This window comes from Lycium barbarum, chromosome 5 (assembly GCF_019175385.1).
Source record: "Lycium barbarum isolate Lr01 chromosome 5, ASM1917538v2, whole genome shotgun sequence".
Taxonomy (NCBI): domain Eukaryota; kingdom Viridiplantae; phylum Streptophyta; class Magnoliopsida; order Solanales; family Solanaceae; genus Lycium; species Lycium barbarum.
This window is the reverse complement of record NC_083341.1, coordinates 82,285,241-82,357,329: the sequence shown is the minus strand read 5'-3', so window position 1 is coordinate 82,357,329 and position 72,089 is coordinate 82,285,241. Positions and strand designations below refer to the sequence as shown.

At 37.4% G+C, this 72,089-nt stretch overlaps 2 protein-coding genes, 1 non-coding gene and 1 pseudogene across 19 annotated transcripts; 1 reads left to right on the top strand and 3 right to left on the bottom strand.

The window, feature by feature from the left end:
• Positions 1–15,935: 15,935 nt before the first annotated feature.
• On the top strand, positions 15,936–20,099 carry LOC132641026 (putative late blight resistance protein homolog R1C-3; annotated as a pseudogene).
• A 416-nt stretch (positions 20,100–20,515) lies between these two features.
• LOC132641027 (oxygen-evolving enhancer protein 2, chloroplastic-like) lies at positions 20,516–26,565 on the bottom strand. Its single transcript, XM_060357880.1, has 4 exons — positions 26,177–26,565; positions 22,253–22,485; positions 21,921–21,971; positions 20,516–20,922 (listed from the first exon to the last, which is right to left on the bottom strand). Exons 1-4 carry the CDS (start codon positions 26,412–26,414, stop codon positions 20,662–20,664), a joined length of 783 nt encoding a protein of 260 aa, XP_060213863.1. The 5' UTR covers positions 26,415–26,565; the 3' UTR covers positions 20,516–20,661.
• Positions 26,566–33,710: 7,145 nt separating this feature from the next.
• On the bottom strand, positions 33,711–49,873 carry LOC132641025 (uncharacterized). Of its 17 annotated transcripts, none has more exons than XR_009582595.1 (12): positions 49,516–49,873; positions 44,937–45,029; positions 44,295–44,325; positions 41,393–41,428; positions 41,161–41,296; positions 40,067–40,161; positions 39,734–39,808; positions 39,256–39,425; positions 37,629–39,133; positions 36,356–36,412; positions 35,043–35,082; positions 33,711–34,154 (listed from the first exon to the last, which is right to left on the bottom strand). XR_009582595.1 is itself a non-coding variant. In XM_060357878.1 (11 exons), exons 1-10 carry the CDS (start codon positions 49,579–49,581, stop codon positions 36,391–36,393), a joined length of 795 nt encoding a protein of 264 aa, XP_060213861.1. In that variant the 5' UTR covers positions 49,582–49,873; the 3' UTR covers positions 34,429–35,082; positions 36,356–36,390. The 17 variants fall into 17 exon arrangements, 1 of the variants encoding a protein (XP_060213861.1); XR_009582600.1 differs by having other exon boundaries at positions 39,063–39,133; XR_009582593.1 differs by lacking the exon at positions 33,711–34,154 and adding an exon at positions 34,429–34,921.
• A 13,579-nt stretch (positions 49,874–63,452) lies between these two features.
• On the bottom strand, positions 63,453–63,559 carry LOC132643029 (small nucleolar RNA R71). The gene has a single exon (XR_009583486.1). It is a non-coding gene; the product is annotated as a small nucleolar RNA R71 (small nucleolar RNA).
• Between the last annotated feature and the right edge of the window lie 8,530 nt (positions 63,560–72,089).

Below are 72,089 nucleotides of genomic sequence, written 5' to 3'. Positions count from 1 at the left end.
TTTACTCAAAAGTCAACTTTGGATCAAATGAATTCCACTTTGAGGCTCAAACCTCCAAAAGTCACTCTAAAACCCTCCCGATGACCTAGGGAAAGGTCGACAGGGGTAAAAAGGCCATTAGCACTATAACAACCAATCAGGTCGTTACATATAGAATGATAGCCACTATATTAAAAAGGTAGTAAAGGTTTATAAGTCGGCAAAGAATGAAAAAATCTTTTTCTAACTGGAGAGGGGAGGAAATAAGAGAAATATCATTAGATTTCTTAAAAATCAGGAAAAAAAGTGTTACTGTTAATATGGTTATTTTAGAATGTATTTCCTTCTGGCCATCATATATATAATAGACAAATCAACCTTTTACGGTCCAAGTCATCAATTTTAGTTAAATTAATGTTAATGAATAATGACAATAAGCTGTTCAAAAATACATTAATTACTTTTATTGTGTATGTGATATTATTCGACTGTGCTCGGAATTTGAAAAAAAAAAAACTTTTTAAACTTGTCATTTAAAGCAAGTCATAAATATTCGTGTGAAACTTTTTAAAAGATCACACAACTATATCTTTTTATTCCCCCACAAAATTAAATAATTTTATTTTGTAACTTAAAAGTTACAAAACTTTCACATTCGTGACACAAAAATCACAATACCAAAAATACGGGAAGAATATAGCAAAACCGAAATTAAATCAGTAATTTGGCGTACAAAAGTACAGAAATATTAAAAGAACAACCAGTGAAAATAATTAAGTAATATAAATAATAACACTAAATAGTCGTTGGGACTTGGGCCTGTGCTCACCAAACTAGTAATATTATAGGCTAGAGACGTATATATATAATTTTTAGAATTGATTGCAAAGATTTTATATGATAGGGAGCAGACTTAGATAAGAAATTGGTATTTAAAAAGACTTAAGTCAGAAATCACTGGATTACTATATGTTAATCACAATTGTGGCATTTCAGATTGTCTTTAGCCAATTAACCACTTCAACATCTCTCACACAACTTTCTTTCTGAATCCCAGAATTTAATTTCTTCAAACAGATCTTGAGAACTTGAGAGGAAGGGAAGGAAAAGCTACTTTGGCTTGACAAGTGAAAATTACATACATGTAAAGAGGAAAAGAAAATGAAGAAATAAGAGAGAAAGGGGAAGCAAACACTCAACGGTATGCATACGATATTAAAACATACGTATTAAAGCTTGAGTTTAAGCTTTATACATTGTTAGTGTAAACATTGTTCACACACCAGATCATCAAAAGGATATCTACACATAAGCCTCCTTGATGTAAACTATGAGTGCACCAAACAGTATAGAGAACCAGGTTCTCTATCTTTTCCCTTAGATAAAAAACAAAAAGTAAATTTCATAAGATGTTTACGTGTAAAACTCCTTGCTCAAGGGATTAAAAATCACAACCCACCGGAGTAGGATTTCAACTTCACTACTAGAGCAACTTCAGATTACAACTCTTGCAACCTACGAATTAAACTCTTAATCCCTCACCCCTTACAATAACTTTATTGTAAGCTCTTTACAATAACTCTATTGCAGAGCTACAAATCTTGACTAACTCTAGCTAAGAAAAACAAAACAACAAAAGTTAAAATTTGTCCTACAATAACACTTCTTCATTGTTGAGTTGGATTACAAGTAAAGGACAAAAAGACAAAGACTCAACAAATCTAAGGGATCAAGACATCTTTAGTTTCGGGATCTGGTCCTTGAGTTTGTATCAGCTTTGTTCTTGATAGGACTTAGAGAGCAGTGGTGGCTAGCACTTGAGAAAAATATGTTTTTTAGATTTGCAAGTGTTAGGTTTAGCATTGTAACATGTTGTATATATATTGAGGAGTATGTGAGGATCATGTGACAATGCATAGGGAAAACTCAACCTTTGGTTTGGCCTCTAGCAAACTGTAGTTGTGCTGCTGTGATTCTGCCAGTCGGTATAGTACCGCAGCTTTACGGCTGCACAGTTGACTGTACGACGTGCAGGGGACCTGATGGAGTACCTTGTCCCTCTTTAGTTCCTCGTGAGTTTGGCAAATCATCAAAACACAAAATAGCATATCTTATCAATTTCCCCCTTTTTGATGATGACAACCCTAGAATTGATGTTTCCCCTAAGAATCAGATTCCTAAATTCCCACCTGTTCCCCTTACGGATTAAGCCAATCTTTCAAGCAGACAAATGTTAGCAGCAATAACATCTCATTTATACTCCTTGAACTTCAGCATATCAATTCTTTTTTTTTTTTTGAACAAACAAGTATTTTCTCCTTTTTGGCATCATTGAAATGGGTAATCAGGCAGTATAAGCAAAAATAAGTTCAATAGCATTAACTCTATTATATCCCGTATTCTCATGCGTTGAAAAGTGTGCGAGTTAAATGATATTAGTAACGGACACGAGGTTATCCCCCAAGCTTATAGGTGGTTAGAGTGAGTACAGATGTATCATAAGGATTAGAAGTTAAATAAATTGAAGAAAATAAGTTTTGTCGAGGTTTAAAATTTATTTGAGTAAAATACGGTCCAAGCTTCCATATTTTTGGACTAGGAAATTTAACCGTCCAACGTGAGAAAATTTACCCGAGCACGAAGAAATTGGTCATATTCAAGTATGCAAATCAAGAACTTGGTTTATATGAGGAATGAAGTCCAAGAATAATTTAAGACGAAAAAGTGTGACGACAATGATTGCAAATAATATTTTGTGTATGGCAAAAGAAGCTATGGATAAGTGTTATACCACATGATTATGATAATGAGTATGAGAAGTGTGTTAAAAGGGACTAGTATTTAAATGAATTGAGATCAAGAAATTAATTATGTGTGCAATTTATTGAATGGAAATTTATAGTAAAAGATAAGAAATAAATTAAGATATATGGATAAACATTAGGTGGACCAACCCAGTTGGTGACACATGGCAAGTAAAGGACATGATGACTAATGTTGTGTATTGTTTTGGTGGCTTACACGTATGGTGATCCAACAACAATTAACATCAATGTAATCTGTTTTTATTCCAAATTAGGTGAGAATCCACCAAGATAATTATAGACATGCATATCAACATAAGGAGCTAATCCTTATTCAACTCTACAGCAACTTGTCCCATTATTTCTTCATATAAACGTAAGGCTATATGTAGAGGAATACATACATATTCCCTTCTCAACTTGTTAATAATAGGCAGCAACGTGTGGAAGATAAATTATGTTTCGCTGAAGCAAGAACGGGAGGGACGACATAGAGGTTATACCCACGTCGGTTTCCTCCGGATGATAGCAAATTGGAGACTTCTTCATAGTAAAATAAGGAGGAAGATAAGGAGTTCTTGGAAAATAAGGTAAGAATTATCCTCTACTAGATATATTTAAAGTTCGTCCAGGCCATGGCTAAATTGTGGGATGAGAAATACGAAAGTTATATCGAAAATCGGATAAATTGTTATTGTTATCATGTGGGCTATTTGGTAATTGTTAGGAGTTATTTTGTGGGCTGTAAATATAATTATAAGTAAGTATAGGTGCTGCTGTTCACGGCAATATTATGCTCTTTTCCGTATATTTGTAATTTTGCGAAGTAAAGATCGAAATTCGTATTTGGATGTCGTAGTTTTGGTGGACTGTTTCGAGCTCGTTATTAATGACATTAAAGTAGTTTTATTGCACACAGATGGTGGTTGATGTTGTTGTTAATGTGGCTCGTAAATTTGAAAGAAAACAAGTGCATAAGGTGTCGTATGCGAAGCGTATAATGATCTGCTTATTGTATAACCTTAAATGGTAATGACGTAAGTTGAAAAATAATTAAGAGAGGTTATTTGGTTGCTATTGTTGTTTTTGGTATTTCTGTGTCGACAGGAGAGCAATTGGAAATTTGGGATAGGTAAACATATAGGGGAAGTGCTGCTGAATTTTCGCTAAAATTTTAGATAATAGAAAACTTAAGCGAGAATATATATAGACTGAAATGTAGGTCCTATAGAAGAATGAAATATAGATTTGCGAACCAGAAAATGTAGTTACTAACGGTAATGTCACTTTTATATAAATAGGCGAAAAGAGCGATGAGGCAAAAAGGATTCACGAGTAGTCGCCGACAGGTATGTAAAGTTGTCCCTTCTTTCTTTTGGCATGTCCTAGACGTAAGTGATGAATGACGTGAGCTTTGGGGTAATTCCATTCATAAGTTCCGAATATGATTCATGATTCTTATTCACTTCTTGATGTTAGAACTTTTAAAGTAGTTAAGCCACTGCTCTCGAGCTTTCTATATGCTGTATAGTATAATCGTATGTATAAGTCTCTATTCCTAAAGGCTCTATAATGACTAATGTCCTTAACGTTCATAAGCTGTCTCGTATTGATTTGATATTTGTCTATGATCCCTGAGACGTTATTTAATATAGTTCATAATGATATTCAAAGAGCCACTAGGATGGCTAATGTTCTTAATTTCCAGAAACTATTTTATTATGTCTTGATACGTGTATATAATCCTTGAGGTTCTATTTTTATATAATCCACAGCGACATTCGAAAGGTATTTGATATGACTATTGTCTTGGTTTTCAAATGATGATTCGTTTTGATTATTCTATTGAGTCTCAGATATGATTTAATTTGCATATGGTTTCTCACTACTCTGCTCGTGCATGCCTCAATACATCTTTCACTGAGTCCCGGGCCAGGACATGTTTTCGTGCACAGATCTACGGCATTATCCACCGAGTCCCTCACTAGAGGGTCGGGACACGTTATATATATGTATATGATGATATGATGATATGGGGATGGCGGCCAGGATGGCACATGATGATCTTATTCACCGAGTCCCTCACTAGAGGGCCGGGACACGTTATATATATATACATGATGATGATATGATTTTATTTACCGAGTCCCTCACTAGAGGGCCGGGACACGTTATACATATGCATATGAACAAGATGATTTTCTAATGGTGACATTAAGTTTCATAACGAGTTAAGTCTGATATTGGCACCATGATTTATGATTCAAAGGTAAGCCTTGTGGTTTTCTGGTTATTGTACTGGTTTTCTGTACTCCTCACTTCAGTATGATCCTGTTTATTGTATTTATGCTTTACATGCTCAGTACATATTCCGTACTGACCCCCTTTCTTCGGGGGGCTGCGTTAATGCCCGCAGGTATAGATGCCCTCCTTTTCTTTACAGTACTCTTTTCTTTACTAGACTTTAGAGCAGACTTAAGATGACGCTTTTTCTTTTTCCTGGTGGTGGGTGCCCTAAAAGAAATGTGTTTCCTTTTGTTGACAACACCCTATTTCATAGCACTAGAGGTTCCTAATATTGAACTTATGCCAAGATTATCATCGAAAAAAACTTCCTGATGAGGTTTGTTGGAACCAGGTTCCTGTTCAGGAGAAGGATCTCTCAAGGGTACAACAATGGTAGACACAGCTAGAGGATTTACTTCATCATCCAAATTTGCCCTGGAGGACCCTAGTGTCTCATACCAAATTGGATATGACTTGAGTGCAGAGAACTCAGAATCTCCTTGGGTTGAGGGACCAGGTTCCTCATTCAATTCGCCCTTTTCCTTCCAATTTTTCATTTCCTCCTGAAACCCTGCCCTATCTCAACAAAACCAGCCATAATCTTGACCTTACTGTCCAAAATATTAGACTTAGCCAGTTGCTTTTCAGACAAAGACCTATCAAATTCTATTGAAGACTCGTTTACTCCTTTATCAATACCAAGAGGATGGGAATACCTGATTTGGTCGAGTTTTCTTCCTCCTCTGTAGTACCAATACTGGCATTCTTATGCATGCCATCGAAGGTTAACTTTTCACCAATACCACCTTGATCCTCTGTACCCACGACCTTAGGCACCGTAGATTGACTGGAAACCTCGACATCGTCATCTTTTTCTTCGATTTCCTTAATATTTTGAGTGTATTTAGAAACTGGCACATTTTGACCATTGTCTTCCAAGGCGAGCTTTTCAGTAGAACCCGAGGTTGAGGACACAAAGTTTTTTGGGATTTGGTGTTTGCGAGTTCTAGGGGAACCAGAAATCATTGGCTTTGTTAGTGTGACATAAGAGTTTGGGTCTGTGGAGATTAGTTTTTTTGGGGATGATTCTTGCAATTTTGATTCTGATGGAATTGGGTTGGGGGACGGTGAGAGAGTGGGGTTTATTTCTGGTACGATGGAAGAAGAGAAATCGTGTTGAGACATGATCAATTTGGAAGCAAGAAGACACAAGGAAAGGAGAATGTATAAGGTTTTTTAGAGTTTTACCGTTGTGTTCAGTGAGAGCAAGAGACTGAAGAGGAGCACTTGGGAATTGAAGTGAAGAGAGAGATAAAAGAAATTGGGTTGAATGGGAGAGAAGGAGCCGATGGTGATTGGATGAGGTAAGAGGATGTCAGGTTTGAGAGTGTATTTTTTAGATTGAGGAGGGAAAGGAATTAATGACATGGCACTTTAAGCTATTTAAAAAGCATATAAGTAATGAAGAGACTACTAACCTGAGTCACAGGAACCAGGTTCCTTGACGGTTTTAAAAAAGTAGGAAAAAAATTCTGGGAAATGCAATGTCACCCATACTTATGTTGTCCTGAAACTGCCATGTATGTATACCAGTAATAGTACAAGAGTGAGTTAGATACTACCAAAAAACACTTTTTAGCATTGTACCTTACCTCTTAACATAGCCAATCATTTAGGGAACTCGAAGAAGGGAAACTAGTTGAGCTTGATCAACCCCAACTCCAAATGATTTCTTTCAAAGTGCTCCTTGATCAGTACCTTGGTAAAGATGTATCCTAACTGGTCCTCTATCTTGCATAAATTCATACAGATCAAACCCTTTTTCGATGTTATCCTTAGTAAATAGTGCCTAACATTAATGTGCTTGGTCCTTTTGTGTTGCATTGGATTTTTGCCATAGTAAGTACACTTGCATTATCAGACAACAAGGGCACACAATCATTAAGCACACCAAAATCCTCAAGTTGTTGTTTGATCCACAATATTTGATCACAACAAGAGGCAGCAGCCACATACTCAGCTTCAGCAGTAGAAAGAGTCACATAATTTTGTTTCTTTGTACCCCCATGAGATCAAGCATGACCCTAGAAAACGTGTCATTCTAGATGTGCTCTTTCTATCCACTAGATATCCAACATAATCAGCATTAGCATATCCAATCAAGTCAAAATTATCTCTTAAAGGATAGAAGAGGACCAGGTCTGATGTTCTTTTGAGATACCTCAAAATTCTTTTTGCAGCCTTCAAATGAGATTCCTTTGGACTTGATTGGAACCTTGCACACAACCCAACACTAAAGACAATGTCAGATCTACTAGCAGTTAGGTACAGTAAGGACCAATGATACCCCTATACATGGTTTCATTGACAAAAGAACTAGGTTCATCCATGTCTAACTGAGTAGCAGTGGCTATAGGTGTATCAATAGGCTTGGCATTTTCCATCTCAAATCTCTTAATCGGCTCCTTGATGTACTTTTGTTGAGTGATCATGGTGCCTTTTGAGGTTTGCTTTACTTGCAGCCCCAGGAAGAAATTTAGCTCACCCATCATGCTTATCTCAAATTCAGTTCCCATGAGCTTGGAAAATTCTTCACAAAGAAAATCATTGGTAGCACCAAAAATGATATCATCAACATAAACTTGCACAATCAACAAATTTCTCCCTCTTTTCTTCAGAAATAAGGTGTTGTCAATTTTTCCTCTTGTAAAGCCATTTTCAAGAAGAAACTTTGACAATCTCTCATACCAAGCCCGAGGAGCTTGCTTTAAACCATAAAGAGCATTGTCAAGCTTGAACACGTACTCAGGATGATCATGACTTTCAAACCCAGGAGGTTGTTTGAAGAATACTTCTTCCTTCAGATATCCATTAAGGAAGGAACTTTTGACATCCATTTGGAACAATTTGAATTCCATATGAGATGCAAAAGCAATAAGAATCCCCATTGATTTCATTCTTGCAACAGAAGCAAAGGTCTCATCATAATCTATTCCCTCTTCTTGATTGTAACCTTGAACTACCAGCCTTGCCTTGTTCCTTATAATGTTTCCAAATTTATCAAGCTTAATACCCACCTAGTCCAATCACTATTCTGTCTGAAAGCCTAGGGACCAGGTGACACACCTTGTTTCTCTCAAATTTATGGAGCTCTTCTTGCATAGCAACTATCCGGTCAGCATCTTTCAATGCTTCCTTGATATTCTTTTGTTTAATTTGAGATAGGAAGGCTAAAAAGGCAAACATGTTTCTTGCCCTTGACCTAGTCTGAATACCAGATTCTAAGGGAGTAATGGCATTTTGAAGTGGATGTGAACTTTTGTGCTTCCAGTTGATACTTGAACTTCAGGATTAGAGGGACCAGGTTCCTCCCTATTATATTCACCATTGACATCAACAGAGGCATGACTTCCACCTCTTTGTTCCCCCTCAGGAGTACCTGATACAGCATCAACTACCCGGTATTCAGCTTCGAGTGGAGTAATTGGGGGACGAGGTTCCTCTACGCCTTCTGGAGATTCTGTTGTATCTTCTTTATCACTCTGTTTGACCTGACTCATCAGCTCAGTCTTCCCATTTGAGATTGTTATGGCTTCATCAGGGACTTTTGTAAATTCTTCATCTTCAGCTTCATCATTTTGAGGCCCTTTGCTATCATTTGATTTATCAAAGATCACATACACACTTTGTTCTACACCCTAAGTTCTTTGTTAAAGACCTTGTATGCCCTGTTATGAGAAGAGTAACCAAGAAAGATTCCTTCATCACTTTTTGCATCAAATTTTCCCAACGCCTCCTTACCATTGTTGAGAATAAAGCATTTGCATCCAAAAGCTCTTAGGTAAGTCAGCTTGTGCTTTCTCCCATTTAGCAATTTATAGGGAGTCTTCTCAAGCAAGGACTTAATTATGCACGTGTTAATCAAATGACACGCAGTGTTGACAGCCTCAGCCTAAAAAATTTTAGACACACCACTTGCTATCAGCATTTTCCTAGCCATATCTTCAAGTGTCCTGTCTTTCCTCTCCACAACACCATTTTGCTGAGGTGTTCTAGGAGCAGAGAAGTTGTGACTTATACCATTTTCAGCACAAAATTCATCAAACTTGTTATTGTCAAACTCAGTGCCATGATCAGATCTAATACTTATAATTTGATTTCCCAGTTTCACCTAAATTTGTTTCACAAAGACAACAAACACATGTAATGTTTCATCCCTGGTTCTTAGAAACAGCGTCCAAGTGAATATGGAATAGTCATTAACAATTACAAAGATATATTTCTTTTCTCCTTTGCTTTGAGTCCTCATTGGCCCACAAAGATCCATGTGAAGAAGATCAAGTGGCCTTGAAGTGCTCACTTCTTTCTTTGGTTTGAAGAAGGATTTGACCTGCTTTCCTTTTATGCACGCATCACACGCCTTGTGATATTTGAACTTGGCATTGGGTAGCCCATGTACCAGTTCCTTCGCAACTAGCTTGTTCAGCAGAGAGAAGCTTGCATGTCCCAAACGTTTGTGCCATAGCTCAGCATCATCATCCATAGCACCAAGACATGTCAGATCACCACCATTTAATGAATCAAAATCTGCTACATAGATGTTCTTGAATCTCTTTGCAATCAACACCACTTCACTAGATTTGAGGTTGGTGACAGTGTAAGAGCAGGACAAGAACTTAACTTCATTTCCTTTATCACATATTTGAGATACACTCAACAGGCTATACTTCAAGTCATTCACATAGTACATATTTTCAATTGCATGAGAGAGTGTCTTTCCAATTTTTCCAACACCAAGAATATTTCCTTTCTTGCCATTTCCAAAAGGCACACTCCCACCTTGTAAGGCCTTGAGTGAGAGGAAATCATCCATTCTTCTAGTCATATGATTTGAGCAGCCACTATCCATGTACCATTTTTGACTGCCTCCTCTCACTTCAGCCTGCAAACAGATTCATTCATTAAATTTAGGAACCCAAACCAGTTTGGGTCCCTTATAATTATAGAATGGGTGAATTAAGCTTCTTTAAGTCCATCCAGGAAAAACATTTTCTCTTTCCTATGGACCAAGTCCCTTCTCTTTGAATTTCTTCTCAATAAGATTCATATTTTTTTGAAGAGATTGAATTGTTTCTTTACACGTGTCCTTGTAATGACCAGTATTGCCACAGTGAGTGCACAGCCAATTTTCAGTGGCAGCGACATACTTGTTGTGGGGATTATAGGGAGCTTTGGCCTTTTGAAAACCAATGCACTGCCTCCCCTCACCATCACGCTTGTACATAGAAGCAATTACATCAAAGGACCAGGTCCACTGTAGTGACTTATCAAGCTTAATTTTTACCGTTTTCAAACTTTCTTAAAGTTGTTTATTCTTTTCTAACTCAGAGATGAGATTCATTTTAGTTCTCTCAAGCTTATTTACAAGCTTGAGATGAATCTTACTAGCCTCCGCTTTTCCTTTAGAAGGAGTGTTCATCCATTTTTTCATTTGGTTGTTTAACAAGGAATTATCTCTAGTTAGTTCATCAATCTGTTCCTTCAAATCTACAGTGAATACAACCAAGTCATCCCTTTCTTGTTCTAACTCACAGATTTCTTTAGCTAGAGCACTCATTTCATCAATGAGACTATGATATGCATCAATTAATACATTTGACAATGACAATAGTTTTTTTAAAAGTAATTTTTCAAGTTTTTCTGAACATCTAGAAAATTTACCTCATTCTCTTCGTTGTCATCATCACCATCAGATTTTGTCATTAACGCAAAAATTGATTCATATCTCGAAGGTTCATCCTCAACAGCCATCAAAGATGCATCTCCTTGATTCTCTTCATCCTCAAATTCACTTGACGAATCTCCCCAGACAACAAGAGCCTGTTTCACCAGATTGTCAACAGCTTCTCTCCTTTTGAACTTCATATAAGGGACCTGGCTCCTCTTTACTTTCTTTTCAGCATTATTTTTGTAGTAGTCCTGCTTGTGAAGAGGACACTCTCTTATAAAGTGATCAGGTTTCCAACACTTGTGACAATAGTCATTTCCCTTGGGATTTTTACTTGTGCTTCCTTTCTTTTGGAAACTACCATTCTTTCTAATCATTTTTTGAAACCTTTGAGTAAGATAAGCCCTGTCTGACTCATTATCACTAGAGTCACTTTTAGCAGCAGCTTTGAGAACCAGGTTTCTTTCCTTCTTTGGCACCCTTTTTTCCTGATCTTGTTGCCTTTTCACCTCATAACTTTTGAGATTCCCAATAACCTCATCAATGGTAAGTTTTTGCAAGTCCTTGGCTTCAGTGATAGCATTAACTTTTCTTTCCTATGAACTAGGCAACACGCTAAGCAACTTACGAACCAATCTATTGGTAGGTATAACTTCACCAAGAGAATGGAGTTCGTTGATTATGGAGGTGAACCTAGTATGTGTTTCATGAATGGTCTCTCCATCTTTCATTTTAAAGAGTTCATACTCAGTGGTAAGCATGCCTATTTTGGACTATTTTACCTGACTTATTCCTTCATGAGCAGTTTGAAGCGCATCCCAGATCTCTTTTGCAGATTAACATGAAGAGATTTGATTGTGCTCATCAGCTCCAATGTCGCACACGAGGACTTCTTGACCTTGTAGTTCTTTTCCACATCTTTTCTGTCAGTATCATTGTATTCCTTCCTTGTCTTTGCCTCAGTTTCAACCCTAGCTTCATTTATCTTCATAGGAACAAATGGACTATCACAGATGATATCCCATAGTTCTGAGTCCTCAGCGATGAGGTAGTCATGCATCCTTGTCTTCCACCACCCATAGTATTTTTCATTGAATCTTGGTGGTCATGTGCTCAATTGTCGTTCCTCTAGGTTTAGTGGAGAAGCTATGAGAAGGATCATTTCTAGGTGTTAACCTTTTAGAAAGAATCTGCTCTAATACCAATTGATGTAAACTATGAGTCCACCAAACAGTATAGAGAACCAGGTTCTCTATCTGTTCTCTTAGATAAAAGACAGAAAGTAAATTGCACAAGATGTTTACGTGGAAAACTCCTTGCTCAAGGGATTAAAAATCACAACCCACCGGAGTAGGATTGCAACTTCACTAACAGAGCAACTTCAAATTACAACTCTTGCAACCTAGGAATTAAACTCTTAATCCCTCGCCCCTTACAATAACTCTATTGTAAGCCCTTTACAATAACTCTATTGCAAAGCTACACATTTTGACTAACTCTAGCCAAGAAAACCAAAACAACAAAAGTTGAAATCTGTCCTACAATAATACTTCTTCAAAGTAGAGTAGGATTACAAGTAAAGGACAAAAAGACAAAGACTCAACAAACCTAAGGACTCAAGACATCTTCAGTTTCGGGATCTGGTCCTTGAGTTTGTAGCAGCTTTGTTCTTGACAGGACTTAGAGAGCAGTGACAGCTAGCACTTGAGAAAAATAAGTTTTTTAGATTTGCAAGTGTTAGGTTTAGCATTGTAACATGTTTTATATATATTGAGGATCATGTGACAATGAATAGGGACAACTCAGCCTTTGGTTTGGCTTCTAGCAAACTACAGCTGAGTTGCTGCGGTTCTACCAGTCGGTACAGTACCGCAGCTTTATAGCTGTAGAGTTGATTGTATGACGTGCAGGGGACCTGATCGAGTACTTGGTCCCTATCTAGTTCGCCGGATTTTGGCAAATTATCAAAACACAAAATAGCATATCTTATTACTCCTTAAAGTGTGGGATTTGAAATTTTGAAAATAAGATATGTTACCTACTACAACAGGTAAAGATGACCTGACACTGGCGGTGTATACGTTACTTAAACTCTTAAAACTAATATTTACTTGGATGATTATCCAAATAACAAAATCTTAATTCAAAATTTGTAAGAATTATTCTTCAAAAGTTCATTATCGGATGAATGTGTCTTCTTAAGTAGAATATTTATTGATTAGCTAAGTCGCAACGTTAGATATTTTTCTATTTTATATAAGCCTCTAAGGAGGACCAACACCGCATCAAATACTTGTACCAAAAGCTTTACAAATTGTACACACAATGAATGCTTGTACCATAATCTATATAACTTGTACATTTTAGCCAACTATTTTTTTATCCCACGTGGACATATGTCATAGTACTTAATATTTATTCCCTTCTCATGTATAGACGTATGCACTTCAATTTTATTTTTCGGACACATTTATTTCCTCCGTGCACTTTTACTTGTTCACTTTTGACTTTTCACGTTCTTGCTCTTCTACTGCTCCTCTCTTGATAATTGAGATTTCGTTCCTATGCAGTTCAATTTTAATTCTCCTACACAAATTTATTTTTTCCGTGCATTTTTACTTATTCACTTTTGATTTTTCACGTTCTTTAAGAATTAACAAAATCCAACGTGAACATATGTCATAGTACTGAATATTTATTCTCTTCTCAATTTGTTTCCTCCATGCACTTTTGACTTTTCACGTTCTTGCTGAATATTTATTCTCTTCTCTTGTATACATGTATGCACTTCAATTTTAATTCTCCGACACATATTTATTTCCTCCGTGCATTTTTACTTGTAGACTTTTGACTTTTCACTTTTTAAAGAATTAATAAATAAAGTACTCCCTCCGTCCCATATTACTTGGCCACATTATTTGACTTTTCACATTCTTTAAGAATTAATAAATGAAAAACTACCTTCATCCCATATTACTTGGCCACATTACTACACTTGACTTTTCACATTATTTAAGAATTAATAAATGAAGTACTCCCTTCGTCCCATATTACTTGGCTCCTCTCTTGATAATTGAGATTTCGTTCCTTAGCCGTTCAATTTTAATTCTCCTACACAAATTTATTTCCTCAGTGCACTTTTACTTGTTCACTTTTGACTTTTCACGTTCTTTAAAAATTAACAAAATCTCACGTGGACATATGTCATAGTACTGAATATTTATTCTCTTCTCAATTTATTTCCTCCGTGCACTTTTACTTGTTCACTTTTGATTTTTCACGTTCTTGCTGAATATTTATGTTCTTCTCATGTATGCACTTCAATTTTAATTCTCTGACACATGTTTATTTCCTCCGTGCACTTTTTCTTGTTCATAGTTTTCATGTTCTTTAAGAATTAATAAATGAAGTACTCCCTCCGTCCCATATTACTTGGCCACATTACTATACTTGACTTTTCACATTCTTTAAGAATTAATAAATGAAATACTCCTTTCGTCCCATATTACTTGGCCATATTACTAAAAATATATGTCTATTTTTCTATTCTATATTTTTCTTATATTATATAAAAACGCCCAAGGTGGACGAACACAGCCATAATAAGTTGTACAAAAAGCAACTAAAACTGTACTCTAAGTAGAGACTAACATGTGTGTACATCTAAGCGGGGACTAACATGTGTACATTTCAGATGTTGAACATTAATTCTACCTCTTGTCTGTTTACTTTTTAAGTCCCCACGGGTCCGTAGTGTCTTAATTGTCCTTTCATTTCCTTCATTTGACATAAACTCCCTTTGTCTCAATTTAAGCGTCTACGTTTGACTAGACACGGAGTTTAAGAAATAAAGATAGACTTTCAAATCTTGTGGTTCTAAATTAAAAATGTTTATAATATAATTAAATATCCTTTGAATCTTGTGATTATAAACTTGACATGTAGAATATATGAATTGTCAACTTACTAAATATAAAAAGAGGTGGACACAAAGAGGTGGACACAACCAAAATAAGATAATTTTTTTTTTATTTAACAACAAACGCCCAAGGTGGATGAACACAGTAACGATAAGTTGTACAAAAAGCAACTGAAATTGTACTCCCTCAGTCTCAATTTAAGTGTCTACGTTTGACTAGACACGGAGTTTAAGAAATAAAGATAGACTTTCAAATCTTGTGGTTCTAAATTAAAAATATGCATAATATAATAAAATATCTTTTGAACCTTGTGATTATAAACTTGACATGTAGGATATTTGAATAGTCAACTTACTAAATATAAAAAGAGGCGGACATAACCAAAACAAGATAAATTTTAACAACAATTGAGAAATTAAGGGAAAAAATAAGAGGAAAAGAAAAAAAATGAAGACTCACTAAGGAGAATCGCAGTATCCTTTGCAAAATGTACAAACTATAAAGATTAACTAAATTGAGTAACCAAATTAATCATATTGGGCCCCGTGCATCGCACGGGCATAGTTTGCTAGTTTATAAGATAAACATCCATAGTAACTAACATATTTTACAAAATTAACATCATGATTCCTGGTGATATCTAACTAAGCAGCTGTTCTTACTCATAAGCAGTACTTAATGAAAAAGCATACTACCAACCAACAGTAATTTTTAAAAAATCCTTGTAAGTCGAAATCAGTACTCTTTTGAAAAATATATTTGATGATAGTTTAGAGACTCAATGAGCGTCAATCTACTTAAGATTTTGGTTCTTCCGAAAAATGGTTTAACAAATTATTTATTAAAATTCATCCATCCTTCTGTAGTGCACAGCAATGTAAAATAATCATTCAAATAAGATAAAAAAATTCCCAATGCACGGAATACAATTAGATTGTTGGATGGATAGATCCATAGAAACTCTATTATTTGAAGGTTTCACAAATATAAATTGGAAATACTCTTTATAGTCTATTTAGAAGCAAGCCATCTACAACCATGTTAGTTGCCCGTCTAGACTAAAGAGTAAAATTGTCAGATATATATATTACATCTGTTGTTTTGGCAGGTGTCATCTGTTGTACTTCACAAGGACATTGTCAATCTTTTAGATTTCATAGAGAAGTTAAAGAATGAAGAAAGATCAATTTTATATTACATCTGTTGTTTTGGCAGGTGTCATCTGTTGTACTTCACAAGGACATTGTCAATCTTTTAGATTTCATAGAGAAGTTAAAGAATGAAGAAAGATCAAATTGCTCTTGTCATGGATCAAATTGAAAAGCTGAAATTGGAGCTGACATTTATGTTGGCATTTCTTCAGCTTTCTTATTCCAACTTGCATCGTTTTCATGGAAAAATGTCTCGCAAAGCAGAACATGTTGATAATCTGGTTCAGTCAGTTCTCTATCAGAGAGGAGATGACATGCTGGTTAAATATGATATGGATCATGTTGTTCCTCCCCTTCTGAAAAATATCAAAAGTTGTATCATCTCACATAGTTATTCTAAATCAAGTGCTAGTACGACCGAGGAGCAGTTGATTGAACGTTTGGATTCACTCCTAAATCTCCAAGACCTGACTAAGTGTTTTGCTGAGGTGATCTTCTCATTAATGACTCAGTATGAGGTTCTTCAAAATGTATGTGGCAATATAAGAGAGTTCTATCGGTTGAAAATAAATGGTTGCGTTGAGCATGAAATATTTGAATATGTCCTACCTCAGTTTCAACTTATGGCTGAGAGAGTAGGAAACTTCTGTTTTGTCCTTTTGGCTTATCAAGATGAAAAAGATGATTCTGATGTAATATTGGATGAAGTTCGAGTCAATCCCATGCTTGCTCGTCTACTTGTGGAGATTATTCCTGTTGAACTGGAGGTTATGCACATATGTTCAGCAGAAGTTGGACGCTTCATTCAGCAGCTACTAAAAGCCTCGTCATACATTCTTAGAGAATATTCGATTCATCTGCAAGAGCACATGGTAACTGTTCTTACTGCTAGCACCTCAACTCGAAATTTTCATGTCATGATAGAGTTCCTATTGATTATTCTTACTGATGTGCCCGAGGATGTTATTTATCATGAAAAAATGTTGTTCTCTTGGCATGTGTTGGAGCACTTACCAGGGAGGTATCCATTCTTGTTTGCAACTTAGAAGAGAACTCAAGGAATGAAGAGAATATGATTGAAACAAGTTGTGTAACTTTAGACTTGCTGGAAAATACTGAACTCCTAAAGGAAGATCTCAAGAATGTTTTCTTGAAAGCTCCTGCAAACTTATCTCAGGTTTGCTTCCCCGTGAGTGATGGACCCCTTTTCATGACTCTTCTACTCAAAAACTTAAATGACTTGCTCAATTCCAATGCTTACTCAGTTGCTTTAATAAAGGAAGAAATTGTGTTGGTGAAAGAAGGACTTGAATTTATAAGATCATTCTTCAAGAAAGTTGAACAAGAGTTGCATAGAGATCTTTGGACTTGTGTTCTAGATGTGGCATATGAGGCGGAAAATTCCTTTAAATCAATTCTTGTCAGAGATCATGGTCTCTTACAACTTATCTTCTTACTTCCTGATTTCGTAGAAAAGATCATGCTTATCAAAGAAAAGGTATCAACAAAGATCTCCAATAATAGGAGTCTCATTGTTGCAAACTCTCCCAACAAGCCAGTTGAAAAAAAGTCATCAACAGCTGGTAAAATAATTGTAGGTTTTGAGGAGGAGACAGAGTGGATAATTACAAAGCTCGCCAGTGGACCAGCTGAGGTAGATGTCATTTCCATAGTTGGTATGCCAGGGATTGGAAAAACTACTTTGGCTTACAGAGTATATAATGATAAGTTTGTTGTTGATCATTTCAAAGTTCGTGCTTGGTTCACAGTCGACCAGGAATGTAATGATAAAAAGTTGTTGCAGAAAATTTTCAATCAAGTTATTGGTTTGAAAGAAAGATTCAGTGACGATGACATACACAATGACGTTGCTGATAAGCTACGGAAACAGCTATTTGGAAAGAGGCACCTTATTGTCCTGGATGACTTGTGGGATAATGCAACATGGGAGGGGCTAACGAGACCTTTTCCTGGATTTCAGAAAAGAAGTAGAATTATTTTAACTAGTCGAGAAAAGGAAGTGGCTTTACAAGGTAAACGCCACAGTGATCCTCTATATCTTTGATTGCTCACACTAGGGGAAAGTTGGGAGTTATTAGAGAAGCCAGTATTCGGAGAAGAACGTTGCCCTGGTAAACTTTTGGAAGTTGGAGAAGAAATAGCCCGAAAGTGTAATGGGCTTCCTTTGGTACTTGATCTGATCGGTGGAGTTATTGCAAGGAAGGAAAAGAAAAGGGCTTTGTGGCTTGAAGTTCTAAATAATTTGAGTTCCTTTATTTTTAAGGATTGAAGTGGAAGTGATCAAGGTGATACAATTAAGTTATGACGATTTATCAGATCACCTAAAGCCGTGCTTTCTTTACCTCGCAAGCTATCGAAAGGATGAAGATATTTTAATATCCGCTTTGACAGATTTATGGAGTGCTGAAGGACTTGTGGAACAGACGGAGATGAAGAGTGTGGAAGAGCTAATGGAGATTTATGTGGATGAGCTAATGGAGATTTATGTGGATGAGCTAATTTCCAGTAGCTTGGAAATAGTTTTCAGCAAGACTATCCAGGAACCGAGTTGCAAAATTCATGATCTTGTGCATGATTTTTGTTTGATAAAAGCTACAAAGGAAAAGTTGTTTGACTTCATAAGTTCAAGTGCTCCGTCTTCTTCTTCTTCTTCTTCTTCTTCTTTAGATCTGATGCCACGTGGAATGACTGTTCATGACACTCAACATATCCTTCATTTGGATGCAAATTTTAGCGCGTTCGATCCAGGAAAGAATTATCCTTATTCTAAACACCTCCTCTCTTTGAAGGCATACATGAATAATGCAGGATGCCATCTTTCCTACAGCTGTCACCTAGGACACTTGAGGCTTCTAAAAAAGTTGGAGCTGCCAAATATAAGTTTGAGATATTCTTTGCTGAATGAAATAGGCATGCTTGTTCATTTGAGGTGGTTACACATACGGACGACAGTAAGATCTCTCCCTCCGTCATTTTCAAACCTCTTGAATCTAGAAACTCTGGTGGTGTATAACCAGGGATCAAACATGGTACTATCGCCTTGCATATGGAGTCTTGCAAAGCTATGACATGTGAACATGGATAGCTGTTCTCTCGACGAACCAACAGAGTTAGAATAGGACTCAAAGTTAGAGAATTTGAGAATATTATATGGGCTCAATCTTTCTTACTTGGAAGATGCAAGGGACGTTTTCAGAAGGTTTCCCAATCTTTGAGTCCTTAGATTCACCATTAAAGAACCAGGTGAGTGTTTAGCAGAGCAGATAAGTTTTCCAAGATTGGATGTCCTTAATGAATTTGAACATGTTTCAGCATATTTTGATTGTGTTGCGTCCTTGGAACATACACATCTTGAGCGTGATTTTCACTTCCCTTCGAGCTTGAAAGAACTGATGTTGGCAGGCTTCGTTTTGACATCTGATGCACTGTCAAGAATTGCGAGATCACTGTCCCACCTTCAATACCCAATCATCCAGGGGAAAGAATGGAAAATGGAAGAAGTCACCTTCCAGAATCTCAAACTCCTAAAATTGTATGAGTTGCATTTTTCTGAATGGCAGGTTAATGGAGAGGAATCCTTTCCCGTGCTCGAGGAATTAGTTATACAGTACTGTAGCGAGCTTACGGAGATCCCGGACAGTTTTGGGGATATTACTTCATTAAAGTCTATCTCATTGTTCGGCGATCCTCAACTTGGATATTCACCTGAAAAGATTAAGAAATATGTTGCAGAAATGACGGGAGAAGACAAGCTTAAGGTAATCTTGTTATATAAAGTCTATCTCATTGTTCGGCGATCCTCCTTTTTATTTATGTTTTTTTTTTTTTTTTTTTTTTTTTTTTTTGTTCCATTTTCTTCAACCTGTATATGTTTGTTTGCAGAGCTCATATAAATGTTGGCATGCGATTTACTTTGGCCAACATATCAACCTATAGAGGCTTCAAATGGGGGACTATCCTCACACAGTTATGCCTTCTTCCTTCTGTTTCAGTCCATTTCTCTGATTCCATTGTGGTCAGGCACTTCTTTTCCAATCTGCTCTTCTAATGGAATATGCTTATTTTAAATACTAACTACAGTAAGAGCGATCATTCTGGTAATTAGCATTGAATTAGTCATTTCTAGCCAATCGAGTTGGACAAATTCACTAGCCTAAACTGGAATTGGCGTGCATATAATGGTAGTCTGTAAAAGTAAATATATAGAAGGGGTACTAGTTATGCAGGGAATAGTTATGTAAGGTAAAAGATAGAACAACTAATACATAAATAACTAAACCCTACGTAACTAATTCATGCGTAACTAGTACTTGCATAACTATAACAGCAGCCAAACAACCCATGATAGTATAAAGACTTTTTTCACTAGTGTATTTAACATATTGTAGTAAGTAGCTTGGCTTACTTTTCAGATTACCAATTTTATATTTTACAATGGATTACCTTTAGTTATCTTTTAAGCGGTCAGTGAAAAACTCTACTACATTATCATGTATAGAAGTTGTAAACTCAACCTTATCAATTCTTCTAGTACTAGATCTGCCTCTGTCCAAAGCTTCAAATAATTTTTACCTAAATAAGTTCTGGGAAGGGGATGGATGACAAAAAGGTTCCTGCTAAGAGAGATTTTTGTGTCGTGTGACAAGGAAATATTGAACTATTAACATTAGCTTCCTCCAACAATATCCGTCAATTTTGCAGATTGCATAAAGAGAGTTCAATTCATGACCAACTCAATTAGTTCAGCACCATATATACTCTTTACATTAATCTTATGCAAGACTGAAAGAACTTGCAGTATTCTCCACAAACTTTCTAGCTCCCTTGAACCATCTCTTGTCACCAGCTTGTGCTTTGCAAATGTAAAGTTTTCCATCATTTACTGTGGCTGTGATTAACTGGTGCTTTCCACCTTCATCTCCATCAGCAGTTCTTGTCAATACAGTCGAGTAGTAGTATTCCTTCCCTCCTACTGTTGCACTTGATGTCTCCAATACGTTTGCGGTGGCCACTGCATCTGATTCAAATCCACCCTGTAATTCCAAATCCCACATAGAGTCAACAGGTTCAGAAAAGAGTGTGATCTTATTATATGCTTACCTTCTAATCTTTTTTTCCACAAATGTATACGGTTGGTTGTACACACAAAACCTTCCCTGGATCTGCCTATCACCTATGCTTACATACATATGTTCAGATAATGCTTCAGTGGCTAGAAATGCAACAATTATAGCACATTATTTATTTAGTCCTATGCCATTTTCACCTTCTGAATTCCCTAAATTCCAAGAAAATTGTTCTTTGTAGTTCTAGAGTGCAGCTTTAAGAAAAGGACCAGCATATGTTGTGTATTAATGGGGTTTTGAAAACTAAACTAAGCTGCCAGCACTAATTAGCAAGTTGAGAGGACCTTATTCTTTTACTAGGTAGTGCTAGAGTTGAAAAAACGAGGTCATGCGATAAAAAATAATCATGTATAAGTATAATTTTACTAATCTCCACATGTACTCTGATTTTAAATTGAAAGAGGCTATTTGAGAATATGAACCTATAGCAGTCATACATGGATTTAACCATCTTCCATTTCACTGGGAAAAAGAATGAGAACTCTTTGCAATATATCCTAAAAATGCATTTGCTTAAGCCTAATACGAATTATCAGATAGTTCGATGGTATATGTTAACTTTACTATTACTCATATGAAAAGCAACCATTTTACTCTGTTAGATAGCTTAAACTACTCAACAAACAACATGACAAAGCCAGTTGTGAGAACCATTAATCATGGTGAACTAAAAAAACTACTCCCTTTGTTTCAAAATGTTCTTCTTAGTTTGACTCGGCACGGAGTTTAAGAAAATAAAGAAGACTTTTGAATCCTGTGGTCTTAAATATGTCAGGATTAGGTGTAAAGAGTTACTAAATACTATACAGAAAGTGACATCCTTTGTTAAACAGACTAAAGGAAAGTAAGACAAACAAATTCAAAGGGAGGGAGTACTAATATACATAAAAAATTAAATAACTTACCTCCGCATCAGTTTTGCCAAAGTAAACTTGTTTTCCTAACAGAAAGTCCACCTGCACGGAAAGGCCAAACCGATGCTCAATCAGTTGTGAGCAAACAGAATTCTTGCAGTTTAATTTCAGTCAACCAAAGTGAGAAATATTGGAATCAAAGTAACAAGGCATCATGCCAGAGCTAACAAAGTAAATCTTGAAGGACGATATATCAGCTAATAAGAGAAGTATACTAAAAGATGCATAATACTTAGGTTTGATCAATTGACCTTCATATGAGAAAACTGATATTAAAGAAAGTATAAAGATAATGCATGCTGAACTAGGGAATGCTGAATTACTTGAGAGAGGAATTGTTCTGGTGAACCATAGTCAGTGATGGACTTCTTGTCAGTCGGAGTAACGATGACAATGACATTGCTGTTGGGATCAAAGTTGTCTTCAAATCTGAGAACTTGGCCAGGGTATTCTACTTCCTTGCTTGGATTCCATTTGGATGGGATTTGCAGCTTGAATCCATCTCCATTGTAGGGCAAGAAATCGGTGTTTTTCTTTGGCTTCCCAAAAACATTGGCTGCATCACAAAAACATCATTCACTTCATTTCAATGTTTTACGAAGCTAACTCATAAACATAACACATCACCTTCGTATTCAAGAAACGTAACTATCCCAGAAAGCTTACTGCTAAATAACAATGCTCAACTTTGTCAATGGTCATCAATAGGTATATATCCTCAATATATAGGCGAAATTCTTGATACCTACAAAGATGGATAATTAGGCTTGACAAATTGCAATGTCCCTCTTTTAATATTTTGATACTCAAAGTCTGTTAACAAAAGTATATGATGGTATGAAAACAATATCTATTTCCAGAATGAGCATGTCCATCCCTCTTGGGAAAAGAGGAGGTAAGGCATTATGACCAAAAAAAAAACTTTTCTTGAGAGGAAAAAGAAAAACAGGAAAAGAATGTTATAGCTTTACTATCATGCATTCTATTAAGAGTTAGTGTTGGTAAAGAATTCACTATTACTATCTAACGTAAATTAAAGTTTTACATGGTAACTTGGAAAATAGAGTAATACCTTGCTATATAGAGTTACAAGTGGAAACAGACTGTGTACTTGTTGTCAGTCTTATCCAACAAGACGCCATAGAGTTTCATCCTCTAAGGCTATCAGTGAAGATTAGAGATACTTGTTGGAAGCCACATTTGGAGAAGCAAACAAGTGTGCAGATTTTTTGGCAAATGAAAGTCACATATATGAAGAAGATTTGCTTGTATGGGAAAATGATATCAAGAAAATGGAGTTTTTGCTCCTAGCATATTTAAGTAGTGTCGCTTATCAAAGATTCTAGTGCCTTTTAGTTTTTCCTTTATACCCAAAAAAGAAAAAACTTGATATAATTGGTTAAGTTGCATCATCAATGTATACAACTTAAATTGATATAGTAAGTAGAAACACAGAGTAATAACCTGCTATATCCAATTAAATTTTAGGCATTATCATCATATATTACTAAAAGTAAGAAGCTCCAACCTTCAAAATTAGATTACAAATTTGCTCTTGCTGTAAATTAAATGTAATAAAACATAAAACGAAAAAGGCTCAAATATGCCATCGAACTATCGAAAATGACTCATTTATGCTATCACCATTACCAAAATGACCCATCCATGTCATTTCCATTAACGCCGGTTTTATAATACCAAATATGACACGCCTTCAATTAAAGGTCTGCGTAGTTTAATTAAATCAGCCCAATTTAAAATCCCAAATTAATAAAAAAATCCGACTCATACACTCGACCCACCCACAACTATCTAGTTGGAGGTCACGTTTCATATTTGGTATTGTAAAACCGGTGTTAATGAAAATAGTATGGATGAGTCATTTTGGTAACGGAGATGGCATAAATGAGCCAAAGTATTGATGAGTGGCATAAATTAGTCATTTCCGATAGTTCGATGGCATAAATGAGCCATTTCCGATAGTTCAATGACATATTTGAGCCTTTTCTGAACATAAAATATCTAATATAATAAATATTAAATAGTTCAGTGAAATTCTTATTCTTAAGAAAAAAAGCTTTATTAATAAACCAAATTAATAAAATCAAATGCATTGAACCAGAGTAATCGTGGATGAATTGGTTCATCTTTCAGTAATTAATAAAGGCTATACATATCCATATTTTCTTAATGGCATTGTAAAAGACAACCTTTTCACGTTCCAATTTTTGTTGGTTTCGTCCTTTATGCTTCTACTCGGTTGTAGGAGTAATATTTATTATAGCCTTTATTCGTCTTTATAAAAGTTGTCATCAAATCACCAAATTCACGTTGCCAATTATTCCTACTTCTATCAGAAACAATATTCGTTCTACTTCTTTCTCATCCTTCTCCTTGTATTTCATTCTAAAGATAAATAAATAAATGTCATAATGTTCTATATGTAAGTTTTTATTTTTGGAATCTGATAAATAATATTTGCATTGTTCTTCTGTTTTAATGTTAATTAATTGTGCAAATGTTAGTAAATAAATGTGACTAATTTTCTTTGGATTTTTGCAGTTAGAGTAAACCCTTTGCAAATCAATGGTGTTGAGATTTTTCGTCAATCAAAATCAAAGATGTTGGTGCTAAAGGTTTGTCTTGACTCAAATGTGATCTCCGCTTAGCCTTTAATTTTAAACTAAAAACTAAAATAATAGCATGAAGCAATTCGCGATAAAGCGATCATCCTTTGAGATCAACAACAAGAAGAAGATAACAATTAAAAAGAACTGTTAATTAAATAAATAAAAAAGAGCCTCACAAATGAGTTTTAGGGGTAATATAATCTCTCACACAAAAACAGATGACGGCCGAATAATAGGTACACAACTACCTCCAACACAATACTAATTTTAGGGATATTTGAATTGTATGCTTAATATTTTGCCGTCACAAATAACAAAAGAAAGGCTATTTTTGTATGATTTTGTAGAAATACATAAAAGTAAAGAGTGAAAATCATTAAAATTATAGAATGATGTGTAAATAAAAAAAGAATATATATGTTACGGGTGCAAAAACTCTTCCTACTTAAATTTGTTATATGATCTTCACTAGCTATATCTTTGGTCAAAGGATATTTCCGTCTCTTTCGTTCGTAATTTAGAATTTTACAACTATTTTCTTCTCTTTTAATTTAATACTATAATTATTATTTTTGTCTTTTTAATAAATAAAATATAGGATTGTTCAAGAAAAACTAAAAAAAAATCAAACTAAAGAAAGGACTCAACATGTGCTTTGGTTTATGATTGTAAAACTAATTTTGATAAAACATGTTATGCTCCCCCTTCTCTATCCAAAATTTGTTTTTATTGCTAAATACTTTGTTATATATATCATCTAAACTTAAATAGCTTTTTTATGCCATAATGAAATAACAAAAAGATTTGAGATGTGAGCATAGTTGAAAACATTAATTATATAATGTTCACAATAAGAATATAGTCATGATGGAGCAAATAAAACATTGGGGTGAAACATACATGTGGAATGATATCTATAAGTATTATGTTATGTACAACCATATCATATGCCGGCACCTAATTACGTCAAAATTTATCTCATAAAACATCCCACCTATCGAACTAAATTTAACTGTTTAACTTTGCTTAAACAATCCATAATATTAATTTTGTGTTGACCAATCAAGTCATTTGAGTAGGCTAACTATTTATCAAATTCAGCTTGTACTTTTTCCTTCAAATTTACAATTACTCATTACACGCATGGTTTAATATAATCTTATCGTTTCAAAAAAAAAAAATTTTACTTATAAAATTGGAACACACGTGCAACGCACGTGCCCAGAAACTAGTACATAGATAAACTCCTTAACCTTAACTTGAACTCAACTGGTTCAACTTTGATAATGCACATCTACACGCCTTAACTTGTCTCCATTGTGTCAGTCTCCAACTAACAAAATAATCATCTAGAAACCTCCAAAATTTATGTGTCACATCAGTGTTAGGTGTCCACGAGACGCAGTGGAGACGAATTGAGGTGTCTAGATGTACATTCTCAAACTCAAAGTTTGAGTGTTTAGTTGCCCGTTAAGGCATTATCTATGTACTATGCCTAATTTTTAATGAGAGGGTAAATCTTACACTATCATTGTATATAAATTAAACTCTTCTATAAATATTCAGATCATATTTTTAAGTAATAATACATGTGAAAATACAGGATGGGGGAAATACCAGATTCTCCATAAGCAGCATTAGCAGGGGAACCTTTGGAACCAATAGCAGCAGCACCAATGAGAACTGCGAGAGCCAATCTACGAGAGACAGAAACACTGTTGCCATAATTATCTTGTTGATCTTTTTGGACACGACAGACCAATTGGTTAGGCTTGAGTGTTGAAACACCCTTCAATGGTACTAAGGGAGGTTTAGACGGTGGATGATAGTGCAAGAAACCTTGAGTGGAAGCCATTGATTACTTCTTTTTTCTTGCTCCTTCTTTGGCTTGAACTTCTTTGTTATTTTCTGCTGAAATGGTGATATGGGAATGTGTTATTGGATTATTTTATGATGTGAAATGTGTAGGGAAATTAATTAGTAGAGTTTTCTGGGAGGATCTTGAATGTGGAAAAAAGTGGGCGTTAGCTAGATTATACGTATGTGATTAAGGGATAAGGGTCTCGAGGCTACCATTGGTGCCAAGTGGACGTTCAGAATAATTCTCGCTACATACCAAAACGGGTATAACGTGGACTGATCCACGTTATATCCCAAAAAAAAATTTCGGCTGTCAGAGCAAATCACCGAAAAATTAAAAAAGAAATTGAAAGGTATAACGTGGACTGATCCACCTTATACAAATAATTTGTATAACGTGGATTAGTCCACGTTTTACAAATATATGTTGTAAAACATGGACTAATCCACGTTATACAAAATTATTTGTATAACGTGGATCAGTCCACGTTATACCTTTCATTAATTTTTTCCCCAGCGTTTGAAAAAACTTAGTATTTTTTCCATACTTTGACCAACGATTAGTCGTGTGTCAAGACTCCGAAACGTCAATATTTTATCTAGAACCTGATATTTTTTTCTGCGTACAATAATGTAGGCCCAATACATCAAGGATACGTAGACGTTCGGATAGTCATTTTAGGAGTTGAAAAGGTACCCGAAGTAAGTTTTGTTTGAAAAAACTTAGTGTTTTTTCCATACTTTGACCAATGATTAGTCGTGCGTCAAGACTCCGAAACGTCAATATTTTATATAGAACCTGATATTTTTTTCTGTGTACAATAATGTAGGCTCAATACATCAAGGATACGTAGACGTTCGGATCGTCATTTTAGGGGTTGAAAAGGTGCCCGAAGTAAGTTTTTTTTGAAAACTAGTTGTAAAGTGGTCAAACTTTAGATGGTCATAACTTTGCGCTCGGACGTCTGTTTTACGCTTTTTTTTTAACTTGCGTATTTTTTCGAGATCTACGCGAACAAACAACCGTAAGGCGGTTTGGCCGAGCCGATTTTTAAAAAACACCTTTTATCCCATTCAATTTTAATTTTTTCCCAAATTGGCGTGAAATTTTTCAGTTTTATTTACCTATTAGATGATGATACGCAATAGATTTCAACGAAAAAATCCCAGGGTAATGTAGCTGTGAACGTCAATTTCACTTCTGTGGTTTTAATTTTTGAAAATAAAGCTGACTAATTTTCTCGACATATGAAGTTGACTAAAATAACCTTACAGTCAAACACTAAGTTTTTTCAAACAAAACTTACTTCGGGTTCAGGAGCGCGGACTACAACTAGAAGGAGGAATGAAATGGATATAACTCCTGCTCGCATGGCTAGAAAGTGTAGTACGTGCAAGCAAACAGGTCATAAAAAGAATCGCTGCCCCGACAGAAATCAGTAGTTGTTGTTGCTTGTTGGTTTTTATGTTTTTTCTTAAGTTGTACGATCGTTGTTTCCTTATGTAATCTTCCAAGAATATATAACATGTCTTGTGCCGTTTAATAGTTAGTATGTAATTTAACATTTACTACTCAGTTAATGTGTGACGTTTATTTAACTTATATTTTATTTTTTATTTCTGTTCGCATATATAACACATATTTAATTATTGCATGTGTTAAAATATTTATTTGAGTTAATCACTGAAATTAAATATATGCTTTAAAAATTAAAAAAATTAATAAAATATGTTTTATTAAAAACACAGCCGAATATGATTTAAATAGAGGCAACGTCTTACAAAGTATTTGTAAAACGCTACCGGAAAAAAATATAAATTGTATAACATGGTCTGATCCACGTTATACAAATAATTTTGTATAACGTGGATCAGTCCACGTTTTACAATATATATTTGTAAAACGTGGATTGATCCACGTTATACAATTTTATTTTATTTTTTAATTTTTCAGTGATTTGCTCTGACAGCCGAAAAAAATATTGGGGTATAACGTGGATCAATCCACGTTATACCCGTTTTGGTATGTAAATTTTTTGATATCCCCTTTTGGTTTATACCGTGTATTTTTATACCCTTTAGGCTCCGGACTTTCTAGAACATTTCTTAGAAAGACCTTAGAATTGTCACGACCCAAACTGGAGGGCCATGACGAGCACTCGGACTCTATCTGTCGAGTACCGTTAGCATACCTTCCTGATGTAGTCATAAACAAGATAGAATTCTGCTAAGTCAAATAAGAAATATGCTAAAAAGGAAAAGGAATGAGCCAAAAAGATATAATATACAATCATACTTGACAAAACTGTACAACTATATATAGATCGTGTCTAACCATACCATGACTGTCTACAAGCCTCTACCGGATCATTTGTCATAAAGATTCGGGACAGGGCCCCGACATACCCGTATATACACAAAATAATTACATACCAAAACAAGACAGCAACTCCGGAACAAGAGGAGTGCTTTAACGGCAGCTGAGCAACAACCTACTAAGGCTCACCAATCTATCTATCTGCACCTGCAAGCATGAAACGCAGCGCCCTAAGAAATGGACGTCAATACGGATAATGTACTGAGTATGTAAGACATAAGAGTAATAAGAAAGAGACATAAGAGAACATAAAAGAACATGAGACTTAATAATTGCAATCTGAATGTTTGACCTGCCTCTATAAATTAATGATGTACACAAATGTTGTGCATGCATGCATGAGGTCATACATATATATACGCATATACAACGCCTATCAAGTCACTGTGGGCATCCCATCGTATCGAATCAGTCGGCATCATCATATGACCAGCTGATCAGGAGGTAGTGCGTATATAACGCCGTCACCTTCCCCATATCATATCATATATATATATATATATATATATATATATATATATATATATATATAATGCATAATATATGCGCATATAGCGCCTGAGGGGTCTCGGGTCTGTATATGCATATGTATATAAGTGCAATGCAATGCATAAGCATGAAAGGAGTACAAGTGACTCTAAAGACCAAACTTGATCTAAGCGAGATTTTTTGAAGATAACGACATGGAGCATGAATCAAATGGGTCATTCCTAACTCTAGCAGTAGAATCATTATGGACTAACGTTGCGTATTCGCTTTGTTCATAAGGATCATGCCAAAAGAAAGAAAGGAATAGCCTTACATACCTTGTCGTCTCCTTAGCTATTCAACGCCTATCCTCCCAAACTTTCGAATCTACATTCAAGATGATTCATACTAAAGTTAAGTCTTGGAAACTCTCATAAGGTCAAACTAAATTAATTGGTATGCTAATGAAAATCGGACAGCATTTCCCTTATGTCACCTACTTCCACCCACTCCAAAATAACTCTCAAAATAACAATAACAACATTAACAATACCATAGTCAAGAGATTACATTCAAATTATATTCAATTCAATTGTAAAACTTCTTTTAATAATCAATCCACAACAACGACTTCAGCTCAACACCTTATGACCTTTTCTCCATTTTTTTCTCTTCAAATCTTAGCATAATTACCACATAAACTCATAAACATGACACTAAGATGAAATCTTACCTCAAATTTTTTAGAACACTTTCAATTCCAAGATATCTTCACCTTGAAATACCCTCCAAAGCTTTTACAAGAAGAAGAGATAAGTTTAAACCTCATTTTGAAACCCTAAGCACTTTAATCTTCACCTTGATTTTTGATTTAGGCTTGGAGATGTGTTTGGATATGTTGGAAGGGGTTTCTAGAGATCTCTTGAACTTTGAGTTATGTTTAAAATGAGTTAAAACGAAAAGGGGTCATCACATATAAAATCTGGAAAATTCCACCGACATTGCATTATATTGGCCGTATCTTGGGTCGTATAACATTATACGACCAACTTTCTGGCCGTGTAACATTATATGGTCCATATAGTTGGCCGTATAAAGCCACCTTAATTTTTTGCTTCTCTGTAAATTTAAAAAAAAAACCCTTAAATACAGTCCATATCTCAAAATACGGACCATATCTCAATTATACGACCCATATCCTATATTTTCCAGAAACAACTTTTGACAAACCTTCCCGCTTCGATTCACTTATTCTCTAATCCTTCCATCACCAAGTATGAACTTAAACGCTTATAAACATAAGTTAAGCATGTCTAGCCTCATATAACCTCAAAAGCAGTTCCCGGTGTCCAAACTAAGATAACTTACATACGAAAATTCTAAATGCATAAAACCACAAGGTATAACAAGAATCTAGCCTAGTGGGTAGTTCTAGAGAAGGGCTTATTGTAAATATGTAGGGACTTGTACAACAATTATTGTTTATATATTAGTCCCTAGGTGAGTAGTATAAATAGAGGGCATTCATTTGTAAAACCATCATGCAAAAATCACAAGTTCTCTCTAATACAAAATGCTTCCTTTAGCAAATTTCTCTTGTCTTCCTCTTAGCGATCTTGAATGTAGTAATCTAGGCTGACTTGGCATAGCAAGATCGTGGGCAAGTTTTGCGAGAACATGACGAGTTTTCAAGTGTCGCGCGTGCGCTTAGTTCAAGACTAAGGACGCGACACAAGGCTGTTTTCAATCCATTTTCCAATCACCATTAGTAGAAATTTGTATTCTCTCTGTCGCAATTTATGTGATATAGTTTGACTCAGTACGGAATTTAAGAAAGAAATGAAGACTTTTGAAACTTATAGTCTAAAACAAGTCATAGATATTTGTGTGGCTGTAAATCATGTCATTAAGGGTAAAAAAGAAAATTTCAAGTTCAATTATTTCAAATATAGAAATGTAACACTCTTTTTAGGACAGACTAAAAAGGAAAGTATATCACATAAATTGGGACAAATGAAGTAGATTATTTTCCTTTTTAGGCCTTGAATGATGTTTTGTATTACTAGTCTCTTGACACGTACATTGCATGTGGTTGTCAAGTCATGTAGCCAAGATGATCGTATATCAATATTATTAAGTAAAAAAGCTGATTGAACAGTAAAAGGAGTATGCCAAAGTTTGATCATTTTAATTGCCTCTTAGGAGTCTGTAGTTTCCAATCGAGCTACATTATTTTGTGCTGCAATGTTTGGTCCTCACATAACAGCGAAGAGTTCAGTTAAGTTATTGGTGAAATTTGGGATGCCATTCACGAGACTGATGATTCAGTCTCCTAGACTGTTTTTAATGACACTCGTTATCCTTCCTACACCTAGGTTATCCATTGAAGAACCGTTAATATTAAGCTTATAGGTACCTCTATCCGGTGATCCTCATTTAACATTTATAATAATTTTCTTGCATCCATTGTTATCCTTTTTGGCAATTTAATCATATTGCACTGCAATTGAGGTAGTGTTGCTAAAAGTAGGAGCGCACATATAGCTTTTCCATTTAATATTGCATTATTCGATTTGGCTTTTTGGATTTTCGATTTTGAAAAAATAATATCCCATCAGGATTGAAATAAACTTGGTTTGATTTGATTTGATTTGATTTTTCTTTTCGGTTCGATTTTTTAGTTGTCATATGAGGTAATATGTATGTATCCAACTAGATGGGTTATGCCCGTGCTGCGCACGGGCCCAACACTTCGGATTATAGTGTATATATATGTATATATAGTTGTGTTCAGATAGTGATAATATATATATATGTACTATGTTCAAAATACGATTAATATAACATTGTAGTTTGTGTTGTCATATCTTTGAGCAAGAAATGACAGAGAGACGCCAGGGTGGTGCAATACAGTTGATACATCACTGTTAAATATACTTATGTTGATACTACTACAACAACAACATATCTAGCGTAATTCCACAGTTATGTTGATTACACTGTGTAGACATCATATTTATGTTGTTGTTAGTGTCAATTGTCTATACTTCTGTAGACATTCCAAAATCTTCATAAGCAACCTTAAGTAACATTAGAAACTCTATAACCAGAGAACTGATTTTTCACAACTATCAACAATTGGTACATGTCAATTTCTTCATGGATTTCAGAAAAGACAATAAAAGCAGGGCATTACAAAGGCCAAACACTGGCCAAATCAAGAAAGCAGAAATGACTGAAGATAAAAGAACAGAAAGGGAAAACAATATAGCTTCATAATGAATGAATGAATGAATGAATGATCAAACAGGACCAAACATAAAGAATCAAATTACATACATATTTCTTGTTTGTTTCTCAACTAATATCTAACCTATGAAGATCATTGTTTACAACTACTAAGAATTGTTAAATTCTAATTTTTCACAGTAAGTTATCTGACATAAAAAAACACAGCACTATAAAGGCCAAATATATTGGCTACAATTGACAGTAATATGATCATACTTTCCACCACTGTGAACACTCTAGAAAGCGTGTAATGCTCTGTGCTCTTGGAACTGTCCAGTGCATATTGCGCTATCCTCCATGCTAATATCTCCGGCACATCCGACTTCCATCGATAAACTTCAACTACCAATTAATGTCGAGCAAAATCGTTCCAAAAGTAAATCATTTCCAGCTCAGAGTAATTATGTCTTTCTTTTGCTTTCATGAACTTTCAATATTGCAGGCTTATTTACCACTGTTGACTCAGTCCACACAAGTCATATTTAAATGGTTTGAGTGTTTAGAATCCTCTTTACTTAAATTCTGTCTGTCAATGGTATCATACAGGACCAATTAGTTTCTAAAGGCTCCTGAAAACACCTTCATGTATATAACTCCTTGATGGAGAAAGCCATTTTGCTACAGTGTACCACAATTTACAAAAAAGGAATATTCGTCATTTCAATTTCACAGGGTTTTGCATGGATAAATTAATAAGCATATACCAATTATGAGATCAGATTCTTTTAGTCGTGATCCTCTCTCTAGTCTACACCATATTTTATAGGACACATATATGTGAGTAGATGGTTTCATCATTGTAAAGTTGATTGGCATTTACCTTCTTTTTGACAGTTATATTTCTAGTTGGAATGTTTGATGAATCTTATTCCAATTACTCATCCTTATTCATCTACTAATAATGACCTGGAGATTCTAAATACTTTTCTTCCCAGATTATATATATTCCTATTGCAATTAGATGTCATATAAAGCATTATCATAAGAATGTACATGGATCGTTGTTTACGTGATGCATGGGCCCGACATTCTGGCTTAAATGTACTTTTATGTGAATAATATCACTTCACAATCCGATAATTTAGAAAGAGATAATTATGAAACTACAATAAGTTAAAAATATGATTCTATAAGAATAGGATGGTAGCAAGCACAAAACAAAACGAAGCTTAGTAAAATAAATCAACTGATACCAATTCAACTTTTAAGAATGAAAAACATGTTATGACTGCATATCCTTCTGTTCAAGATGTGTTTAAATGGGAGCAGCATGCCACACCTCTTTCCACAGCTACCACAAAAAGCAGTACACCTCTTTCCATAGCTACCACAAAACTAAGTCCTAGCCAAAGTGACAAATTTTTTGCCAAATTTAGGGCATTGCCCGTGCTGCGCCCCGGCCCAACATGAGGCGAGACTTTTAAGATTTTGACACAATTATCGTCCCTTTTGGTCATAGGCAGGCAATGGATTTGAAACGAATCACTGTAAAGGTATTGGTTGTAAAATTATAAAGCTGTTGGTTTAACAGTTTAGGTACGTATGTCAAATTTCCTCTAGTTTTAGAGATTGAACCTCTTAATGTATTGATGCACAAATCTGAGAAAAAGAAAATTTATGATGATTAAAACAATGACTCCACTAATACATTCCAGCAAGAAATGTGCACAAATATTCTTGAAGCACCAATTTTTTTCAACAAAAGACAGTGATCAACTCTGGGGACATCAGTAGGAATAAAAGGTGGGGGCTCAAGAAAGTTAGATACCATCTTAACAAAATAATCAAACGCGAAAGAGCAAACACACTTCCTTGTAGTAAAACTACAGTCTCGGTCGAAGGAACAGCCAAATTAAGGCTCAGAACTACTATGTTGACGATCCAAAAGGGAAGTTATGCCATTCGACAACAAAGCATAGTACTAACAATATACTTTTTATTCGAATTTCCAGTGAAAATAAATAATGAAAAGTCATATACATAAGATGCATGAAATGCTTTGACATGATACACCAGCACAATGTAAGTTAATACTTTGGTCTTTCACAATTAATGGTAAAATGACCAATTACTTCTTCATAAACCATTCATAGAAAACCAACATATTTTACTCTTTCTACTTCCCGTCGAATATAGCCTATTCTAATAGCTGGATTGCTACATACCACCTATAACATCACTCTTCTTGCTTTCAATAGCTTCAGTTTTCCTGTAATCCAAGATCATTCCTAGATAAATCGAAGAAAGAGGAGCTTTGCAGGTTCGAAGGTGTAAATTCTCTGTAAGATCATCATGCCAAACAATTGCGCAGTTTGGCATGCTTCTAGTTGGAAGAAAACATGTTTAGCATATTTTTTTTCCCAAACCTTCATGCACATAATAATGACAGGATGGATTTTAGCAGGAATTATTTGCGTACATCAGGATTTCAGATTAGAAGTTTGGACCTTTCAAGCATATGATACGTTAAGTCGATACGCCACTAACCTTTGGACTTGCCTTTTGACCACAATCAATCACTTGATTCCTACAAAGAAATACAAAAGGGTTACAAATTATAACTTAGTTTCCCTCCCCTTCTTCTTTTGGCAACTAAGACTTTTTATTAATTATCAAGTAATCTGTACAATTTCATAGCTCAGTTAACATGGCTTGACATTTGTCAAACCGATTTCCCTCCCCTTCTAAGAGGTCAAAGATAACAAATCATAGTACAAGTATAGAACCATAATGAGCTTTTCCTGCTAAGACTTTACCCGTTTTTCATTGCTTGATTCAGAATTCAAAGTACATGTGGACTAAATAAAATTAGAAAGGAAGAGAAGTCAGAGAAAGAAATTATTGGGAGGAAATATTAAAAAATGATTTAGGAGCCGCTTGGATAATTTGAAACCATATTTGGACATGTAATTTAACCAGCTCATAAGTATCTTTCAAGACATGACCCTATCTATTTTAGCTTTCTCAAAAATGGAGAAAGAAACCCGCAAGGGTGGCTCAGTTGGTTGAGCATGGGGCTTTCACAATAGAGGTCTCAAGTTCGAAACCCCCTGTCTACGACAGCAGGAGATTTTGCCTTCTGGGTCGAGCTCATCGCACCGGGCTTGCCTAGTGCGGGTTACCTCTCTTGTGTGGTTTGCGAGCTATTGCACAGGAGCTGGGTTACCCTTTGCGCACCCGAAGGGTAGCGGCTGCGGGTTCCCATGTCATAAAAACAAAATGGAGAAAGAAGATGCAACATGTTAACGTTACAATCTCAGTTTGATATAAGATACCATTTCAAATCTTTTGTCCCCAACTCTGCAAAAGGTCAAAGATTGAAGCACCAGTAAATTAATACATATAGTTTTTTAGTTTTTTGTCCATGTGAACCACTGTGTCTCTCGATGTAATATAGCTTATGATTTTTGTAAAGGAAGAAATTTACAGAAGGATACAACTAAGCATATTAGAAGAAGCACGGACGGAAAGCTCAAAAGTTAAACTAAAATTTGACAGGAACACTGATAGAGCTGCAATTAATAAACTATGCTCAACCCAAAAAAGAAGATATAGCTACATTTTAAGTGTCATGAGAAGTTTGTACAGGAAGTGTGAAGATGAAATACAACAGAATGTAGTTGTTTCATCATTCCTACAGAGATACAATATTCAGTTAAGAGCAGTAAGAACATTAGCAGCAACAGTAGTACAAAGTTGGCATTTCCTTTTGCTGCTGGAATGGTCCATTTAAGTTCGACCAGAGAGGAACATTTATCAAAACTAAAAGCATAATGCTTCCTAAATAAGCATGGTCTAACCTGTATGCTTATAGCTGAAGTGGGTTGGTGGCAGTTTAGATGGCCTGTATGAAGTCCCTGGAAAAAGTCACAACAGAACAGATCATTTACGCACCTGTTCTAAACGTTTTTTAACTTGAGGGTAAAACTATATAGATCAGAAGTTTTAGTATATCCACTAAATAACCCTGTTCGCATTTTCTCATGCTTTTGTTAAAAAAAAAAAAGAGTAGATGCATGCAAAACTCATTGAATAACACCAGTTCACTTATATAAGAAAACATATCCAAGGATGCAAGGCTATGAAAATGCATTTTCAGTAGCTAGAACGTGTAACTCATTACATGAAAGTCGATATGTCAAGGAAACTTTACTCACTCACTTATCACTTAACCACCAGAACAACATCAACTACATGGAGTGAATTCTATTCTACTAACCAAGTCTAGTAAACACTTCAAATTTAGCCGCTACACAATAATAGCAGTAAAGAAAAAGATCATCAGTATATTTCTCAATTACCACTTAAACCACCAGAACAACAGTAACTACATGGAAAGACTTCAAATTTAGCACAAATTCAACAACAGCAACAAATACATGGACTGAATCCCTCCATCATCAGAGTAATAAAAACTTTAAATTTAGCACAAATTCTACCAAAAAATCAACTACATGGACTGAAAAACGCCATTTGGTGGTAAAGGACAGCCATATATAGAATTTGCACAGACAGAAAAGTTGCACACGAAGAAAAATAAACGTAAAACTACACAAGTTTATACACTGATATAACTAATGTTAATCAATTTTAAGTTGTTAATATCAGTTAAGTTGTATTCAAACAAATACCATCAAAAGAGGAGAGATCCTTCAAATTTAATGTACTTGCCTGAAGATAAACAACTATAAACATTGAAAGAATCACACGTTTAAAAGCTATTTCAAGATAAATGTTAATTGACCTTGGGATACAATATGTACTACCCGTCCTAAAGATGGTTTGAGTCGATGTATGTTTCATATGTGTCGCAGCTCTAAGGAAAAAATACAACTTAAATGACTGCTCATTTATATTCTAAAGTTTGCAATCATTATCACCATTGAGATTAAGTAAAAGAGAGAACCTCCTCAAACCATGAGAAAAGATATCTGAGAAGCATAATGTGCGAATTCGAAGCCTTACCCTGCATTTCTGCAAGAGGCTATTTCCACAGCTCGAATTTGTGACCTCCTAGTCACATGGCTACTTAAAGCTATATTGAAGAAAAAATAAAATTAAGCTTGGTGGTACCTGCACTTCAACTACATAGATGTTGTTGGACAGACCTATAGATTTTAACTCTTCCACTCGGTCCCTGTATCTCGTTTTTGTAACTGCTGTGCTTTCACCTCGACTGTAGGTCAAAGCTCTAGAGCTTTTAGCATATTGGCAGTGTGGAATATAGCCCAAAAGCAGCAAGAGCAGTAATAGTAGGACAATCATCATTTCCCTCCCATGGCATACATTTAATCTTGAATGGTATATGCCTTTTTACCAACAAAGAACATGGAATTCAATTGACAACTGAGCAGTCCAAGCCTCATTCCAGAAAGCTAGAAATTCCACTCCGCTTATTCCTTTTCCATCCCATCAAAGTTGGGCATTTCTCCATTCCACCAAAGCTTCAGGTTTCTAATTATGCATATTTTCTCAATAGAATATATTTCGCATGAGAAAAAGAAAAATCAAGCGTAGAAGTAAAGATTAATGAGCACCACAACCTTATCTTCCAGATAAACTTTAAGTTGAACATGGATATCTACTATACGAATTAATGCCATAGAAATCACATATGAAATGGCTCATTGGTATATACATAAGCTATTAAAAGCGAAAAATCATCTAAAAGGAAAAATAATGTTTTGCATTATCCTTCCAAGAAGAAAAAAGCACTAATTGAATCAGGACAATTATAAGCCTTTTTGGAATAACCAACATATATTCTTTTTGATTGTTAATAACTAACAGATAATATAAAACAACTTTGTCTTTTAATCACACCAAGCTCATTGAAACGTAAAAAGTTTCAAGATTCACATATCCATTCATCATGAAGTGTTACGATCTACTCTGAAACTCATGTTTCTATAATAGTAGAAAAATTAGAAACAAATGCAAGTTCACTTTCTTAATATTCTATGTGACTTAGGAGCTTGTAGGTTGAGTCAAGGACAACAAAAAGTTTTTCATTCAAGTTTACTGATTTGCAACTAATGCAACTAAAAGTTCCACAAATATGACCTGCTCTGACAACTAACCAGAATCAACCATATGACTTCTTTCTGCAAATGAAAATAGAAAAGAATAATAATTATGCCAATTCTACCTAAAATATTCTTCAGATGTTCAAGGGTGGGATTGGTCATCTTCTACCTTAATCTGCTACAACTAAATGTCATTGAACTTAAATTTGATGTCAAAATGTTATTAGTATTTCACATATGGAAGTTGCTGGAGCATAGAATTGACAAGGAATCTTAAAGGTCACAAATAACATAATGCACGAACAATGTCACTGGTATGGCATTATCTTCTCTTCTAAATGTGGTAGCTAGTTACATAAGCAATGTTCTTCTCATGATATATTTTGTAGTAAAACTTTAAAATAAAAAAATAAGAACAATTTGATTATCACCAGCAATATGCAGCTGATACAACTTAACATGTTCAAAAAACAATACCAACCTGTTGAAAATTCTTGAATGCATCTTTGAACTTCCCATTGCCAAATATGCAGCCTCTCGCCTATAATAACCCTGCAACCCCAATCACAACCCATCAGAGATTAAGCACACAGCACCCGTATCAACCTACATAAAAAACAATAAAAAAAGTAAGCACAATTAAGTTTTCAATATTTTGACAATTTGAAACAAACCTTTGAATATCTGGGGACAATTTCAATAGCTTTAGCTCCGTCCTCTATTACGCTGCAATATTCCTTCAATTTGATGTGAGCAAACACACTATTAGCCCAGTACACCACATTCTCACTGTTCAACTTAATCACTTGTGTGTACAGAGCAATAGCTTGTGAATACTTATGCCCTAAAACACATTGAAATCGGAAATAGACTTACTATTTAGGAATATGCATAAATGCCGCACAGTGAAATAAACTGCAAAAAGTTCTCAAGTTTACCACTCTGAGTAACAATTAACAAAGTGCAAAAAGCCCTAATCAAGCAACTATCTACTTCAGAGAAAAAATATTTTTTGTTGGGTTAAAAGTTGACATTAGGTGTTGGCCTATAGCTGATGATAGCTTTTAATTTACTAATGAGTTGCAGACATGCCATCCCATGTGTGAAATACAACCTTGCACAAAAATTAGTTCAAGCACTAAATTATTATACCTCCACTAATAGGTCCAAAGATGGAAATGGGCGAAAGACAGGAGATGAGAACCAAAAAGTTACTTTTTTCATCGTCTGAAACAACAACAACAACAAAAAAGCAATCAGATTGGGTATTAACATAATTTGAACTAACATTTGTGAAATTCGAAAAGAATTCTAAAGCAACTACTATTACAACAATAATCTGTCTCAGCTAAAAGTTTTATCTTTCGTTCAATAGCCATGAAATTCAACCAAGAAAATGAGAAATCTGAAGAGAACTTGAAAATGTAAAAAAAGATCAGAAGAAGAAATAGAAGATTTGGACAAAAACTTAACACGAACATATACCTGAACTTGCAAAACCAGTTGAAGGGGTGAAAAAAACTCCGAGTATTTTCTGGAAGCGAGCAAACTGAGAGATGGGTTTGTTTGGAAGTCGGCAACTGTTATGGTAAAGTGAGTCTTCTAGATTTAAGTAGTAAAGTGAAATGACTGAAATGCCCTTGAGCTAAATGACGAATTTGCCCTTGGATGGACGACGACGGACGACCAAAGGGACCCAACTGGTACTTCTAATATAGTAGAAATATAATCAAACAGTCACATACTTCAATGACCAAAAAAAAAAAAACAACAACATCAACAATTTAAATAATAAAAAGTAATAACGTCAAATCTCTTAAATATATTTTTCCAAATCCAATCACATGATTGGAATAACTAATTAAATAAAAATGGTGCTTTACACTTTTTCATAGTCGTACATCTCATATGCTTCTTTTTTTTCCCCGTTTTTGGTCCTTTCGACAGCTGTTCGTGATATAATGCACTTACAACAAAGTTTAAGCTTCGAGTCAAATCTAAATTACTCGGGGGTCATTTGGCACATGAATATAAACATGGGTTTATTACATGTCATGCTTTCTTGTTTAATTGCTCTTCTTTTCATGTGATACAGAGACAAATCTCTAAATTTACATAATGACCTTCAGAATTACAGTTGAAAGTTCACACAACTTAACAAATGTGACTTCTTAAAGCTTACTGGATCAGTTACATTTCATAGAGGACTAACACCATAACATATATACATACATACACAACAACAGCAATAACCACATATCTAGTATGATCCCACAAATGGGGTCTAGGAAGGGTAGGATGTATGCAGACCTTAGCCCTACCTTTGTGGGTCGAGAGGTTGTTTCCAATAGACCCTTGGCAAGACGTCGTATTATTATACATACATACACAATGTTGGAAAAAATATGATTAATCAAGGGAGAAAAGGATTATGAGAAGGATAATCCGCCCTCTGTTTTCTGTAGGACCTGATGTGGAGAAGGTAAAAAAACAACAACTATTCAGATCATCTCGTTAAACTTTTCTTCAAGCAAGTAACAAAAGATCATCTCACAATTCACAATCAACATGCCAATTACCTGGCAACATTTGTTCCTCCCAATGCTGCAGTTCCCAAAATAATACAAAGAAAGGGAAGCCCAATCAGTGCATGGTTTCTCCTCCCTCCTCCCCCTCCTCTAGGAACTCCACTTCTTACAACACGCGAATATCCAACTGAAAACAAAATATTGTCATTCTAATTAGATCCCATGTTACATGTGCACACAATGCATATGGACACAATAAAGAGCTAATTCTAGAGTAACTTACCTCCTACATGTCGACCTTGTCTTGCACCTGTAATTTCTATTCAAAGTGAGAAAATGAACCCAACTAAGATAAGTAGGGACAAATAAAACAGAATGCAGTTGGTCAAATTCAAATGTACACCAATAGGGCTCTAGACAATTTAATGCACACACCGTATTTTTCTTGGGGTAAACTTTAGCGTTTTCCATCCTAGAAGTTTAGATGTTACCGAATATTTAGTTTCTCTAATTTCAACAAGGGTATGAGGTTCAATATTAGGACAATTGATGTTGGAGCATTAAGAAATAAAGTACCAACAGGCTATATTGTCAAATGGCACATTTCACCCTTCAATTAGCTTTATCTCAATCACGTATCACGCAGGGCACACGAAATCAATATTTTCTTTCTGTGAGCCATAATGTGATGATACTGGAATGAAGTACTTACATACAACACACACCTAAAGAACACCATTGACATGCTTAATGGAAGAAGAGTTTGCTTTAGGCCTCAACAACATGCAATTTTTCAAGATATCATGTTGGATTGTCCAAAAGATCTCGAGTACGCTAGTTTGCTAAGTTAGGATTGTATGATCATGTAAAGATAGTACATGTACATGAAACAGAGATTTTATTAAAGAAAAACCTTTCAATCATTCACATGTAATTGTCATAAGAAGACAACAACAACAACGCCTCAATCCCAAATATTGTCGTAAGATGACAGACAGAGAAACCTAGCATACGCTACCAGACAGCTTAATATTAGCAGATTGAATCTTAAACAGAAGCAGTCACACAGTAGAAACTGTGGTATCTGATGTGTTGAACTGCCCCATAGAGCGGATTCAAAGAAACTAAACGGTCTTATGAACTACAATCAAGAATTAAGAGACACTTTTCCCCCCAAAATCAAGGGACTAAACCTACACTAACCCAAGTTCTTGCAGGAGACATCAGTATGCTTTGCTAAATTCTGTTTCATTTCAGATCGGAAACTCACCGATAATTAATTCATATCCCACCAAGTCTGTGTTGCAATACAGTACGAGTTTACAACAAGCTTCTAGAAAAATCCGTCCAACAAACTATACAACAAAGAATTTTCCTACACAACACAAATCAAACAAAAAGGAGCTTTTTATTCTCCAAATATATTTTTCAATTTCTTCATAGCTCATCCACTCCTTTCTCTCCACATTTGCCAGAAGAAGTAGAGAAGAGCTACTTTCCACAACTCCTTTTCCTTGTTCTCCAACTCAACATTACTTCAGCTATTTTTCTATGTAGCATCAAGGCCACATCAATCATGGAATGCACCAAGGACCATATTTTGCGGCAAAGCAGTGAAAAGTACATGGTCCGCATCTTTCCATTTTCCTAGGACAGGTAGCACCAGCTAACAATTATCCTATACCCTTGAGTTGCTTGCCATTAGCATAATCATATCATATTATTGGAAAAGTGAAAAGTTAAAGACCTAAATAACCAAAATACCATACTTAAAAAAGCTTATGCCTGCAAACAGTCGCAATGCTTCATACTCCATTAACAGTCACATCATTCCATTCACCAAACCTATCTTCTTTTAAGTCCACTATTCTATTTCCTTACCCACTTCAAACAATCATTTTCGTTCCTCAATTTTTCTCTCTTCTGTACTTGATCGTTAGGGTTTCACCGACAACTACTCTCCTTTCTTTTCTGTTGTCAGGCAAACTCCCATTATAGTACACTGAGTTCAAATATAGTTGTTCAACTTATGTGTATCTTGCCTGTTTAAATTGATGATTATATTACTTCTTTGAATCGTTTGATACTCCTTTTCTTTTTGGGTCTTTTCTAAACTATTGTCGTAGGATCCGGTCAGTGCTTTTCTTTCTTCATTATTTTTCATCATAGCCTTCTACTCTGACATTTCTGTCAAAACTTTTCTGAAAAACGATTTTCTTGAGCCGAGGATCTATCGAAAACTACCTCTCTACCCCACAAAGGCAGGGGTAAGGTCTGCGTACACCCACCCTCCCCAGACCTCACTTGTGGGAATATACTGGATATGTTGTTTGTAGCTACAAATAATTCATATAACTCAATTGGAACTTCGGTAGTTGCCAGTTTGATACATTCATTTGTGCAATAATTTGTTGGGGAAAAAAATTAACTGACACAATCATATTTCTACTCTTGAGCCTCGTGAATGATATATCCCATGATACTTGGAATCCATCTCTCCCGAGAAGGTCTGTTATTGTAGCGTTGTTATCAGTTGTGATAAGGAAAATATATGAGGAAACTCTTTTTTCAGAGTGGGTATTCCCATAGTAAATATCCAGCAAAAAACGAATCCTATTTCCATTTCTGACCATGAATCAACCAATCAATCAAACACATCAATCATTTAAGACAATAAAGGGTCCTTAGAAGCTCACACTTCTAAGGGAGCAAATACCATATCTCATCCCACCAGATGATAATGCCTCTCAGATTTTCCCCTTAATTACCATGCTTTTGTTTGTGGCGGGTTTCGAGCCGGTGACGTGCACCCAACATCATGTGTTGCGCTCTTACCACTAGACTAAAGCACTGGGGGCTAAATGGAACACTTAGCTTTCTGTCATGCCTTAAGAAAACTAGAACTAGATCAAGCCATTAACATCAAAGGAATATAAGGAAGATCTAAGAGTAGTTCCCGCAGGAATATAAAATGAAGAATTATACACAATAGACTTTGTTAAAAGGGACAAGATGAGTAGAGAAAAGAAACAATATTGTAAGCGGAAAGGGCAAGGAGGTTCTTTCTTTATTTGAAAATCATATTAATTTGACATTTCATCAGTAAAGGACTAAAGGTTTCAAGCAAGTAAATGTATCTTCTTAGCCTGTCACATGTTGCAGATGTGCTAAGACATGAGAATTACCCGAAAGCAGGCAAGTGTAAGCTTCTGAAATCTGCAGCGACACACACACATTTAAACTTCAGCAGCAATGACCAACCAAATAAAAGCTCATAGAAAAGAAATGACGCACATAAATTGAACCTTCATCAGATACAGGACAAACAGGTGAAAGTCAAAGAATTACCCTTTTGCTCACACTTCTAGATTAAAGAGCGTAGTTGCAAGAAAGAGGGGGAAAATTCAAACAATACAAGAGTTACCAAAAGGATAAATAAAGATTGTGGTTCTCACGGCAAAAATTATTTCTTCGCTCTACTCAAGTGGTCCCAAAAGACTACCTTGGTTTGGCATAACCAACTGATTAAGGCAAGTCTATAATGGAGAAAATGTTGAACAAGCCACTTAACATACATTTCAAAGTATCTTAGTCCCTAGCGAAACATTGTTTTGTGATGCTCCAAAATTGATGAAAATGAAGTTTCAGAAAAAAGGAGCAGCAAGTATCATAAAAAATGATGAAAATAAACACTTGGCAAAATATTGTAATTTGATAAAGCAGTTGTTTCAAGGGAGAACGACAGAAGTAGGAACATGGTGGGTGGGGGGTGCGGGGGGGGGGGGGGGGTGGGGTGGAATTGTTGTGCCTACAAAGTGGAAGCTCACCATTTTAAATTTGAGTTCTGCATTAGGTTTGAGATGAACTGGAAAGCAATCAGGATGAGTGTCCCATACCTTCCTTCTATAAGCATCTTTGACCTACATTTGTTTGAAATGTGATACTATCATTAGTTTCATAAATGGAGGCTCACAGGCAATAATACATCTTTTCTTTTGCGTAGACTTTTAACCCTCTCATATCCCTGCTCACAGGAAACAAATCCGAACCTATGGGAAGAACAAATAAAAACTACAACAGGCAATGTTTTAAAACCAAGTTCTCAAGAACACAGAGAGTAATGACATATTACATTACTCATGAGAAGGCAGAGTACTTAAAGATTATAAATTAGAAGTCAGAGCAAAAAGGCTACAAGTTTCCATCACGGATTCTAGCAGTCCAAGAGGCCAAAGAACGTTCAGTAATGACTAACACATTTCTAAAGTTGTCAGAAATATTAACACCCCTCATTTTGCTTATTTTTAAATTAATGGTTACTTATCAGAAGAAATTCAAGGAAAAGTATCAGGAAAAGGCAATATGTTACAGAGTTCACAAAACTGTTTTCATTTCAGTCTCCTCCTTCGTTCCTCTATACCATTGAGAAGAGATCTCAGGTAAAACTTGATTCTTATTGGATACGTACCACTATTGCATCTTTCAATTCATTTACTCAGGTTTTATGTTTATTGCATAAGATGATGAATGAATCATCTTCCTCTGCAATTTCAGTTAGGAGTTCTGAATAGTTCTCATACAAAAGATCACTACTTATATGAGTTTTCAGAATCCTAAATTCCTAATACAGACAAAACAAAGCAAAAGACAATAAAATGAAAAGTTACAAAATTATCTTGCAAATCCAAGGGAAATGTTGGTTTAAGCATCATTTTTGGTTTCTAGCACAATCGCCCACATTCAAATGGCCCGGCTGAATCTTTTTCTTTTTTGGGAAAAAGTAAGGTAATGTATTATAGCACAATAATATAAATCTCACACTAAGATGGTGCCAGGAAGATTAGGACCATTGAAACCCTTCTATACAAAAACAAAAAGAAAGAGTTCCTCCTCTACAACCTCATATCCCTGTAATGAGTCTATTTAAATCTAACACGTTGTCTTCATCTTTAACCTACTGTAATTTACACCAAAAGGCCGAAGCCATAAACACTTGATTTAATCTTCCGAATAGTCTCTGATTTCCTTTACAATCTTGGGAAATCCTCACCTTATTAGCTAGCCTTTGGTGTGGAGTTAGGTCCAAGATCCATTTCTTTACTGCAGGAAGCAGTAAAAGTCATATTCACCGGGGCATTCCTAATTTTTGGTAAATACATGGTTGATGGCATAGTGGAAAAGCAAAGAACAAAGGTAATTGAGCTAAGCTTTTGAAGTATGTCGATGGAAAAGAGGAGGCTGCTGAGCGAGAGTTCCAGTGAAAAGAGATTGCGCAGATGAGATAGACCATATCACAGGAGATATCTTTTGAAATTGATGTAGGGTTCTATTTATAGTCACTGGACGTGCCCAATCACCCAGTCAAAAAGGGCGGAGGTGGTTGAGAATGGGTGGAATCGAATCCCTAGATCTTAAGAGTCCGTTGCTGCTGTGGTGTGTCAAAGTCGCTGAAAATTACTTGGTCTTTGACATGGTTAGTCAAGTTGGACAGTACCGTAATTGGCTTGAAGAGAGGAGACCTCAGTGGATTGGGAATTGTTAGCCATGCTTTCCAATGAAAGGCAAGATGAAATGAAGGAAACCTTGTTTGAGGGGATAAGGCACCTGAGCCGGATGGATTTAACATGACAACAACAACAACAACAACAACAACCCAGTGAAATCCCACATCTTGGGGTCTGGGGAGGGTAGAATGTACGCAGACCTTACTCCTACCAAGGTAGGGTGGCTGTTTTCGAGAGACCCTCGGCTCAATAGAAGCATAAAAAGGGAGTCAGATAAGGTTAAAAGATTCAAAACGATATTGCAATGAAATAATGCAAGCGACACAGTAAAACAGGATAATCAAGGAATTCAAAGCGATATGGAAATGCAAATAACGAAAGCGGCACAGATAAAATAGAGTAATCAAAGTACAGAAAGTAGCAAATAATAACATAAATCAGAGCACAAGAAATTATAATGCGCTAATGCGCCTACTAATAAGAAAAGATAACGAGACTTATATACTAGCCTTCTACCCTAATGTGGGTCCTCCACACCTTCCTATCTAAGGTCATGTCCTCGGTAAGCTGTAACTGCGTCATGTCCTGTCTAATCACCTCTCCCCAATATTTCTTTGGCCTACCCCTACCTCTTCTGAAACCATCCATGGCTAACCTCTCACACCTCCGCACTGGGGCATCTATGGCTAACATGACATTCTTTCAAAAACATTGGTTTATTGTTAACGAAGATATCATGAAAATACTGAATATTTTCATCGTTAGGGTGTCTTCAATAATAGTTTAATGCTACGTTTAGTGCCCTTGTCCCAAAAAATAAAGAAGCAGTGAATGTGAAAGATTTCATATCAGTCTATTAGGTAGTATTTATAATATTATTGCCAAGATCCTTACTGAGAGGTTAATAGAAGTAATAAACAAGCTCATTTCTGGAATCAAAATGCATTTATAAAAGACAGAAATAATTGATGTTGCATTTGTGGTGAACAAATGCTTGGATATTATTTGAACAACAAAAAGTCTGGGTTGATGTATAAACTGGATATGGAAAAGCTTTGGATCCTGTCAGCTGATCTTTCTTGTTTGATCTTTTGAAGCTGATGAAATTTAGGGATAAATGGATTCAACGTATAAAGGTGAGTATTTCTACGGTCAGATTATCGTTTTTGATTTATGGTAACACGGAAAGTTTCTTTAAATCTCAAAGGGGCTTGAAACAAGGTGACCCATTATCCCACATTTGTTTGTTTAAGTTATGGAGGCTTTAAGCCAAATGTTGAAAAAAAACTGTTGGTTTGGGCTGAATAAAAGGTTTTTGCGTTGATAATAATGAAGGAAGCATAGAAGAAGTTCCATACGTGCTCGTTGCAGAATATACCATTCTATTAAGCGAAGCTGAAAGGAACTTCTACACTTAAGGGTGATTGTGGTTTTGAAGCTATGGCAGGGCTAAAACTAGCCTTTCCAAAAGAAGTGTTTTACTGTTAATGGAGGATTCTATTGTTGAACTGGCTAAATTTTGGGCTATAAAATATAAATGTTTTCTACTACATACCTGGGACTTCTTTTGGGTGCTAAAAGGAAAGATGTAGGGTGTGGCAAAGAGTAGATAAGAGTGAAAAGAGATTGCCCCTTGAAAAACACAAAGCTAAATTCCTACATCACCCTTTAAACATGGCACGATTTATCAGTTATATACTCTTAACTGTTCTAATGACCAGATAGACGCCTCAATTAAGCAAGAACTTGCCTCTAAATCCCCAGTTTCCGTAAAACTAAATGCATAAAAGACACGCACTTTTGATGTGGCAACCAAACCAATCAATAAATGGCACTTGTAATTTGGACCCAAGAAAAAAGACACATGTAATTAAGGAAAAAGAAGAAGAAAGGTAAGAGGCCCCTCCCACCCTCCCTCTTCTTCCATTGGCACCAGCAGTCGTTACCAAGGATGAGATCGAGGATGAAAAGAACCCTTCGCATCTTGATAAAGAAAATATTCCTCTTCTACAAACATATGAACTCTTCTCTTTATTCTCAATAATCGCTAAGGTTGTACGTGTATTGAGAGTGTCTAGAAGGGAAATATGTGCAAGTTGGAGCAGGAAAAGTATGTACTAAGCCTAGGTTTTTTTAATTTTTACTTTTGCTTCATTAATTTTCATTTTACTTTTCCTTTTCTTTTTCTTCTTCTCCTACCCATTACGTCTCCCTCACCGGAAAATATTTCCGGCAACCAGAACCCAGTTCTCTCTTCACTCTGACGAAAACACCACCACCTATATCCACCATCCCTCTTACGCTTCTTCTTCACCATGAACCACCTTCTTCCCACCCAATTTCATACAAACACAGTAGAAAACCACCATAAAATATCCATCTTCAAGCCACCAAACAATCGTCGCTCCACCAGTGGGGAGATACCCCAAACCAATGACACATTCGAATCACCCAACACAGCCTACTCTCTCCATCATCTATCTCTCTTTCTTCCTACCACCAATACTTCCCTGAACCCCACAACGTTTAGGTGTGTAGTTGAAAAATCGAACATCTGTGTAGTATCCTAAGTAATATATGAATCAAGCACACCACACACATTTCTATGTATACATAGAAAAATATATACTCCCTCCGTCTCAAATTATCTGTCGTGATTCTCTTTGACACGCCCCTTAAGAAACATTAATTAGGAGGGCTTTTTAACTATTTTACCCTTCATTGGTATTTGAACAATCATAACATCACCCCATAATTGAGGTGTTTAGTCTTCAAGAACAAAAACTGCTAAGGGTGAAATGGAAAAAAAAATTAATCTTGTCTTGAACTTATAAAACGACAAATAATTTGAAACGAACTATTTTTAGAAACCACGACAGATAATTTGAGAGGGAGGGAGTACCTGAGAAGCAGTGGGGCAAGAATTAGTGGGAAAGCCTAGCAAGACTTTTGCCTCGTCCATCAGCATCTCAACTATCTAATTGTCCCTGCAAAATGTTCGAGAAAGAAACACTATCGTATCATGATGCAGGTTATATATTTATAGGAAACCCTCTTCAATTATTTCAGTTGTTATGGAATTACGGAACTCAAACCATGATCAATATGATACAAATACTGAATTTGAAGGAAGAAGAAGCTAACTAAGACTAAGTTAAAGCTCTACTACGAGAGAGCTAAAAGATAGTTTTTCATTAATGATCTCCAAATGAACTGAAAGTAGCTTACAAATACCCTCTGAAAAGAGAAGAAGACTAAACTGAAAAGAAGAATTTACATTTGGGGATAATATGTACATACCCAAATTAGTAACTAAAACTATAAGGATCTATTTGTAATTTCCGAAACTATCAAACTCTGAAAAACTCAGCTGATCGCTGCACGTACAAGCCTTCATAACCTCATGTACAACCTTCTAAAGCAACCTAATTTCAAGCCATTTCCATATCATATCACAATAACTTGGGTGAACTCACATGAATCTTTAACGCTGTCATTTGTGAGAATGTTGCGATGGATGTGTGGGCACACTAGGCTAGATATGATTAGGAATGAAGATATCCGAAACAAGGTGGGAGTGGCATCGGTGGAGGACCAGATGCGGGAAGCGCGGCTGAGATGGTTTGGGCATGTGAAGAAGAGAGACACAGATGCTCCAATGCGAAGGTGTGAGAGGTTGGCTATGGACGGTTTCAGAAGAGGTAGAGGTAGGCTGAAGAAGTATTGGGGAGAGGTGCTTAGACAGGACATGGCGCAGTTCCAGCTTACCGAGGACATGAACTTAGATAGGAGGCTATGGAGGACTCAGATTAGGGTAGAAGGCTAGCAGGTAGTCCCACGTATCCCGTCGTACTAGTAGTCGCAGTTTCGATCTTCATTTTCTTGTCCTTTGATTCTTGCAAATATTAATCATTTCTTGTACCACAATTATCGTATTTATCTGTGCCTAGCTACTGCTTCTTTTTCTCAGACTACTTTATCATGACTTTTGTCGCTTTCGTTAGTTTCATTTCCGTTTTGCTTTGTACTGTTTGTGCTTATCTAACCTTTTCTCGTCATGTTTTCTCTTGAGCCGAGGGTCTTTCAGAAAGAGCCTCTCTATCTTCTGAAATGGGGGCAAGGTCTGCGTACACTTTACCCTCCCCAGACCCCACACAGTGGGATTTCACTGGGTATATTGTTGTTGTATTTGTCAGAAAACACAAACAGCAGTTGGATTTTGTAAGCTCTCTAGCTAAACGAGCTTGCACATTTACTACTTTTGTAACTATCTAACGTTGCATATTCTTGATGAGTTTTATAAAACATCAAACTTCATCAACAAACAAAAAAAAAAAAGAACACAAACAGCAGTTGGATTCTTTTTTTCCTTCTTTCTTTTCTGCAATTGACTCACAGAGTAGTACGTCTTGAAATTGGATTTTTGTGTGGTTATAAATCATTTTTATTAAAAGAAAAATGATAAATTTGAAGTTAAATTGTTATTAAATATAGAAAGGTGTCTATTTTTTTTTTTGACCGGCTAAAAATGAAAGAGTGTAATATAAATTGGGACGAATGGAATACATGTCTTTTTTTCTTTTTTGTCAACTCTTTAATTTCAATTTTTCACATAACATGTGTAAAACCACAAGATTAATACATTTTACTCTTTCCGTTCACTTTTACATATCTAGTTTGGATTTTGCACATCCTTTAAGAAACAATAATCGATATGAGTATTTTACCATAATACTCATATTAATTGATGTTTAGTCTTATGTTTTGCGAAATGATTTAGAAAATAAATAATTAATAGTAAGGGTAAATCTAAGAGTGATAAGTGATAACCAGTCCGCCTAACATGACCCAAATATCTAGCTTTAGCTCACTCTGAGTTGCTTACTTAAAAACCTTTGAAAAAATTACTTTTTGCAACAAAAGAGTATTAAATGATGCGTTATGTATATTTTGATTAGTTTTTTTTTTTTTGTTAGTTTTGGGGATGAATATTTGGAGAATAATTAAGTTATTCTACAAACTAACCTTCAGGTTGCTTTTGATTTTCGAAAAAAAAATAAATTAGTGTACTAATTAGTTTGTATTTTTTTTGTTGTGTCACACCCCAAAATTCACTCTAGACGTGACCGGCATCCGACGTCGTGAACAACATCGGAAGAACCTTATAAATCAATAACATCAAACCGTTTTTCGATAATCTTTCATTTATTTTAATTAAACAAGTGATAAACAACTAAATAAAATCTAAGATCACAATTATGAAACAAAATCAGCGAAAGTCAAATCAAATACTTAGTTAATAAACGTGGCACAAATGCCCCAACGAGTCATACAAGACTCCAACACACTACCCACAATCTAACAACTATCTAAGGAGCTTCTAAGATAATGAGTAATGTCTAATTCATCGGGACACGGCCAGAAACTAAAATACGAAAAGTAAAGATAGAATGGTGCCCCACGAACAAGCATGTGGGCTCACCAAATAGTCTCGAAAGCAGTAATTTCTCTTAAGTCGTAGACGTATCACGAACTTGCTCCTCAATGATACCTAACATACCATAAAAAACAACAATGGTATGCCTGATTATTGGGTACTCAGTGAGTGTCAAAGGGGCAATAGTTAATAAAATCAAAGTAAGGTAGTAAAATCAATAAAACAATATCAAAAGAAACAGTTCAAACTCCAAAGAATAAGTAAGCTAGTAAACTAGGGAAATCACCAATAGGAGTCAACATACAGGAATATATCAAGTTCCACTTATGTTACCATTCACATCATTTTGTGTTTCACTTACGACTCAAGGTTTCCACAAGCTACTCACAGGCAAATCAATCAGTCGATACTTCGAGCTAGGAAATCACGGAGGCTAATCGTCCTCTAGACTAGCACAGCAATAGATACTCCGGGCTAGGAAGCAATTGAGGTCAATCATCCTCTGGACTGACACAACAATATATACTCCGGGCTAGGAAGCAACGGAGGTTAATCATCCTCTAGACTGACACAACAATGGATACTCCGGGCTAGGAAGCAACGGAGGTTAATCATCCTCTGGACTGACATAGCAATACTCGTATTGATACGGTAGGATCCATAACAGCTAATCATCCTCTGGACTAGCACAACTGGCCCATACAGGCCCAAACACAAACAAATACAAATCATGGCATATTACCGAATCATCAATAATGCCTTAGAGCCGAATCTCACTTCCCAAGTCATCATCTCAAGATAGAGGCATTTCAAGTCATAACCGATTTAGAAATCTTATTCAATTTCAAGTTCAAGAAACCCATTCAACAACAAACAAATTTGAGGTCCAACCTTAAGAAAATTGAGTTCGATCATCCAATAATGGGAAAAATGAGTTTCACAAAGTAGTATAGTTCGTAGAATGTTCGATGCGGGCTTGACCCTACACACGCATGACCTTGTCTAAAAGAAATCATCTTTAATTCTGAAAGAACTTCCACCAAACAAGAGTTATAATCATGTTCATATTAAAAAAAAAGATTTCAAGTCACAAACAGTCATCCACACGTTTCAAACAAGATAACATACTTCAAAAAGAAGGGTTTCGAAAAGTAGACATACTTCAAGAAAGATTTTTGGAAATCTAGACATACTTGAAAAGACAATTTTTGAAATATAGACATACCTCAATCCGGCTCAAATGAACTTCCCAAGATTCAATAATCACACTACAATGGTTTTAGATGGTAAAGATTAGAACTTTAATCTAATTCTACTCATATACCCCTTTATAGAAAAACTAGGGTTTTCATGTCTAGAACGTGTTCTTGAACACTTCATGAATCATTCATGGATTCTAATTAATAGAAAAACCTACATTAGTCTATACCCTTTCAATAACATCATAAAAATCAAGGATCATACCTTTTTGAAGGAATCTCAAAGTTTCCAACGTTCTTTTCTTCTTCTCTTTCTTTAGCTTTCAAGAATCTAGGGTTTGAGAAGATGAACTAGTGTTTAAGAGTAGTGAATTGACGTTAGACTAATGTAGTGATAGGAATTGATCAAGAACTTGCCTTGTATGTTTTGGGGAAGCCCTACGGTTATTTCTTCTCAAAAAGTCGGCCAAAGATGAAGTAGAATGAAGGTTTAAGAAAATTTCACGTTCTGGGGGTTTTTATAGTCGAGCAAGGCGCGTGACACATCCCGTGAATCGTACTTTTGACCCGTGAAATGCAGACCTATCGCACGACGTGAAAGAGGGGTATGATTTTTGGTGTTCATCCTGAGATTCGCAGGATGATCCCGCGAAACGCAGGTTAGTAAAACAGCCATAACTTTTTCCTCACGGGTTCGTTTAAGCTCCACTTTATATCTTTGGAAAGGTATTTCAAAGATCTAAAACTTCTATTAGAGGAAGTTTTCCCAAATTCTCAACGGATTTTCACGAAATTGGTCTACAATACAGGTAAAAAAAAACTTAGCCGATTTTAAGAACTCTTACGAACTTCACTACTTGGTCTTGATCTTAAACCAATTACTTCCACCCAAACTCATATTGATAGGACTTCATATGCATAAAATGTCACATTACTTCATTTAATACATTCACACCTAACTCGGATTTACGGAGTGTTACAGGTTGTTATAATATATTATACTCGCATTGATTTATTTTACTAGATGGCGTATGCCCGTGCTGCGCATGGGACCAACACTTTGGATTATAGTGTATCTATGTAACACCTCGTACTTTTAACGTAAGCTTTAACCATGATCCTAGACTTGGAAAATCAGATAAAGAATGTGGGAATTGAAATTTTCCTGTTCAGTTGTGAGATAGTGGTTTACGCCCATGAACAGTGGACGTATTTCAATTTACGGGCCGTAAACCAAGTAGTAAACTGGTACCAAGGATTTCTGAGCATTCTGGAATTTAGCAGTTGAATGTCATATGGTTAAATACGGACCGTATTTCACTATACGGCCCGTATTTCAAATCGTAAACTGAAACCAAGAATTTCTGAACATTCTGGAATTTGACATTTTTATGTCACATGGTTAAATACGGACTGTATTTCAGTTTACGCCCGTATTTCAAAACGTATTTGGAATTTAGGAAACTTCCTTGATGAAAGTTGTAGAGATTTGAAATACCTTTCCAACGGTATATTATGGGCGTCAAACGGACATCTGTGCAAAGAGTTATGGCCATTTTACTGAAGAGACGCAATGCAGTCCATATTGCAAAATACGACCCGTATTGCAGTTTACGACCCGTAAACTGAAAATACGGCCAGCACAGTGCTGGACGTAAACTACACTTTCCCAGGACAGTATATATTCGTCCATACCAGTTCAAATCATTATTTTTCATTCCTTCAAGCCCTAGAACGACTTCCTACCCTCTCCCATCATTAAGAACACCAAGGTAAGCCTACTCTAATTATTCCAACTCAATTCTAACACCTACCCTTGTAATCTAAACAAGAAATTATCATTCTAAAACTAGGGTTTTCAAGAAAACCCATCTCAAGGTTCAAGAATTCAAGATTTTGGAAATCTTCTTCAAAGCTCAAGTCTTTAATTCAAGTTTTGGAGCAATTAAGGTATGTAGAACTTCCATCCACATGTGGGAATCTCTACGTTCTTCCCCATGCTCCGTTTCTTGATATCCATGAAGTTCAAACCCTAGGGCATTAAACCCAACATATTGGTAGCCCGTATTTATGTATTTATGTACATGAATTTTGTATCTATATTCGTTATTGTATTCCTAATCTTCCATTACGGTTATTAGGAACCCTAGCTTAATCCATGAATCATGAATTCTTCCTCATGTATTCTTATTATGTTTATATGAAACTTTATGATTTTATGTAGCAAGTTACAAGCATGTTTTCAAGTCAATTATATATATATAATTATGAACTATTGTTATTACTCATGAATCAAGAACATGTTTGCAAGACTATGACAAGTTATCTCATGAAACCATATTACAAGATATTTCATGAAACTATGTTTACAAGTTATTTCGTGAAATCATGATTACAAGTTATTTACAAGTTATTTCACGAAAATCATGGGCTTCTTAGCCAACTATATTATGTTCATGTTTTTGGGAATTGCTTAGTTAACCGAGAAGGATCAGATAGTCTGAAACTACGTAGCCACCGTAGGATAAGGGTTGTCAGCAAGGAGGCAACACCTTCATTATGCAGTTTGGATCCTTACATGCTTATTATTACTTAAATCGCATATCCCTGGCAAGGTTGTGAGTGTTCTGCTGGTAGGACGCAAGTACCAGACCATGTTGTCAATTATACTATAGCATTCCCCACGTTACAAGTAGTTTTACATACAAGTATTTCTATTGATTACTGTTTTAAGACTTCACTCACGTTTCATGTTCATGTTCAAGTTACATTCAGTTTCAGTTCATGTCCTATACCTATGTTGTGCCTTGTTCTTCATTTCAGCAGGTTTTACATACTAGTACTATTCACGATGTACTAACGTCCCTTTTTCTCGGGGCCTGCACTTCACGGTGCAGATACCGATTTTCAGGAGCATACATCTGCGCAGTAGGATCACTTCAGATATCAGCTTATTGGTGAGCCCCACTTCTCTCGGGGTTCAACATAGAGTCTGCATTAGTATTCAGTTTATGGTAGTCCAGGGCCATGTCCTGGTAGTTAGTATTCAGACATGTTTTAGAGGTTTCATAGACATATGTTAGTTCACAGAGTCAGTTATGCTTTTATGTTTGCAAACTATTGTGTTTCCATGATATTTCATGCTATGAGATAATTTCAAGACTTTATTCCGCAAATTACATTTTCATGATTTATTTAAATTGCATCATATAGATTATATTGTTTTGATGCCCATGTTGACAAGCAAGTCATGAGGTTCTCTCGGACACATGCAAGCAAGGCCCGAGTGCCGTGTTACGCCCAGGCCATGGTTCGGGGCGTGACAAATCTTGGTATCAGAGCCTAGGTTCAAGTGTCTTTAGGGAGTCTATGAAACCGTGTCCAGTGGGGTCACTTTTATACGTGTGAGGGCCCCACACATATAAACAGTTGACCACCAAGACATTTAGGATTGTCTCAATTCTTTCATATTCTAGATCGTGCAGTTAGAGCAGTACTTTTAGGATATCTTTCTAATTCGTGCGTGTACGTATTTTCAGAAAATGCCTGCGAAAAGGAAATATACCAAAAAGGCTACTGCCACCAGCCAAGGGTCTACTGCGGAAGCAACTCGGGAAGAGACTGTTCCAACTCAGGCAGCAGCCCCAACCGCTCCTACAGTAACACCTCCTATTGATTCGGATGGGGATGTTAGGAATGCTATTAATATGCTCACACAACTGGTAGCAGCTCAGGCCCAACGTCAAGAATCTGGGTCAAACTCAAGAGGTAATGAAGAGTCTTCTACGACTAAGGACTTTCTCAGGATGAATCCACAGTCTTTACGGGGACAAAGAAAGATGAGGACCCTCAGGACTACATTGTTGCTCTCCAAAAGATTTTCAGGATTATGACAGTTACAGAAACCGAAGCAGCTACTTTTGGAGCTCATCAGCTACAGGGCATTGCTAACACTTGGTATGAATCTTGGGAATTATCCCGAGGTGAGGATGCACCTGATGCTACATGGGATGAATTCACAAGTACCTTCCTGGACCACTTCATGCCAATAGAAGTCAGAGAAGCTAAGGCTGAACAATTCCTGAAGCTTAAACAGAATGGTAGGTCAGTTCAGGACTACTATTTAGAATTTATTAGTCTGGCTAAGCATGCTTCATATATGGCACCGGATATGAGGGCAAGAGTGAGAAGGTTTGTTGGAGGTCTTGATCCCTATTTGTACGATGGGGCCAATATTGCCGCACAGAATGGGGGAATGACTATCTCCAAGATGGTTGCTTTCGTACAGGGTAATGAGACAAGGCTGAAGGAGGAGGAAGCCTTGCAGAAAGAGAAAGACAAGGAGTTCAACAAGAGGGCCAAGTCTACCGGACAGTTCAGCGGTAATGAAAACAGAAAGTTCTTTACGAACAGGTCAGTCGGACCTACTCCGTCCACGGCAAGTGCTCCAGTTTCCAAGTTCAGGAAAGATAATGGTCAACAAAATTTCATGTGGTCAGGCTCCCAGTCTCAAGCCAGTGTGACTCAGAGTAACTTCACCAATCCGATTTGTGCTAAGTGTGGGAAGAGGCATCCTGGGGAGTGCCGCTCTGGATCAAATATTTGCTATGGGTGTGGCCAGCCGGGCCATGTTCAGCGAAATTGCCCTTCTGTCAGACAGGGCACAGGAGGTAATCGGACTCAGTCAGTAAATTCATCAGTTCCTCATAATAACCAGACTCAGGCAGGACGTGTACCAGCTAGATCCGGCAACACAAGCGGTGGCCCAAACCGTTTGTATGCTTTGACCGGGCGCCAGGATATCGATAACCGTACTGATGTTGTCACAGGTATACTCACAGTTTTCAGTTTGGATGTTTATGCTCTCAAAGACCCTGGATCCACCCTATCCTATGTCACCACTTATGTTGCTAGGAAATTTGGTATTGAACCTGAAAAGCTAAAAGAACCTTTTGAAGTGTCAACTCCAGTTGGTGAGTCAGTCGTAGCCCGACGTATCTATAAGGGCTGTCCAATCAGAGTCTATCACCATGTTGTTCCAGCTGACCTATGTGAGTTAGAAATGGTAGATTTTGATGTAATCATGGGCATGGACTAGTTATATTCATGTTATGCGTCAGTTGATTGTAGAACCAAAACTGTGAATTTCAAGTTTCCTAATGAGCCAGTCTTAGAGTGGAAGGGTGATTCAGTGAGTCCTAAGCGTAGGTTTATTTCTTACCTCAAGGCAAGAAAGATGGTGTCTAAGGGTTATATCTATCATCTGGTTCGGGTTAAAGATTCATCTTCCCAGACCCCAACTCTTCAGTCAGTCTCTGTTGTTAATGAGTTCCCAGAAGTCTTTCCCGAGGATCTTCCCGGAATCCCTCCTGATAGGGAAATTGATTTCGCAATTGACCTACTCCCAGGTACGAAACCTATATCTATTCCACCTTATAGGATGGCTCCAGCTGAATTACGAGAGCTTAAGGTTCAACTCAAAGATCTTTTAGACAAGGGTTTTATCCGACCCAGTGTCTCTCCATGGGGTGCCCCAGTCCTTTTCGTTCGCAAGAAGGATGGTTCTTTGCGCATGTGCATTGACTATCGCCAGCTCAATAAAGTCACGGTCAAGAACAAATACCCTCTTCCACGAATAGATGACTTATTTGATCAGCTTCAGGGTGCCCAATATTACTCCAAAATAGATCTCCGATCAAGTTACCATCAGCTTAAGGTTAGGGGACAAGATATTCCTAAAACAGCCTTTAGAACCAGATATGGTCATTTCGAATTCTGTGTCATGTCCTTCGGTTTGACCAATGCCCCAATAAAATTTATGGACCTCATGAACAGAGTCTTCAAGCCATACCTCGACCTCTTTTTCATTGTCTTCATAGATGATATCCTCATTTACTCCCGTAGTGAGGTCGAGCACGCAGAACACCTTCGTATAGTTCTTCAGATTCTTAAGGACCGCAAGTTGTATGCACAATTCTCTAAGTGTGAATTTTGGCTCAAATCAGTAGCCTTCTTAAGTCATGTGATTTCTGGTGAGGGTGTTCAGGTTGACTCTCAGAAGATTGAGGACGTTAAGAATTGGCCCAGACCCGCATCAGTTTCAGATATCCGCAGTTTTTTGGGTCTAGCAGGCTATTACCGACGTTTCGTAGAGGGGTTTTCATCTATTTCAGCACCATTGACCAAGCTGATGAAGAAGGAAATTAAGTTTCAATGGTCAGATGCTTGTGAGCGAAGCTTTGAATAGCTGAAGAAGAGATTGACTTTTGCTCCAGTTTTAACTTTACCAAAGGGAACTGAAGGGTTCGTGGTTTATTGTGATGCTTCGGGAGTTGTTCTCGGATGTGTCTTAATGCAGCATGGTAAGGTTGTAGCCTATGCATCTCGTCAGCTCAAGGTTCACGAAAAGAATTATCCGACTCATGACCTAGAGTTGGCAGCTGTAGTTTTTGCACTTAAGATATGGCGTCATTATTTGTATGGAGTGCATGTTGATATTTTCACAGATCATAAAAGCCTGCAGTATATCTTCAAGCAAAGAGAGCTGAATCTTAGGCAGAGGAGATGGCTCGAATTGCTTAAGGATTATGATGTGGATATTCTCTATCATCCGGGAAAAGCGAATGTTGTAGCCGATGCTCTTAGTCAGCGCTCCATGGGAGCTTAGCCCACGTTGATGCACATAAGAGAATTATGACCAAGGAAGTTCACCGTTTGGCTAGTCTTGGAGTTCGACTTTTAGACTCCGAGGATGGCGGCGTAGTTGTTCAGAATAGAGCCCTTTCCTCCTTAGTGGTTGAAGCCAAAGAGAAACAGTTTAGTGATCCCTACTTGTTGCAGCTGAGAGAGGGAATTCACAAGCATAAGACGAAGGCTTTTGAACAAGGGGGAGGTGATCGTACCTTGAGGTAACGAGGCAGATTATGTGTTCCAGATGTAGATGGGCTCAGAGAGCGAATCATGTCAGAAGCTCATAACTCCAGGTATTCCATTCACCCAGGTTCCACTAAGATGTACCATGATCTTAAGGAGATTTACTGGTGGAACGATATGAAGAAGAATGTGGCGGATTTTGTAGCTAAGTGTCCGAATTGTCAGCAAGTGAAAGCCGAACACCAGAGACCTGGTGGCTTGGCTCAGAATATTGATATTCCTGTCTGGAAATGGGAAATGATCAATATGGACTTTGTATCAGGTCTACCTCGTTCAGCTAGGAGACATGACTGTATTTGGGTGATCGTTGACAGGCTTACTAAGTCGGCGCACTTTTTGCCAGTCAAGACCACAGATTCAGCAGATGATTATGCCAAGCTGTATGTTAATGAGATTTGCAGATTGCATGGGACACCAGTGTCCATTATTTCAGATCGTGGTGCTCAGTTTACAGCGAACTTCTGGAAATCTTTTCAGAAAGGATTGGGTACCAAGGTGAACCTTAGCACAGCTTTTCATTCGCAGACCGATGGCCAGGCAGAGCGTACTATTCAGACTCTGGAGGACATGTTGAGAGCATGCGTCTTGGATTTCAAAGGTAATTGGGATGATCACTTGCCTCTTATCGAGTTTTCCTATAATAACAGTTATCATGCTAGCATTGGGATGGCACTGTTTGAAGCTCTGTATGGGCGAAGGTGTAGATCACCAATTGGTTGGTTCGAAGTTGGTGAAGCAGAGTTGTTAGGACCAGATTTGGTTTATCAGGCTATGGAGAAAGTCAAGGTAATACAGGAGCATTTGAAAACGGCTCAGAGTCGCCAGAAGTCTTATACAGATGTGAGGCGAAGAGACTTAGAATTTTCAGTTGATAATTGGGTGTTCCTTAAAGTCTCACCCATGAAGGATGTTATGAGATTTGGCAAGAAAGGGAAGCTCAGTCCCAGATATATTGGACCTTACAGAATTCTACGAAAGGTCGGTCTAGTAGCTTATGAACTTGAGTTGCCACAAGATTTCGTTGCCGTACATCCCGTGTTTCATGTGTCCATGTTGAGGAAGTGTGTAGGAGACCCGTCGTTGGTTGTTCCTGCTGATACTATAACAGTTAAGGGTGGGTTGACTTATGAGGAGATCCCCGTAGCCATTCTTGACCGTCAGGTTCGCAAGTTGAGGACTAAGGAAGTAGCTGATGTGCCGTGAATTTTAGCACATTTTATGCCTTTGTAACTAGACATGTTGCTTGATTTTAAGTGTTTTTACATTGTTTCTTATGTTATTTTTGTGTTTTATAGGGTTGATTAACTAAGGATCGGAAATGAGAAGTAATGCTGAAAAAACGGACAAATTGGAGCTAAGCGACGCTCCGTAACTCATGTTACGGACCGTAACAGGGTCCGTAACTCATGTTACGGTCCGTACCTTTGAACCGTAACAGGGCCTGAATTTCCAGAAAGTTTTCATTGAAACCATCAGTGTTACGGTGGAGTGTTACGGTCTGTAACTCATGTTACGGTCCGTAACATGTCACCGTAACATGAGCTAAATTTCCAGAGAGTTTCAAAAAAACCTTCAGTGTTACGGTTTAGTGTTACAGTCCGTAAACCTTCACCGTAACATCATCCGAAATTCCAGAGAGTTGCCAAGTAATTGTCACCACTTACGCTTCAGAAGGACGGACCGTAACACAGGGTACGGTCCGTCGCATGGTGGCCGTAACGTCAAAGTGGTCAAATGACGAAATGAAGGACGGACCGTAACCTGAGTTACGGTCCGTAACAATGCGGCGTAAGGGCATTTTTGTCCAGAAACTTGGCACGATTTTTGGCTCTATAAATACATAATGTAGGGTTTTAATTCATTATTCAGATTTTATTTTAGAGGCATAAACCCTAGGTTTTTAATCTTGAAGTGGTTGGAGCATTTAAGGCAACAACTTCACTCTCATTCCATCTTGTATTAGTATTGTAAGTGTATTATGTTAATCTTTAAGCTTTTTCTATCAAGAAACATTATGAGTAGCTAATTTCAATTCTAAGGTTGTGAATCCCATGATGGGTATTATTTGAATGGGTTTCTATTATCGATATATGCATAATGGTTGTTGTTATTTATTCTATCTTTGAGTTGTAACGTTGGGTAATGATTGCAAGCATTAGCCGAAGCCATTATATTGACTTTTCTTGGGAAAGAGAGTCAATATTGGTAAGATTGAATAACAATGACTCGAGGCGTTAACCCTCGTTTAATAGACTAACTTAGGAATAAGAATAAGTCTAAATTGGCATCATTGGTCGCTCTTCGATTGTAACTCTTTTATATTCGGAAGAATCATAAAGAGGAAATACTGCTTAACTGTTGGGAAACATTAAGAAGTCTTTAAGAGACCAAGTGCATATTCATAGAACAACCATTAGAAGTATATCACTTTGAAACCTGAAGCATAATATCTAATCAAATTGGGGAACACAACCTTAGTCTCTCTCTCTCACATTAATTACATTTTAAGTCAAAGTATTAAATTACATTATTCAACAATCAATTCAAACTATCCGGAATAGGATTAAAGCATTTAAAGACCGGTATCGCATACGATTAGTACTCTTTTCTCTCCATATTCCCTGTGGGATTCGACCCCAACCTTGTTGGGTTACTATATTTGACAACGTCCGCTTTACGCCATTAATAGGTGTAATTTGAGCGTATCAAATTTTGGCGCCGTTGCCGGGGAATACGGTTCAGAAATTACCAATTGTTGTGTACTATTCTTTAAAACTTTTTCTATTCCATCACACCTCGTTTGCTATTTTAGTGAACCAGGTGAACATGGCTGGAAGACCCCATCGCAATCAAGGGAACCAAGGGGGGATCCAAGTGAACCATACTGCACCAGAAGAAGAGGAGGATGAGAATGTATTTGCAGAATTCATCGACGAAGCTGATTATGCTTCTGCTGTAGTTCCCCCGAGAATAGGAAATGCTAATTTCAAAATTGATAGTTCTATCTATCAGCTATTGAAACTTGAAGGCTATTTTCGAAATTCTTCGGAGGACTGTCCACTTCGACACCTAAAGAATTTCGTGCATGTATGTTCCCAACAATCTCAAGGTGTTGTTCCTGCTGATGCACTGCGACTGCGGGTTTTCAAATATTCCGTAGCTGGCCAAGCTAGGGAATGGTATGAAAAGCTCCTGAGCAATACTATTCATACCTGGAATGAGCTGGCCAATATCTTTTTAAAAAAATGGTTCCCACCCAGCAAAAAGGCTGAGCTTCGGGATAAGATTTTTGGGTTTAAACAACTTCCAGGGGAACAACTATATGCTGCATGGGAGAGGTTCAAATATTATCTAGCTCAATCTCCGACTCATGGATTTCCAGATGCAATTCTCACAGAGAAGTTCTACAAGGGGCTAGATACAATGAATCAAATAGCTGTCAACACTGCAGCTGGGGGATGCTTCATGGACAAATCCTTTGTCAACATCACCCGGTTGCTCGACAAGCTTACTACCCATAATCAAGCCTGGCATTCGAGTGATAGCGAATTCCTATCATATGGTAGTCCCTCTGTGGCCGCGGTGGCCAAAGAAAATCATGAGCGAGATCATGCGTTCGCTCAATTGCAAACCACCGTGGATTTATTATCCAAAAGGCTTATGGAGAAAGAGGCCAAATGTGTAAATGTTGTCGATGAGATGCCACCTCATGCTCCCGGAATGTATCAAGTTTCTGACGAAACTTATCTTGAGGGGCAGCCACAATATAAGGATGCGAATTATGTCAATAACTCGCAAGGGGGTTATCAACGGCAAAACTACCAAGGTCCCGGTAATCACCCATGGCAAAGGCCTCAACAAAATTACCAAGGAAATAATTATGGAAGAACTGATCAGGGTAATCCCAATCAAGGGAATTACAATAACTATAATTATGGCAACAAGAGCTCTAACCCCTACATTCCACCTAGGGGGCAAGCATCCAATTCCCAGCCATGGAGAGATAATTCAGCTACTAACTCTGATGGCAACACGTCTAATGATTCTGCAGAACTGAAGAGTATGATGCAGAAAATGCTGATGAATCAAGACAGAATAGAGAGCACAATCCAGGGAATGTCCCAGGTCCAACTATCGCATTCAACTTCCATTCAGAAGCTTGAAGCGCAATTCAGAGACCTTTCCCGAGAAGTGCATACTCCTCAACGGGGACAATTACCGAGTGATACAGTTCCTAATCCAAAAGTTAGTGGAGTGAACTCTGTGGAGAATGTACTTGCCATTAGCACCAGAAGTGGAAAAATACTTCAGGGTGACAATAAAAAGCCAATTGATCAGGAACCAATTGTTGAAAAAGAAGCGCAGCCTAATGTATTGGATGATATTGTCGAGGAAGAAGCAGGGGAGGAAGTCCCCATTGTAGTTGAAGAAGAGCTGAATCTTAATAAACCAAAGGAACCGGTGGAAAACCAGGAAAAGGGGAAGGAAAAACTTTCCGGTGCTCTTCGCCCTTTGAGCCAATTGTTCAAATCTTCACCACATTTTCCTCAAAGGCTGGTGAGAAAAACAGAAGATGAGAAGTGCTTGCGATTTTATGATCAACTCAAGCAGTTAACGATGAATTTTCCGTTCATGGATGCTGTCCAAGAAATACCTGGCTTTGCTAAGTATTTGAAGGACCTTTTAACAAAGAAGAAAAAACCATTGAAACATGACACTGTGGGCATCACTCACCGCGTTAGTGCCATTCTTTCCAAGACCACAGTGCAAAAGAGGGATGATCCTGGAGCATTCACAATTCCATGCACCATAGGGCAGCAAAATTTTGCTAGGGCTTTATGTGATAACGGGGCTAGCATAAATCTTATACCCCTGGAAATTTTTATGAGATCAGGGTTAGCGATGCCGAGGCCAACTACCATGAGATTGCAGATGGCTGACAGATCGATAAAAAGGCCAGTGGGGGTAGTCGATGATGTACTGGTTCAAATCGGGAAATTTCTTCTGCCGGCAGATTTCGTGATTCTTGATTGTGCTATTGATCAAGAAATTCCTATTATTCTGGGAAGACCTTTCCTTGCCATAAGGAGAGCTCTTATGGATTCCGAGAAGCACGAAATAAAGTTCCGGGTGAACGATGAGGAGGTGACTTTCCACGCAAGCAGAGGTATGAAATTACCTAGTCCTTATCAAAGTATTTCAGTCATCAATTCTGTTGATGAGGTGGATGATGCTGTGGAATTCAAAATGGAGGAAGAATGTTTCAGTGAAGCACTATCGGCCATCTTGGTAAATTTTGATGTTGAACAAATGGAGGGATATACTGAGACAATAAATGCACTCATCGGTCTGGGGTCTTACTCTTATGAGCCCAAGAAACTATCTCTTGATCTAGAGAAACGAACAACTCCTCCAGCAAAACCCTCAATTATTGAGCCACCGAAGTTGGATCTCAAGCAACTTCCAGCTCATCTTAAATATGTGTTTCTTGAAACGAATGCCACCCTCCCAGTTATTGTGTCATCACTTCTGAATGAGGGCCAAATCCAAAGACTCATCGAAGTATTGAGAAAGCATTTAAGAGCTTTGGGATGGACTATTGCAGACATCTGGGGGATTCCCGCTGGAATTTGTGAGCACCGAATACAGTTGGAGGAGGAAAGTTCGCCGAGTGTTGAGCATCAGCAAAGATTAAATCCACCGATGCAAGAGGTGGTGAAGAAGGAGATTATTAAGTGGTTAGATGCTGGGGTGGTTTACCCGATTGCCAACAGTCCATGGGTAAGCCCATTTCAGTGTGTGCCAAAGAAAGGGGGCATCACTGTTGTCCCTAACTCTAAAAATGAGTTGATTCCGACAAGGACTGTCACCGGTTGGAGAGTGTGTATGGACTATCGGAAGCTGAATACCGCATCTTGCAAGGACCACTTCCCTATGCCTTTTATTGATCAAATGCTTGATCGGCTAGCCGGAAGATCTTATTACTGTTTCTTGGATGGGTACTCAGGATACAACCAGATCAACATTGCGTTGGAAGACCAAGAAAAGACTACTTTCACTTGTCCCTATGGGACATTCGCTTTCAGCCGGATGCCATTTGGTCTTTGCAATGCACCAGCTACCTTCCAACGATGCATGATGTCCATATTCTCTGATATGGTTGAAAACTCTTGAAGTTTTCATGGATGATTTCTCTGTGGTGGGAGATTCATTCGATGAATGTTTGGGTCATCTTGATCGGGTGCTACAACGGTGTGAGGAAACCAACCTCGTGCTCAACTGGGAGAAGTGTCATTTTATGGTCAAGGAGGGCATTGTCCTTGGCCATAAGATTTCAGAAAAAGGGATTGAGGTTGATCAAGCTAAAATCGATGTGATTTCACAACTCCCTCCGCCCGTTTCAGTAAAAGGAGTTCGGAGTTTCTTGGGGCACGCCGGATTCTATAGAAGGTTTATCAAAGACTTCTCAAAAATTTCAAATCCCATGTGCAAACTCTTAGAAAAAGAATCCAAATTCAATTTTGATGAGAAGTGCATCAAGGCGTTTGACGAGTTGAAGCTGAAATTAACCTCCGCACCGATTGTGGTGTCCCCAGATTGGTCACTTCCCTTTGAATTAATGTGTGACGCCAGTGGTCTTGCAATTGGTGTTGTGCTTGGTCAGCGGCTAAACAAAATCCTACACCCAATTTATTATGCCAGCAAAACATTGAATGGAGCCCAGCTGAACTATACAGTAACGGAGCAAGAATTACTTGCTATTGTTTATGCTTTTGAAAAGTTCCGGGCTTATTTTTTGGGTGCCAAGGTAGTGGTTCACACTGACCATGCTGCATTGCGCTATTTGATGGCGAAGAAGGATGCTAAGCCTCGGTTGATAAGATGGGTGTTGTTGCTACAGGAATTTGACTTTGAAGTCAAAGACCGGAAAGGGTCAGAAAATCAAGTAGCTGACCATCTTTCCAGACTGGAAGCACCAGGGAGACCGAGTGATGTGCTAGATATTGATGACACTTTCCCGGATGAAAGAGTTTTGGTCATTTCCAATGATGTGGCACCATGGTATGCCGATATTGCCAATTATTTGGTAACTGGCATCGTTCCTGAAGAGTTGAAGACATATCAAAAGAAGAAGTTCTTGAGAGACTGCCGACAGTATTGTTGGGATGAGCCTTACTTATTCAGAACGTGTGCTGACAATATGATCCGGAGATGTGTGGCGGAATCTGAGGTGATGGACATTTTGAAAGCGTGCCATGATTCTCCAGTTGGTGGACATCACAGTGGAAATCGAACAGCAGCCAAGGTGCTAGAGTGTGGCTACTACTGGCCAGCCATTTATCGTGATGCAAATATGTTGGCACGCTCTTGTGATAAATGCCAACGCCAGGGCACAATAGGTCGGAGGCATAAAACTCCGATGAACTTTGTTCTTGAGGTGGAGCTATTTGATGTATGGGGAATTGATTTTATGGGGCCCTTCGTGAGCTCCTACGACCTGAAATACATTCTTGTCGCAGTGGATTATGTCTCCAAATGGGTGGAGGCGGTGGCCTTGCCTAACAATGATGGTAGGTGAGTCAATGCGTTTCTCAAAAAGAACATCTTTACTAGATTTGGCACTCCTAGAGCTATTATTAGCGATGGTGGATCTCATTTCTGCAATAAACCATTTGCTGATCTTCTTGAAAAATATGGCGTGCATCACAGGGTTGCCACTCCATATCATCCTCAGACGAGTGGTCAGGTTGAGGTCTCAAACAGAGAAATAAAAAGCATCTTGGCAAAGACGGTCAATGTGAATCGCACTGACTGGTCTAAAAAGTTGGATGATGCTTTATGGGCATATCGCATGGCATTCAAAATGCCTATAGGGACTTCACCGTATAAGTTGGTATTTGGGAAGGCATGTCATTTGCCTATTGAGCTTGAGCACAAAGCCCTTTGGGCATTGAAAAAGCTGAATATGGATTGGCATGAAGCAACCAAGCTGCGGTTGTTTCAAATCAACGAGATGGATGAATTTAGGAACAATGCCTATGAAAGTGCAACACTGTACAAGGAAAAGATGAAATACTATCATGACTCGAAGATCCTAAAAAGGGATTTTCAGCCAAAAGACTTGGTCTTGTTGTACAATTCACGCCTGAAGTTCTTTCCAGGCAAGTTAAAGTCCCGTTGGTCTGGCCCTTTTGAAATTGTGAGTGTATCCCCAAATGGAAGCGTCATTGAGGTGAAATCCGAGGATGGCACTCGGACGTTTAAGGTGAATGCACAAAGAGTGAAGCATTACCATTGGTGTATTGATGATGGTAAGGTCGTGGATAGGTATCGTTTGAAATATGGCTCCTGAACTCGAAAATGAGGTACCACGTCGAGCTGTGACGTTAAACCAAGCGCTGTGTGGGAGGCAACCCACATTTACCGCTTTGTAAGTAGTTTAAAGTTTGTATTTTCCTTGTATTCTTTTGTGTTGTTGATGTGCTAATGTGGTGGGATTTTGAGAACTGAAGGGACCAAATAACTGCTGAATGATCCAAGGCGAGACGCTCCATGTTACGGCCCGTAACTCATGTTACAGTCCGTATCATGAAGCGTAACAGGCAAAAAGAAAAAAATAAAAAAATCACTGAAGGATGTGGAAGAGTGTTACGGTACAAGTTACGGTCCGTCGTACGTGTTACGGACCGTAACACTGGGTCGTAACTTTGATACAAAATCTGGGCTTCACTGGAAATTTTCAACATGTTACGCCAGGTGATACGGACCGTAACACGAGTTACGGTCCGTCGATTGGACTGCCAGGTCATTAATGAATAAGTGAAACGGGGTCGTTTGATGGACCGTAACACAAGATACGGTCCGTATCTCAGGATACGGTCCGTAACAGGTAACGTAATTGTCGGAAATGTTTAAATACATTACCGACGGTTCCCATTTCAAATTAAAAGGATTCTTAAAACGTTTTTCAACTCCCTCTCCCTCATAAATCCTCTCTTCTCTTCTTCACATCCTCCTCTCTTCATCTTTCCATTCTCCCCCATATTTCTCTAAAAATCTCTTTACTATCTTCTTATCACAATCCCTGTTGTAAGTTTGAGTTTCATCCTTACAATCGCCAACGATCAGGTATTACATGTCTTTGCTCTTTTCTTTTAGCTATCAATGCGAGTTTTATGATGCTCATGAGTAATTTCGTATAATATGCGTTGAAATTCGTGTTTTGGGCTGTGTTGGTTGAGTTTGAATTTCAATTGATAAGTTATGGGGGATTTGACAATGGTTGGGGGTTGGGATTGGTATTGGTGCTGTTTAAAAGATTCTTGGGCACGATCAATTGCTTCCCACTGAATTGGAGGGCAAATCCGGTTAAAGGTTTCATTTGTGAAATTACTAAATCGGTTTGCCCACCAACTGTTCGATAAAAGTCCCCAATAAAAACTTTAATAAAACCGGGTGAAGTCTGAGTAACCCGAGGCATGTGAGGGGATATAATATTGTTTTACAACATACCCATGGGACATTAAGTCGAAAATCTTGGCCTCGTGCTTAAAACGAGAAAATTTGGCCAAGTCATTTGTTTGCTAATCCGTTGCCCGTCATTATGTGTTACGGACCGTAACATCGCACCGTAACACCGATAATTTCCATGAAAACTTTCTGGAAATTTGGCTGATGTTACGGTGGGATGTTACGGACCGTATCCTATGTTACGGACCGTAACACCACACCGTAACATCGATGGATTCCATGAAAACCTTCTGGAATTTTGACAGACGTTACGGTGAGGTGTTACGGACCGTAACACGAGTGACGGACCGTAACATCATACCGTAACACCTCTCAAATTTCCAGTAACTTTTCTGGAAATTTTGATCATGTTACGGTGAGACGTTACGAACCGTATCCTACGATACGGACCGTCGACTGTGTTACGGTCCCTTTGCTTAATTGAACCATTTCAGTTACGGTTGAAGATACGGCCCGTAACACCATCGACGGTCCGTCGACTGTGTTACGGTACCTGGCCTAATTAAAGTCCTTAGCTTAAATTCATAAGGTGTAAATTTTTTTTTTTAACAACTTCTCGTACATCATATCTAACTTTTCCTTCCACAGGTATGGGTAAACCACGACAATCAAAGAAGGCTTCACCTAAGGTCGCGCAAAAAGGAAAAGGTCGTGCTGCAAGCAAGGTAACCTCACGGCTGCGCGACGACGATTTGATCAAGGACGCCAGGCCTAAAAAGAGGCCGGTCGCACCTAGCAAGCCACCCCCACCAGTTGCACCCAGCCAACCAGACCCACAATCAGAAAGTTCCTCCTCGACTGAGGAGTTAAGAGAGTTGAGCTCGTCGAGTTCGTCGAGCCAAAGTGAACCCCAGCGTGCTATCACACCAACACACCGACCTCAAGCACCCATTATACAACCTACTGCGGAGGAGCGCGAACAGGAAAGAAGGAAACTTGACATTCGGCTGCAAGCTATGACTGAGAAGATCCTCCGGTTTAATGTGGAGGGATCTGAAGATTTGTATAACAAGGGGTGTGAGCGGGTAAAAGGTGAGGGAATGGACCCAAGGCGGAGTATTTTCGAGGAACGGAATGTCATCTTCGATGGAATAGAAGGATATCCCGGCATTAGTGATACTATCCGATTCCACAAGTTGGAGTTTTTGAAAAACCCCGTTGGGTCCTACATATCGATTTTTGTTAGGGAATTCTACGCTTCATATGGGGCAGTTGTATTCAAAGTAGTGAAGAAAGGGCAGCGAGCAACTCAAGTACCGGCAATGAATGAGGTTGTATTCCGGACAAAGAAGATAGATGTCTCTCCATCGGCTATAAATAAAACACTATTCGGGGAAGATTATATAGAGCCTACAGCAGCGGAAGAAGGGGAGTTTGCCTACAAAATTGAACAGAAGGATACAATCCCCGTCCGAAAATGGGTAGCTTCTGTTATTGCACGGACAACAGATCCTGAATGGGCCATAGTGCCAAAGTTGACAGCCACCACGCGGATTTGGAAAAACACCCTAACGCCAGAGGCAAAGTTTTGGTGGCAAATTGTTCTGTTCCGCATCCGTCCTACCCAATCAGATAATTATTTGACTCCAGACAGGGCTGTTCTTGTGGCTTCCATAATGTCGCGATATAAGATCAACTTCGGACGACTGATAGCCGAAGACCTCCGAGAGAGAGCCACCCAGCCGGCCACTTCCCTCATTCATCCATGCCTGCTTACGCTACTATGCTTGCGTGCAGAACCAGAACCCCTACCCCATATCGATCACAGTGTGATTGCCAGCCATATTTATGACATCACAAAAGGGAAAGATGAGGTGTTGAGCCAGGGTTCGTTGCCCTCTGCATCGGTTTCTGAGATGCCGGAGGGGCCTACGGGGTCAGATGTTATACCCTTGGCTATCATGGGTGAAGAGGGAGCTGCTGCGGATTAGCCCACAAATTCTGAGGCTCCACCGGCTGATCATGCTACACAGCCTATGCCACCTCCAGCCGCACCTACTTCGGGTGGTCCTACCTCTTCCACTGGAGCAAGCCCAGCACCACCGCAGGCAACACCAGGAGTCCCACCCGAGCTTGCGAGAAAAATGATGTTCAACCGGGACAATTTTGGGGCAGTGGTCCTGCAAGCGGATCACACAGATAGGCAGGTCAAGCAGATCATGACTGAGCTAAAATTATACACAAAAAGGGCTATTGATGCAGCGCTGCGACCGATAAAAGGACAAATGGCTGCGGACCACCTACAAATCCACTCCCGAATAGATGGTATTGAGGGCAGGATGACTGAGCTGACTAGGACACACCCTACATTGGAATTGGGCGCTATTCGGAGTGAGTTGCGGTCTGTCAAGGATGATGTGCAGAAATTGAAGGCCC

Excerpts from the sequence above, each read along its gene's own strand:
- LOC132641027 (XM_060357880.1), bottom strand. The coding sequence starts at position 26,414 with ATGGCTTCCACTCAAGGTTTCTTGCACTATCATCCACCGTCTAAACCT. Across the intron at positions 21,972-22,252 it reads CAGAACAATTCCTCTCTCAA|GTGGACTTTCTGTTAGGAAA; the intron begins GTAATTCAGCAT and ends CTTTCCGTGCAG. Across the intron at positions 20,923-21,920 it reads TTGGCAAAACTGATGCGGAG|GGTGGATTTGAATCAGATGC; the intron begins GTAAGTTATTTA and ends TTGGAATTACAG.
- LOC132641025 (XM_060357878.1), bottom strand. The coding sequence starts at position 49,581 with ATGCTGATGGACGAGGCAAAAGTCTTGCTAGGCTTTCCCACTAATTCT. Across the intron at positions 44,326-44,936 it reads CAGAACTCAAATTTAAAATG|ATTTCAGAAGCTTACACTTG; the intron begins GTGAGCTTCCAC and ends GTGTCGCTGCAG. Across the intron at positions 39,426-39,733 it reads CTTTGGACCTATTAGTGGAG|GGCATAAGTATTCACAAGCT; the intron begins GTATAATAATTT and ends AATGTGTTTTAG.